Source organism: Crocuta crocuta, unplaced genomic scaffold, assembly GCF_008692635.1.
Source record: "Crocuta crocuta isolate KB4526 unplaced genomic scaffold, BGI_CrCroc_1.0 scaffold186, whole genome shotgun sequence".
NCBI classification, from domain to species: Eukaryota; Metazoa; Chordata; class Mammalia; order Carnivora; family Hyaenidae; genus Crocuta; species Crocuta crocuta.
Genome location: NW_027551569.1, coordinates 6,177,285 through 6,238,235, shown reverse-complemented (window position 1 = coordinate 6,238,235; position 60,951 = coordinate 6,177,285). Strand labels below are relative to the sequence as shown.

The 60,951-nt window shown below is 44.6% G+C and overlaps 1 protein-coding gene across 1 annotated transcript; it reads left to right on the top strand.

Annotated features, from left to right (window-relative positions):
* Positions 1 to 22,521: 22,521 nt before the first annotated feature.
* Positions 22,522 to 47,098, top strand: BATF (basic leucine zipper ATF-like transcription factor). Its single transcript, XM_077750742.1, has 3 exons — positions 22,522 to 22,788; positions 25,477 to 25,581; positions 46,535 to 47,098. The coding sequence occupies exons 1-3, from the start codon at positions 22,726 to 22,728 to the stop codon at positions 46,742 to 46,744; spliced, it is 378 nt and encodes a 125-aa protein (XP_077606868.1). The 5' UTR covers positions 22,522 to 22,725; the 3' UTR covers positions 46,745 to 47,098.
* The last annotated feature ends 13,853 nt before the right edge of the window (positions 47,099 to 60,951 follow it).

Genomic DNA, 60,951 nt, shown 5'->3' with positions numbered 1-60,951 from the left:
CAGTATGTTGCACAAACTTTATATGCTACAGAAATTCCAAGGGGTTGCAGATTAAAACTTCCATAGACTCAGAGTTTTAAGGCTCCACCAAGGTTTCCCTGCAGTAGACCAAGGTTCTTCAGCCCATAGATGAAACAGTAGAGGCTGGACTGGACAGATGACACCCTCAAGGTCACACAGCTAGTTGGTGGTGGAGACAGAGCCAGGTTCCTGGTGACTGATCCTAAGTTCTTGGCTCCCTCTGCTACACCACATTCCCAAAGCAGGTGTGGTGAGGAGAGGCCTCCCTGAGGAAGCAGAATGTGACCGGGGCCTAAAGGGATGGAAGGGGTATGAGTGGTCTTGGAAGAGAGTCCAGGCTTCCTGATGCCAGTGTAGGCTCCCTAGTGGCTTTCCTAACCGAATCACTGACTCCTCAATGGTAGACATTTGTCTCTTCCACTTTCTGCCCCATTTCAGAGTTCCTAGTGTGGATCTTGCACAAAGGACAGTTGGAGAAGTGGATGAGATCCAGTTCCTCCCATCCTCTCTGAGATCTTATTTCTTGTTTTAAGATATTTGCCGATGTCCTTGGCACCAAACAGAAACTCAGCCGATATTTCCTTGCTGCTTCCTTCTTTACTTTCTGAGGTTGATACTTTCGAGAGCATGTGCCTTGCCATGATCTCTGAGAACTATCCGGCTCCCAGCAGCCATGTTTGTAAGACCAATCCCAGACCCACTGGGAGCGGCTGAGTGGTGTACCTGACGAACTGGACCCATGAAAGCCTCTCTCTCAATTTAGAACTGTGACTTGAGGGGCTCCTCGGCCTCCTCAGATGGTTTACACTGAGGTGGTGTTAGTTCAGGAACAGGGAGCCATCCATGTTGAGGCATGGAGGGGGCCGGGGCAGAGAAGGAGGGAGACGAAGCTGATGCTGAGGGGCAGTGGCAAAGAGAAACCCTAAGACCCCGAGAGAAACCCTGAGAAGCCAACTGCTTTGTGCCTGGAGAGGCCCCTTCCCCGAGGAGGCCTTCACGTCTTTTGGAGGCCCCTCCTCCAGTCACAGGAGGACAGTCTGTTGCCTGGAACCCTTACCGTAGTCTGATGTTATCGAGTTTCTGCAGAAGGAGCCCACTCAGCCGGCTCTCTGACGGAGCCACTAGGGGAAGTCCTTGGTTATGCTTTGTGCTGGAGGAACCACAGTCCGGAAATGGGGCATGTTGCTGAAGGGGAACTTTCTGCTCTTTCTTGACGGGAGACCCTAGGCCTGCTGGTCACAATTCGACCCAGCCTCCAGAAGGAATGGCGCTTCAGAGAAGATGTTAATCCTTCTTTGCTGTTGTCGTTGTTCCAAAGATTTTTAGTCAGTGGTCTTCACAACGACAGCATGAATGGGAGAGGAGAAACCTCAGGCGTCACTTCAGTGCTAGGGACCACAGAATGGAGGGGACATGAGACTTTCCTGCCTCACAGGGAGTGAGCGAGACAGACATGGGGATACAACCTCACAGCCACAAGGTGTAAATGCCACGATAAAGCAATGCACAGACAAGAGTGCTCCCCGAAGAACATTCAAGCTAATGGGTCAGAGAAGGGTTCCTAGCAGGGGTGACAACTGAGCGGAGACCACCGGGGTAAATGGGAGTTGGCCAGGCCAGACAGGGTAAGGGACAATCCAGAGGAAACAGCAAGAATAGAAGAGCAGTGTCGAGAAACACAATGGTGGCTTCTGAGAAGTATGAGTGGCTGAGGCAGCTGGAGCGTGAAGTCTCCAGATTTGGGCCAGAGAGCTTGCCTGAAAGACGAGTGACCTGCAGAGCTGTGCTCTCCAAACCCCTCGGTGCGTGCCATCTGGAACATGTTTTTGAGCATGCAGAAAATGCATATGTGTCTTTATAACATAGGTATACAACGTATGTGCTTACAAAGCAGTCTATGTCTATTTATTTACAAATTAGATACTTGCTCTTATACTAATACGTTAAATATGATTGTAGCTTCATTTCTTTCTCGGGTTTTTTTTTTTTTTGGATAAACATACAGAGAAATTCTACACTGTTCTCCCCACCCCACATGCATGCGGAGAACTGCCCGGCAGACGCGATCACGAGTGCCTGCTGAGTCTGGCCACCGTGTCCTCCTCAGAATCGGCTAAGCGTGTAGCTGCGGCTTGAGCTGTCACAGCCACAGCTGACAGTCCCTGTGCTGGGTGATTCAGACTGGGAAACCTCAGGAGCAACAGGCTCTGTTGGGTCAGCTTAGACTTCTAGAAACCCTTGTGGCTGGTGATTCCCAGTCTGAATTTCTGGACGTGCAGACCTCTGGGACAGCGCTTTCTTCTTTGTCTTTTTCTAAGAAGTTAACTGAAACCTGGAGCTCATGGCTTGAGGGCAGTCAGCAGAAAAGTGGAGAACTCACCAAGTCTGCGTCTTTCTTCCTTTTTGCCTCTGGCCCAAGAGTGAGGACTTTGTGAGGCACTGGAGCCTCTTCTGCCCTTGGGGCAGAGCTCCTCCTGGGTGAAATGAAGGGCATCCACCCTGAGTTTTAACTAACACAACTGATGTGGGTGAAGTGGCCACCATGCACCCCGTGCTAAGTTCTTTATAGCCATTGAATACCACCAGCAAACCCATGGGGGGCTGCTCATAGGATCCCCACTCCACGACAGGAAATGAGCTTGTCACTTAGGAGTCCCATCAGTGCAGACCCTGGATACTCAGGGTTCCCAACCCCAGAGCCTGGCTGCTCACCCCACAGGAGGAAGCTCCAAGGACCGGGCTTTGGATCCCTAACTTCTGTCATCATGCTTCTGTAGGCTGCCCTTCTCCTGGGTTCTGCTCACCAAGCCAGGACTAGAACCAGTCCAATGAAAAGAGGGTGCCTGATGGTATGTACTCAGAACTGTAGGGCATAAAATGGTTACATAAATGAATATGTTAAATGATAAAAAAAATTAAAAATTACAGCTTTGTTGAGATATCACTGATACACAAAAATTGCATGCAATTAATGTATACATTTTGATGAATTCAGATATATGCATACACCCATGATACCATCACCACAATCAAGATAATAAACATATCTAGCATCTCCAAAGGACTCCTGTGTCCTTTTGCTCTGTGTGTGTGTGTATGTGTGTATGTGTGTGTGTGTTTAAGAACAGTCAACATGAGAAATACCCTCTCAGCAAGTTTTTTTTTTCATAAAGATTTTATTTTTAAGTAATCTCTACACCCAATGTGGGGCTTGAACCCACAACCCTGAGATCAAGAGTCACATGCTCCACTGACTGAGCCAGTCAAGCGCCCCCTCAACAGGTTTTTGAGTGCACAGCACCGTATTGTTAATTATAGGCACTATGTGGTACACACTATCTCTAGAGCTTATTCATCCTGTAAAACCGTTAACTTTATACCCACTGAACAACTAACTCCCCCTTCACCTCTTCCCACACTCTGACAACCACCATCTTGTTTTCTGCTTAAATAAAAAGTTAAATCTAATATACATATTTTAAACTGACACTCTGGGGTACCTTGGAAGCCTGGTCCCTGCCTGCTTCCCTAGCAAGGCTCTCCAACCAGGAATGAGGTGGCAGTAGCCCTGAGATCGGATCATCTGTTGGATGGAGGTAAAAGGAGAAACTTTTTCCACAAGATTATTAGAGTTTTGTTGTTGTTATTGTTGTTAACTACTATAAAAATGGCTCATGTGCGTGGTAATGAAATTTCAAAGCAATTATAAAAAAGATCAAGAAGATGTGAAACTTTTCCGCATCTCCAGGCCGATACCTCTAGACCTGCTCTCTAGAAGGAAATGTTGAAGGGTGCTTGGGTGGCTCAGACGGCTCAGCGTCCAACTTCAGCTCAGGTCATGGTCTCGTGGTTCATGGGTTCGAGCCCTGCGCTGGGCTCTGGGCTGACAGCTCAGAGCCTGGAGTCTGCTTCAGATTCTGTGTTTCCCTCTCTCTCTGACCTTCCCCGGCTCACGCTATCTCCTTCTCTCTCTCAGAAATAAAACATTAAAAAAATTAGAAGGAAATGTTGAAAATCACGTCTGGGTCTTGTGCTAGTGGTGGTTAAATCCAGAATTCTAAAATGCATTTGCACTTCTCTTTCTTGACTTATCTCCTTTAGATGTGATTTAAAGACCCCCTCCCCCTCTGACTGTTGAGGGATTAAATTTAGTTATATTTCACCTCATCCCTCCCCCTTCAATTTGTACAATAGGCTAAAGCCTATTGATAATTTTTATCACTTTAGGCAATTTAATTAAATCTGTATTTCTTGGTCTGTCCTTTTCACAGTCTCTCTTGCTCAAACTATAGAAGTCATTTGCAAGTCATTTCAGTGGGATTTTCCTGTCAGGCACATGGGCTCGGCCCATCTTAAATCAGAGGTCTGATGTAGTTTAATTTATTAATTTATTTTTTAAATGTTTTTACTTATTTCTGAGAGAGAGAGAGAGAGAGAGAGAGCGAGCGTGAGCAGGGGAGGGTCAGAGAGAGAGGGAGACACAGAATCAGAAGCAGGCTCCAGACTCTGAGCTAGCTGTCAGCACAGAGCCCAACACGGGGCTCGAACCCACGAACCATGAGATCATGACCTGAACCAAAGTTGGACGCTTAACCAACTGAGCCACCCAGGTACCCCTGATGTAGTTTTAAAAGTAATCTTTAGAGAATAATAAAATTGGAAACCCACTCGTACATCTGTTTTCTCAGCCCCTAGCCCTAACCCTACCATGTATCTCCATGGATCCAAGGTAGCTACACTGACCAATAGAAAGAGAGAGAAATAAGAATCTTGTATCCTCTTAAATATACCTTGAGGGTGACAGTGGGCACACAGGGGTTGTTACATATTCTATTCCACCTACTTCCAGAGAGGTCATTCAAATCAAATGTCTCTTAAATTAATCCCACAGTTAGTTCAGATTTGGTATACAATATACTCATGAGACATTTCTCGTTTACATAAATTCCTCTCTCTTGACTTACAGGGAAGACGCATCCTTCCTTCCCTGAGTGGCACTTAGTAAGAAGCTACATGGGCCTGGCCATTCACCTTGTCATCTAGATTCCTGAGGATGATTACCACTGTGGGGTGACTAGATTACAGGGAAGTAGGAAGATCACAGGGGACATGGGCAATATGGGAACGTGTATATCCAACATGGAGACTCTAGGAGTTAAGATGAATCACATTCTGTTCGCTGAGGAACCAGAGTGACAAGAGAGTTTTATGTGACACGAATTGGGAAACTTGGCAGATGTGTACCTGAGGCTCACAAAGAGGAGGGTGGCCAATCTTGTTACTTCATCTATTTTGTGGAGCTATGCAAACCACCCATCTGTCCACATATTACCGTTTCCCCCACAATAGCTATAGTTTTAGAATGCATGGAGATGGTCTAAAATTTCAGTCTCTTGTAGGTATGTAATAGTTGAAAGTCACTTTTATTATCATTACAGGATACATGTTTGCTTGAGAAAATAGTGAGAGAGTCATTGTTAACATTGTTAACGGATAGTGTATAGTCTCCTGATTAAATACATATGCATATTTTCTTAAGAGCAATAGGAACATGCTAAACATAACATTTTTTAACAGCTTTTGATTTTAAATGTTGCAAACATCTTTGTCATTAGTTTTTTTTTATTAAACACTCCTTTGTAACATTATTTGTCATGGGGGCACAGTATTTATTGTACCATTGTCTCTCTGGTCGGTCCCCTTTCATGTGCTAAATTGGATTTGTGGTCAGAAGCTAAAGAATGCCCATTTCCTTTTGTTCAGTCTTCCAGAAATACATCAGAGCCTCTGGTCTCCAATGTCCACTCCTTCCATAATCAGTTTTGCTATGAATCAACTCCTTACTGTACTTCTTTGCTGTCATCTCAATGGGGACAGAAGAAGGGGATATTTGGTGGTTCTTCCAGCCAGAGAGCAACCTTGCCTCTTTGTATGGTCTTTTTGTTCAATTATTTAATATTCTATTGCATGTTGTTATGAGGGTTAATTTTGTGAATCAACATGATTAGGCCATGAGGGGCCCAGAGAGTTGGTCAAACATTATTCTTTGTGTTTTTGTGAGGACGTTTCCGGATGAGTTTAACATTTAAATTGATAGACTTGATAAAGCAGACTGCCCTCCTGTTGAGAATTTAGCTAAATTACTTCATGCTATCACTACTTTGGCATCCATTTTGTTTGGCCAAGCAGGCTGTGGGGACTTAAAGGCAACACCAGCCCCTCACGCAAGCACATGTCCTCGACAACAGCCCACAGAGTCACAAGCAAACATAAGTTCCTGATGTGACTCCCCCAACAGTGATTGTCACCAACAGCCCTCCCACCACCTCCCTGGGTCCTCCCCTAATGTACTCCTTAGATAAGACCCCCAAAGGTCTTACCCAAGCCCTGCTCTTGGTTTGACCAATCTGGCTTCCTACGGGGAACCTTTAAACACTTTACCCCCAGACTCCAATAAAGGCATATGCCATAGGCCCTATCACTCTGTCTGCTTATACCCTGTCTTGGCCCCCCACCAATGTGACCCCTTGTGGTGTACTGTGTATTTCCTCCAGGACCTGTGAGTAATAAACCTTTCTATTTCAATTTCTCTTGTGGCCATTTGTCAAACCAGGGCTCACATTCCATACCCTGAGCTTCAGTTAACAAATGTTAATTTTACAAAGTCCCAACACTGCCATAATGTGGTTGGCTTCATTCAATCAGTTGAAGGCCTGAATAAAACAAAAAGGGCGATGGTCTCCCAGATATGAGGAAATTCCTCTTATCCACAAGCTAAGACATTGTTTTTTCTTGCTGTCAGACTCAAATTGAAATATCAACTCTTCCTGGGTCTCACGTTTACTGCCTTTGGACTGGAATTACACTATTGGCTCTCCTGTTTCTCTGGCCTTCCAACTTGGATTGGATCTACACATCGGCTCTCTTGGGTCTCCAACTTGCCCACTGCTGATCTTGGAACTTGTTGAGTCAATTACTTATAATAAATTTCCCCCTCTTTCTCCCACTCTCTTTCTCTACACACACACACACACACACACACACACACACACCTCCTATTGTTTCTGCTTCTCTGGAGAACACTAGATATCACATACTACATATCTACAAGAGACGTTGGCTTTTATCTTAAAAAAAAAAGAGTTTTTCTTAAAATAATGTTAAAAAATAAAGGAGAATTTAATATATTCCCAGATAAAGAAAAACTTGAGAAAATTTATTACTAGCAGAACTACCCCATATGAAATACTAAACAGAGTCATTCAGGTTGAAATGAAAGAATCCTAGACAACAACTTGAATCCATATGAAGAAATAAAGAGAACGGGCAATGGTAACTCTAGAGGTAAAAAGACAATATAAATGTGTAGCTTTTAATAACATGTTTGTCTACAATCTTATTTAAAAATTAACTGCATAAAGCAATAATTGTAAATCTGTGTTGACAGGCATATAATGTATAAAGTAGTAATTTGTATGACAATATTAGCACAAGTAGGGAGGAATAGAGTTTATAGGAAAATCTTTATTTGTATATTATTGCAATTAAGATTGTATTAACCCAGGGGCGTCTTGGGTGGTTCAGTTGGTTGAGCATCTGACTCTTGGTTTCAGCTCAGGTCATGATCTCACAGTTTTGTGGGTTTGAGTCCTGCATCAGGCTCTGTGCTGGCCATGCAGACAGCTTGGGATTATTTCCCTCTCTGCACCTCCCCCACCCACACTGCCTCTGTCCCTCTCAAAAAAAAAAGTTTGTATTAACCCAAACTACTATACCAAGCTGCTATAAAATGTTAATTTTAATCTTCAGGGCAGCCATTAAGAAAATAACCCAAAAGGTATTATAAAAAGAAAATAAGGAAATTAAAAATTACTCTAGGAAGTATCTATTTAAAACAAAAGCAGGAAGTAATGAAGAAACAGAGCCACGAAAATGGCATCAGGCATGTAGAAAACAAGTAGCAAAATGGCAGACATAAATACTACCTTATTAGAAATTACATTAAATTTGAATGTGTTAAACATTCCAGTCAAAAGATAGTGATTGGCAAAATGGATTTAAAAAACATTGAATCAACCACATGCTATCTATAAGAAACACACTAGATTCAAAGACAAAAATAAAGTGAATATAATAGGATCAGAAAACATATACTATGCAAACAGTAGCTAAAAGAAAGATGGATGGGCTACACTAATATCAGACAAAATAGACTTGAGGAAAATTATCACTACTGTGGGTAAGGACATTTTATGATTTAAAAATAAGTCAATCCATCAAGAAGACATAATTGTAAAAATTTATACATTAACGACAAAGTCCTTAAAATATGGGAAGCAGGGGCGCCTGGGTGGCTCAGTCGGTTGGGCGTCTGACTTCGGCTCAGGTCATGATCTCGCGGTCTGCAGGTTTGGGCCCTGCGTCGGGCTCTGTGCTGACGGCTCAGAGACTGGAGCCTGTTTCAGATTCTGTGTCTCTCTCTCTCTGCCCCTCTCCAGCTCATGCTCACTCTCTGTCTCAACAGTAAATAAACGTTAAAAAATTAAAAATATGGGAAACAAACACTGACAAAATTGAAGGGAGAAATAGGCAGTTCAAAAATAATAGCTGAAGACTTTAGTACAATACTTCCATTAATAGATAGAACAGCTAGACATAACATTAAGGAAAAAACTGAAAACTCGAACACTCTAAATCAACTAAACCAGACATCAATAGAACATTTTGCCCAACAAAATTTTGCAGAACACACATTCTTCTTAAGTGCATCATGGAACATTTTCCATAATAGACCATTTGTTGAACCATAAAGCAAGTCTCAGTAAAGTTGTAAAAAGAGAAATCATACAGAGTGTGTTGTCCAACAACAATGGAATGAAATTAGAAATCAGTAACAGAAAAAAAAATTTTTTTTGGAAATTCACAAATATGTGGATCCTAAATAACACACTCCTTAGCTACCAATGTATCAAATAAGAAATCACAAGGGGAATTAGAAAATACTTTCAGATGAATGAAAACAAAAACATAGCAAACCAAAACTTATAAGATGCAGCTAAAGCCATACCTAGAGGGAAATTTATAGCTGTAACTGCCTATGTTACAAAAGAAGAAAGATCTCAAATCAATAGCATAAATCTCCATCTTAAGAAACTAGAAAAAGAAGAGCAAACTTACCCAAAGGAAGCAGAAGGAAAGGAATGAAAATAATTAGAGCAGACCTAAATGAAATAGAGAATAGAAAAAAAATAGAAAAAGTCAATGAAACTGAAAGTTGGTCCTTTGAAAAGATCAACATAGTTGAAAAGCCTTTAGCTAGTCTGACAAGAAAGAGAGAGAGAGAAGACTCAAATTACTAAAATCAGAAATGAGAGAGGGACATACTTTTGCTCTTACAGAAATAAAAAGGATTAGGACTATAAAAGAATATTATGAACAGTTGTATGCAAACAAATTGGATAACCTAGATAAAATGGAAAAATTCCTAGAAAGATACAAACTACTGAGACTTAGTCAAGAAGAAAGTGAAAATCTAAATCGACTGAAAGCAAATAAAGAGACTGAATTACTAGTCAAGAACTTGCCACAAAGGAAAGCCTAGGACCAAATGGTTTCACTGGTGAATTCTACCAAATGTTTAAAGAATAACTAATGCCAATCTTTTTCAAATTCTTCCAAAAAATTAGAAGAGAGAATACTTCTCAACTCATTCTATGAGGTTAGTATTATCCTGATACCTAAGCTAGAGAAATAAATAATAAGAAAAGAAAACTAAAGACCACTATCCCATATGAATATAGATGCAAAAATCTTCAACAAAATACGAGCAAATTGGATCCAACAGCATATAAAAGGGATTGTACACCACGAGTAGTGGAATTTATCTCAGGAATGCAAAATTGGTCCAACATATGAAAATTAATCCATGTAATACACTGCATTAATTGAATAAAGAACGGGGGCGTCTGGATGACTCCATTGGTTAAGCATCTGACTTTGTCTTAGGTCACAATCTCACGGTTTGTGAGTTCAAGCCTCACATTGGGCTCTGTGCTGACTGCTCAGAGCCTGGAACCTGCTTCGGATTCTGTGTCTACCTCTATCTGCTCCTCCCTCACTTGCATTCTGTCTCTTTCTCAAACATAATAAATAAACATTAAATTTTTAAAAAAATAATAGGATAAAGAACAAACCCCACATGATCATCTCAATAGATGGACAAAAAGCATTTGATAAATCTAGCAGCTTTTCATGATAACCTCACCAAACCTGAAATAAGAGAGAACTTCCCCAACATAATAAACGATGTCCATGAAAAACCCACAGCTAACATTATGCTTAATAATGAAAGCCTGACCAGAAGGTTTTCCACTAAGATCAAGAACAAAAAGAGGATATCTACTCTCAGAACTTCTATTCAATATTGTACTGGAATTTTTAACCAGAGAATTTAGGCAAGACTAAGAAATAAAAAACATCCAGATTAGAAAGAAAAAAGTAAAAGTATCTCTATCTATAGATGACGTGATCTTATATAGAGAAAATCCTAAGGAATAAGGAAAACACACAAATTGTTACAGCTAATAAAGAAGTTCAACAGGATTGCAGAAAACAAGATTCATATACAAAAATCCATCATATTACTATATACTAGCAACAAATGGTCCAAAAATAAAATGGAGAAAACAATGCTATTTATAGCAGCATCAAAAAGAATAAAATACTTTTTAAAAATGTTTATTTATTTTTGGGAGAGAGAGAGAGAGACAGAGACAGAGTGGGAGCAGGAGAGGGGCAGAGAGAGAGAGGAAAACACAGAATCTGAGGTGGCTCCAGGCTCTGAGCTGTCAGTACAGAGCCTTATATGGGGTTTGAACCCACAAACTGTGAGATCATGGCCTGAGCCAAAGTCTGGTGCTCAACTGAGTGAGCCAGGCACCCCAAGAATAAAATACTTCCATTTAACTAAATTTAGTAAAAAAAGTATAAACCTTATACATTAAACACTATAAAATATCATTGAAAGAAAATTAAAGAAGACCCAGATAAGTGAAAAGATATCCCATGTTCATGGATTGGAAGACTTAATATTGTTAAGAGGGCAATGTTTTCCAAATTGATCTACAGATTTGATGCAATCCATATCATTTTCCAGCTGCTTTTTTACAGAAATTGACAAGCTTGTCCTAAAATTCATATGGTATTACAAGAGTTCTAGAATAGCATTAAAAATCTTGAAAAAATGAGTGCCTGGGTGGCTCAGTCATTAAGCATCTGACTTCAGCTGAGGTCATTATCTCATGGTTTGTGAGTTTGAGTCTCACATTGGATGAGCTTAAGCCCCACTTCGAGTGAGCACGATCTCTGCTTTGGGTAAAACACAAGCCCCACTTTGGATGGGCCCTGCTTCTCTGTCTCTTTCTCCTCCCCACCGCCCCTCCCACCCCCCAGGATTCTCTCTCTCTGTCCCTCTCTCACTTGTACCTTTTCTCTCTCAAAAAAAAATTCTTGAAAAAAATAATAAAATTGGAGACTCATACTTCCCAATTTCAAAACTTAATACAAGATAGGGTGGTACTGGCATAAAGACAGACACATAAATCAATAGAAAAGATTTTAGAGTCCAGAAACAAATTCTTATATTTACAGTCAATTGACTTTTGGCCAAGGTGCCAAAAGAAAGAAGAAAGAAAATTCTTTTCAAAAAATGGTCCTAGAGTAATTGGATATTCACATGCAAAAGAACGTTTGGATCCTTATTACATACCATACAAAAATTAACTCAAGATGGATCAAAAACCTAAATACAAGATTTAAAACTACAAAACTCATAGAAGAAAATGTAGGTGTAAATCTTTGTGACTTTGGTTTTGGTAATTGTTTCTTAGATACAACACCAAGGGCAAAAACAACCAAAGGAAAAAATACATAACTTGGGCTTCATTATAATTAAAATGTTTTTGTTTAAAAGAATATTAAAGAAAGTGAGAGATTTCAACAAAAAAAAGTAAGTCATCAAGCTCAGGTTTAACTACTTTCAGCAAGAGCACAGCAGTAGTTATACTTAAACTTAGGGGTGCCTGGGTGGCTAGTCAGTTAAGTGTCTGACTTCAGCTCAGGTCATGATCTCACAGTTTGTGAGTTTGAGCCCTACATCAGGATCTGTGCCTATAGCTTGCAGCCTGGAGCCTGCTTCATATTCTGTGTCTCCCTCTCTCTCTGCCCCTCCCCTGTTCATGCTCTGTCTCTCTCTCTCTCTCTTTCTCTCTCTCTCAAAAACAAAACAAAGCAAAACAAACTTGGAAGAAGAGTTCAATTAATCTCCCTACAGATTTGTGATTAAAACCACTCATTCCACATTATTCCAAAATCTTCTCCCAGCTACTGTAAAATGATTACACGATGTTCAACAATCCCAAAAACCTCACTAAGAAAACAGTCTAGATTATAGTACATCAAGCTGGCGAAATATGTCCAAAATTTATAACAGAATATAGCATGAATTAAAAAAAAAGAAAGAAAGTAAAAGTCAACCCACAGAAAAATATTTGTAAATAATATATCTAATAAAGATCTAGTATCTAGAATATACAAACTCACAACTCAACAATAAAAAAGTCAATTTTTACAAGAGCAAAGGACTAGGATAGACATTTCTCCAAAGAAGATGTATAAATGGCCAATGAGCATATGAAAAGATGCTCCACTTCATTAGTCTTAGGCAAATGCAAGTCAAAACCACAAGGAGATGCCACTTCACATCTGGTAGGATAACTGTAATCAAAAAGATGGATAATGAATGTTAATGAAGATGTGGAGAGCTAGATATCTTCACAGAAGGTTTGGGTAATGTAAAATGATGCAGCTGCTATGGAAACCTGTCTGGTAGTTTCTCAAAAGTTAAACATAGAGTGACATGGGACCCAGCAATGCCATTCCTAGTTGTATGCCCAAGAGAATTGAAAATATTTGTCCATGCAAAAACGTGACATGTGCACAAATATTTGGAGCAGCTTTATGCATAAAAGACAAAATGTAGAAATAACTCATATGTCCATCAACTGGTAAGTGGACAAACAGAATATGGTATGTTTATACAATCAAATATTGTTGGGCTATCAAAAGAAAAGAAGTTCTGACATGTGCTATGACATAGAAAACATTACATCAAGTGAAAGGAGCCAGTCACAAAAGGCCACATATTGCATAATTCCATTTATTTGAAATGTTCAGGGCCTGGGGGGAGAAGAGAATAGAGCTGGTAACAGGTACGGAGTTTCTTTTGGGGGCAATAAAAATGTTCTGAAATTAGATAGTGGTGGTAGTTGCACAGTTCTGTGAATGACTAAAACCCATTCTACTGTGCATTTGAAAAATGTAAATTTCTTGGTATGTGAATGATATCTCAATTAAAAAATATGCTAAGAAGTATGAGCAAGTAGACTGTATGCCGGGAATGCAAAGTTGGTTTAACATTCAAGAATCAATCGATGTCCTTCATCTATTATGGAATAAAGGGGGAAACCATGAAATTGTATCGATAAATTCAGAAAAGGTATTTGAAAAAATTCAAGACACATGCAAGATGAAGGCTATCAGCAATCTAGAAATAGAAGGGAATTTCCTCAACCTAATAAAACAGAACCTATAAAAATAAACCTGTAGCTTACACAAGATTAACAATAGAAGACTGAATGCTTATCCCTTAAGATCAGAAACAAGGCAAAGATGTTTAATCTCAATGCCTTTATTCCACATTGCGCTATACAAAAGGAGAAGTGCAATTAAGCAAGAAAAAAAATAATCAAAGGTGTTGGAAAGGAAAGAGTAAAGCCATCTCCATTCACAGACAACGTAATCATCTGAGAAAATCCTGAGGGATCTACATAAAAACTACTGGAATCAATAAATGACTACAGGAGGGTTACAGGTATTTGCTTCTAGGTATCCACCCAAGAGAAATGAAAGGATGTGTCTCCCAAAAGATTTATACATGAATGTGTATAGCCATCTTATTTATAATAGTCAAAATCTGCAGACAGCTCAAATGTCCAATGATAGGTGCATAGAAAACAAGTTGACCTTTGGTGGAGCCAGTGGAGAGGAAACCAATGGAAAGAAAAGATAAGCAGTACTAACCTGGCCTGGAGATGCCCAGCTGAGGAACAGAGGACCCTTGACTAGGAGGTAGAGACCCAGGGGTGCCCAGCAGGAGAGGGGTGGTCAGGGGTGCCCAGCTGTGAGGCCTGGGAAGCAGGAGCAGAGAAACCCCTCAGAAGAAAAAGGTAGACTGGAACAATCACCATGAGGAGTGTGGCTTTGGGAAAAAAATGTGTCAAGAGGATTCTCAGAAAGTTGGTATGCGATGAGTCCCCCTTCTCAGTGTGCCTTCTGGATGAGACAGTACTCAGATAGGCCCACGTTCATTGGGGCCTACAAATTTTCATCTGACTGAAATGAATGGCAGTAATGGCCGTAGCACTGTATGCTTACTAGGCACAAATGCTGAGCACTTTAACTATGTCCAATACCATGAGGTGGGCACTGTAATCCCCATTACAGAGGTAAGGAAACTGAGGCACAGAGCTTTAAGGGCCTTGCCCAAAGGTGGCGGAGCCAGAACGTTCAATTTCATATTCAACCCTAAAGCTAATAAGCCATTTCCCTTTTTCTCACCTCCTTCCCTGACCACAGCTCTCTCCACATCCTCTCAGGGTTGGGTGGGTGAGGGTTGGGTGCCCGGAAGTGATTTGGTTCAGGCCTCACATTCCCAGTGCGTCTTATCTCCAAATGAGGTCATATATCCAGTCAGAGACTCTCAGCCAGGCATGAGGCAAGGGAGGATTCCTTCCCATTGCCTGACAGTACCACCTCCAGGAAGCCACGAATTAATAACTATAAATCCTGTGACTACCTGGTTCTAGCACAAGGGCATTGCTTTTGAAATATATCATAATTGTTGTTACCACATTTTGATAGATCTTTGCTTTTAAACTGGTGGAAAACTAAAAAACGGAGTGGGCTCTCTCAACCTCTGAGAGGCGTTGCTCCTTCCGGTCTGAAGGAAGCCAGGAAGAGGGGAATGTCCCAGAAGCAACCAGCGGCCATGGCAAGCACAGGCTAAAGTTACATAGAAAACCTGGGGACCGGCAGGCTGCATGGAGCCAAGTACCCAGAGGTTTCCTGAGCTTTGAGGGGATTTGTGAGGAAGCTGTGGTCCAGATTGACCATAAGAACCATTGCTTTTGTGTGCTTGATCTTTACCTCGATGGTTCTCATCTGGGGCAATGTCGGCCCCCTCCCCAGAGGACATCTGGCCAGGTCTGGAAACAGTTGTGATTTTCACAAGTGTGGGGGGTTACTGGCATCTACTGGGTAGAAACCAGTGAGGCTCCTAAGCACCCCACAACACACAACAGCATTCCCCCGCCCCCAACAAGGAATCATCTGCCCGAAGTGCTCAAGTTGAGAAACTTGCTTTAACCTTAGGGGCCACTAGGAGCAGGGTGGTCACACCCTCCTAAAGAAGCTTCTAGGAGTTCTTATCTGAGCTTGAAGCTGGAGAGGTTTGGACTGCAGGCCATGCCCTTGGGGAATTTCCCTGCCTTCACCTGGACACCCCCTCTGGGCCCTTTGTTGGAGAGCTCTGCCCTCAGGTAAATGTTTTCCCTACATGTTTGGGAAACTTCAAGAAAAATCCCCTTTAGCCCTCTTGTAAGCAGTAAAGATGTACTGTATAGTGCAAAAAAAAAAAAAAATTAAGACAGCTAGGGGATTTTTATTATTTAAGTCAAATAAATAAAAGTGGCAGTCAACCCTTCAGATTTCAAAGGTGACACAACCAGCAAATGGCCCTCAAAATGGCATCAGATGGAACTGGGGGCGGGAAGAGTGGGTTTAGCATTAATTCATTCAAGGTCTAGAGCTGCAATAACCTGGGGGTGTGACCTGGGTGGGGGGCAGCCTGAGGGGTGGGCAGCAGCTGCCAGGAAAGGCCGCCCACTCCTCCCCAAGCCACCTCCCTGTGGGGCCTTTGGGGAGCCTGGGGACCTTTGCTTGCACTCTCAAAGGAGATTCTTTTCTTTCTTCTCCTAGCGTCAAGTCTTTACTAACTAGGGAGTGGGTTGTTGGGGAATGTAAAGCAAAACACCCTCACAGAGCGAGCTGCCTCTCAGTGGAAAAGGCACAGGGACAAAATGCAGCCAGCTACACTGAGAAGCTATCAGGACAGGGCAGGGCGGCTAACACTTCCTGACCCGGTGTCTCCCTCAGGGACCCTGCTTTTGCACTGCATGCTTTGGCGGACTAGCCTCAGGGGTTTGACTTAAACGGGTTAAGTACCAGCTCAAAGCAGGTGATGAGAACAGATTTGGAGCCACTTAACTTCAGGGCGCTGGAATCTGGTTGGCGCCTGGGTCCTCTTGGGCAGCTGAGAGAGCAAACGCTCCTGCAGAACTATGATCCCAGATTTCCCCGACGCAGAAAGTTGCCCGTGAGAACAGCCTTGGGGAGCTTTTTAAAAATACCCATGCTCAGACCAATTAGATCAGAATATTGAAGTGTAGGTCCCCAGCGAGTGTTTCCTTCCTTCTTTTTGGACTTGGGAGATTTTGCACCTCCTTCCAGGGTGGGAAGCCCGACTTCTGAAATGACTCTCCTGATGGAAAAGTACCTAGTTCTACAGGCACCCCCCACCCTACAGGGGGAGGCACCCCACAGACATTCAGGAGGTTACTGCACTGCTTGGTTCCTTCGTTTCAACCCATTTCCTTCTTGATTTGGTCACAGCTTGCATGCTCTTGTAAAACACGGGGCAGTTAGGTCTCAAAGTCTTGGACATGAGCTGAGTCTGCAGGTATTGGACTGAAGTTGAGTTGACCCTTGAATAACTTTGGGGTTAAGGACGCTGCCTTCCTGCCCAGCCAAAAATCCACATATAACTTCTGACTCCCCTGAAACTAGGTAGAGACTAGTAACTAGCATCTGTTGACCAGAAGTCTTACAGATAAACAGTCTATTAACACCCGTTTTGTTATGTTACATATATCATATACTGTATTCTTGCAATAAAGTAAGCTAGAGAAAGGAAAGTGTTATTTAAAACATCATAAGGAAGGGGCACCTGGGAGGCTCAGTTGGTTAAGCGTCTGACTTCGGCTCAGGTCATGATCTCACAGTTTGTGAGTTTGAGCCCCGGTGTCAGGCTCTGTGTGCTGACAGCTCAGAGCCTGGAGCCTGCTTCAGATTCTGTGCCTCCCTCTCTCTCTCTGCCCCTCCCCAACTCGTGCTCTGTTTCTCTCTCAAAAACAAATAAACATTAAAAAAGTTTTTTAAACAATAAAAAAATGAAAGATCATAAGGAAGAGGAAATACATTTACAGTGCTATACTGGGTCCCCAAACTCTGCATGTAAGTGGACTCATGCAGTTCAAACCTGGGTCAGCTGTGTATGCTTGTCCTGGCACTGGCAAGGCCAAAGGGGTAGGAGAACTGAATTGAGGGGAAAACAGCAAGTTTGTGGCACTCAGCACCGCCTATTTTCAATTACCTTAAGAAGCCCATTTACCTGCAACACAACCTACTCATTTGAAACAAGGCTGATCGACAGGCACTGGTACTGTGACAGCGGTTGTTAAAACACACAGAGATTGGCAAATAGCCGCTGCCCTAAATTCTTAGAGTTCTCCCTCCCCCCACTTCCCCCTTCCCCTCCTCCTTCAGGACTACTGTCTTTCCTGCCTCCGGCGATCCAGCACCTCAAGGGTTATATTTGCTCGGTGCAGCAGCGGCTGGATCTGTTCTGACCGCTAGATGCCCGTGCCATCCAGGCTGTCACGTGTGTCATCCTTGGTTAGAAATTACTTGAACGTACTCCCGAAAGCAGCCTGCTCCAAGGCTCTCCGTAGGTCATGTTTATTTAGAGCAGGACAATTTTGTTTGTTTAACGAAGACTCAAATTGTGGCGCTGTCCTAAGGAATTGACGGGTTTGAATTTATTTCATTCCTTGTAATAATCCTAGGAGATTGGGAGTGTTATATTCTCCCATTTTATCGATGTGGAAATCAAGGCACAGACAGGTTAAGTAACTTAGCCTCAAGGTCAGCAGCTGATAAGTGGAGAGCTGGGCTTGTAGGCCAGCCTGGCCACAGGGTCTGCTGCCCTCACCCTGAGAAGAGCCGGTTGTGAGCTAATGAGATGAGGTTTTCTCCTTTGCTAAACTTAGATTCACAGAGTAGACTGCAGCATTTCCTCCTCTCTTTCATTCCCTTCCACCAACTTCACACTCGGGGAGAGGGAAAGGGGCTTCCTAGAGTCGTAAAGTGACTCGGAGACAGAGCCAGGAAGGGGCAGGACGCTGCCCCTGGACTCCGCCTGGTCTCACAGCGGCCTGCCTGCACCCAGCTAACCGTCCCTCAGAGAGCAGTTTCGGAAGGATGGTGGTTTTCAGAAATGCCTGCTAGTTCTTGAATATTCCTCCCTTCAAGAGCTGGAGGCTCCTTTGCCTCCCTTCGTGTGTGGGCTGGACTTAGAGTCTCACTTCCACCGAATATAACAAAGCAGAAGCTTTGGGGGACTGGGTCAAAAAAAGGGACTGCCACATACTCCTCCCCCCTCTCTCTCCCCTTCTCTCTCTCTGTCTCTCTCTGTCTCTGTCTCTCTCTCTCGGATTGATCATGCTGGGGAATTCAGCTGCCATGTGTGACCTTGCAAAAGTACTTAACTTCTCTGTGCCTCAGAATTTCACACCCAGAAAATGGGAGGAAATATTACCTTCTATGACTCTTGTGAGAATTAAATGAGCCCATTTATGTGTCTGGGCACATAGTAAGTGATATATAGTAAGGATGGCAGGGCACAGTTATGCGAACTGTTCACTGTTCAAGAGCCCCAATCTTGCAAGTCAAGTGGGAGCTCACCAGTCCATGTCCTTTGGCCTGAGATTGCCTACCAAGAGGTGGCACTGTTTTCTAGATTGTACCACGCATGAACCAGCAACTGTCCTGATATGTGTTAGTTGTCAGCATAAGTAATTTAACTGTCTAGTAAATGCTACCCTAGCATTGTCCTGAGGCTTTGGGCTGATGTTGACTGAGCTGATGCTGGCTGTGGTACAGCTGTTACTCGGTAGCTTTGTGGAGTTCTCCAGAATAATCTCAGGGGGGTGCCTGTATCCCAAGCCTTGCCATGACCTTTCACATGCCGTGCAATAAAAAATAAAAATTAAATGTAAAAATATTGACAATATAAAAGAGCTTAAAATCATGCATGTATTGCTTCAGGTATATGTATAGATATGGTCCAAGTATAGAGAAATGTATGTAATATGAAGACCATATTCTGGAAAATGGTTCCTTGCGTGAGGAGGGAATGAGGTTAGAAAGGGATATATGGGGGACTTCAGTTCTATTCATAATGTATTTCTTAAGCTTGTGGATACACAAGTGTCTATTCTTTAATCTTAAATATGTAAAAATAATTTATAATCCATACTATTGAATGAGACTGCCTTTCCACGTAAGAACTAATTTTCCATTTTTTTTTCTATATAGTCTCCATTAAACATTAACTCAGTATATTGATTTGGAACCACAGAATCAAGCAATCTTTCACTCAACAAGTATTTACTATTGAATGATAGAATGTTTAAAGAGCAAAGAACTTCATCTGGACATTATAACACGTTAAATAACCTGTGTGGCTGACTACTTCCCCTTTTCTCTATGCTGGGCCTCTGTGTTACTCCTATTTATGATTCCTGCTATATAATAGGTATTAATCAATGCTAAATTAAACTGAATAAAACATAAATATGACCATTTTTATCCTTATAGAGCTTTCTATACACTAGGGATGAGAAAAGATCTCAGATAACGCAGGTCATGATAAGTGCCCCAAGTATGAGCAAAGTTCTAAGGGAATTCATTCATACATTACTCACTTGACAACTATGATTAGGCACCTGTAGGCACTGAGCATGCGACTGTAAACAAGAAAGACACAGTCATTGGTTTTTACATGGCTCCTTTCCTAACACCTTAATCACTGCTTCCCTGGTCTGTGTATGCCACCAACACATTTTACTTGGATTATTGCAATAATAATAATAATAATAATCCAATCCCGCGATCCTGACTGGTCTCCCTACTTCCGCTTTGCTCTGCTACAGTAAAATCTCAACTGCATCCAGGAGGATCTTGTTTGGTGTGTTACAGGAGTAGCAAAGATCTGCACCCAAGTTAGGGCTCATCACTCCTCTGCTTTAAACCCTCCAATGGCTCCTCACCTGTGGGACATTACAGACATGGCCACAATTCTTTAAATCCTGCTTATTGAGAGGTGAAGTCTGCTTCTCAACCCGCGGAGTCTGGGCCAGCCTTGTGACTTTCTGTGTCCAGTAGAATGTGGCGGAAGGAACGCTGTGCCAGTCGTGAGCCCAGGCCTCAGGAGGTTTGAACGCCTCTGTGCTTGCTCTTAGAATCCTGCAACAGCTAGATGAACGAGCCTGCTGGGGCCATGAGAGACCATGTGGAACAGAGCCGGCCCAGCCAAGGCCATCGGATTATCAGCCAGCCCACCAGCTGTCTGAGGACACAGACAGAGCCCAGCTAAGGTCAGCCTTGCCCAGCCTCTGCCAGCAGAGCCTTCCAGATGACCCACAGACTCATGAGCTAAATAAGTTGTTATTTGAAGCCATTGGATTTTTTTTGTGGCTTGCTAGGTAGCAAAAGCAGACTGACTCACCATCTGGGCCAGGGAAAGAGTCAAAGTATTAACTGTACCTCCGGTACTCAGAACATCGCCTGGTACACAGTAGGTGCTCAATAAACATTTATTGAATTGAATTCATAAATGGAGCTAACACTCTAATGAGGGAAACAGGAAAAAAACGCTGAAGTAAATAAACTGGTAAAATGGTTACAAAATTTGATATGTGCTATGAAGGAAACTAATCTTGGAGGAGGTAGAGAATCACAGAGTAGAGGTGGGAAGGTGAGTCCTGAGGTGAGGCCTTTCAAGGCCCTACGTGACCTCGCCCTGATACCTGCTGACATCCTCTTCTGCCTCTCCCTGCTTCTTTGCTACTCCTCTAACACACCAAACACACCTCCGGCCCTTGCAGGAACGTTTCCTCCCTTCCTTCCCTTCCTTCAAGTCACCGATCGGATACCCCCTTTCAGTAAGACCTTTCTTACCACCCCCTGAATTTGCTAACCCCCTCCTGCTTTATTTTTCTCCACAGCACTTGTCACCTTCTGTTGTATTATATATTAGCTTCTTTGTTCACTGCCTCCCTCCTCCACTTAGATGTAACCTCCAGGAGGGAAGGAATTTTGTTTTGCCCAAGTTACCCTGAGGACGATATTGTCTTAGGACAGAAATCCAGCCAGCCGATGCAAAATCCTTCAAGGGCCATTCTTCCTGTTAATCCTGCCGGGTCAAGGCAAGCATTTGGCTTTGAGCCACACTGGGAATAAAGCGAGGGCTTAAAAAAAAAAAAAAAGCCACAACGCCCAGGTGAATGTGGGATTGCTTACTTGGAACTCTGCAAACATGCTCACAGCAAAGCTAGTAACACTACAAGTAACACCTGTCTTCACAGCGCACTTTTACAGTCTCAACCCTGCTATCCTTTGCTTCTGGAAACAGCCCTGAGAGGTGGACAGGGCGGGGTTTATCCCTCCCCATTTACAGATGGAGATAGCGAGGGGTGCAGAGCTCAGGTGAGCTGCCCTGGGGCCACAGGCCTTCAGCTAGAGCCAGAATGCAAATCCCAGTTGGTGTGACTCCATGCATGGTGCTCTGTTCACGATTTCCTACTGTTCCTCCACTCTGGGCTTTGACCTGGTGACCTACTTGAATCATTAAGAATCAAAGCCATCCTGAAAGACCCTTAACATGAGACGCGTCTCTTTCCAAAAGACGGCCCGCTGCCAAGAGGCCTAGGTGACGAATAGATATTTGAGCCATCAACTCTAGAGCCCACCGGTGGCATTCAGATCTCCCGGGGCCTCTTCTGTGTGGTGGCCGGGAAAGGACCAGGCTGCCCGGACAGGGGGGTGAGGAAGGCCCGCCACAGGACGGGACGGGTAGCTGCTTTCGGGTAAAAACCAGAAAGAAATCCCAGTCTCGGTACTTTATTTTGGTTTAAAGCTCAAGTCGGCTGACAGTGGAAACTCTTTCCCTCTCCTTTCTGCCCTGTTGACAGGAGACGGACTTGCTAATTCTGGCTGGGGTTTTTCCCTGCCTCGGCTGTTTTTCTCTTTTATCTTCATCAATTGAAGAGAGCTGTTCTGCCTTTCAAACAGTCGAAAGGTATCTGGGGTTTTGTGTATTTTTTTTTCTCTTCCTTTCATATAATTCTGTGGGTCTTTTCCCAGATATGTATTTTCTCTCAAATTAACTTCTAACTTGTTTAAGTTTCCGCCCATGTGACTTCCAGCGTGAGTTACCAGAAACCACAAGAGAGAGAGAGCGCGCGCACGAGCCCCAAAGCGAGCGACATGTCCCTGTGGGGAGCAGTGCCTCTGCACCCCAGAGCGAGGAGGACGCGGGGGTCAGAGGTGGCTGCAGGCCCGGCAGAGGAGGGACCTGTGCAGGGGGGTGGGCTGGTGGCTCGGGAGCAGCCAGGAAGGGAGGCCAGCTGGTGACAGGAGAGCCCACAGGCGTCCGGGGCTGTGTGGAGGGCCCGGAAGACTGCAGCCATGCCTCACAGCTCCGACAGCAGCGACTCCAGCTTCAGCCGCTCTCCTCCCCCCGGCAAACAGGTAGAGCCCCCCTTTCCCTGCAACCCACCTTCTGATTCTGCGGGGGTGGGCGGCAGCGGGAGGGCCAGGCTTCCTTGGCCTGCCCAGGGAGCCCAGGAGCGCCGAGGGGCTGGTGACAGGGACACTCTGTCAGACTTAGATGTGGTCTTTGCAATGAGCTGTTGGCACATAGGACGGGGTGCACTGACTCCACCTCACCTGGGTCCTTACCCGGTGAAGCTTTCTAGGAAGCCAGGAGGAGAATTGCATCCAAGACCCCTGTCTCTCGAAGGAGAGGGTCCACCTTTCTCCAAGGCAGGAGAACCCCAAGAGGCACAGTTTTACAGAGGCCGCTGGCACACCCAGCCCCTGCATGTGGTTTTGCTTCTCTCTTCTCTCAGGGCAAGAGAGAGAAGCCTCAGGGAAAAGCAAAGAAGGAAAAAGAGCAAGTTAGAAGGAGGAGGAGGCCAGGCAGATGCAGAAGAATCTACGAGCACAGAGGGAGGCTGGAACTGAAGCCTCTTTCCCCGTGGCCACTGGACAGGAGGAAAGAATCAGTCAGGAGGCGGTATTGGACCTTGCTGGAGATACTCACTATTAGCTCAGCTCAGCTCAGCTCTGGGGACACCAGAGCGATGGAGGGAGAGAGTCTGGGAGCCTTTTGGAGTCTAGATTGTGACTTCTAAATCAAAAGTTTTCAGCTTGAGGGTTGCCAAAAAAAAGGGCACCTTACCTGCCCCAAAGCTTTTTTTCGGTTTGTTTTTAAATTTTCTTAAAGTTGTTTATTTATTTCGAGAGAGAGCATGACCATGAGCTGATGAGGGGCAGAACTGGGGAGAGAGAATCAGAAGCTGGCTCGGCCCACTGTCAGTGCTGAACCCTACGTGGGTCTCAGTCCCATGAACTGCAAGATCAGGACCTGAGCTAAAACCAAGTGTCTGCCGCTTAACCAACTGAGCCCCCGCACCCCCAGGCGCCCCGCCCCAAAACTTTTGGAGCTTTCTCTTCACCACATTCCTTGACACCCTCTCTATAGAAAGGCTTCTTCATTCTCACCCAATACATCAAGGGATTAAAATATCTCCCCCAACTCTGTGGTTTAAAAGCCACTCTTCCTTTCATATAATTTATGATATCCAAGAGGGCTTTCAAGATGCTGCAGCCAAAATAAAAGTACATAAACAAATAATACAGCATGTGTCATGAGTGCTGCCCAGAAGAGCAGCAGGTTGGGAGAAGTCATAGCGGAGACCTCTAGAAGGCAAACGGTCCAGTCCTCGGCTCCAGATGGCATCAGGGTGGCTCAGGCGGCCTGGAAGTCTGTATTCTTCTTAGGAAGGAAATTACTCATGGCTTCCACAGTGATCTGGTTCCCCATGCCCCTTCGAGCAAAGCACTTCCTTCCCATCTAACCCGATGCCCTCCTACCGCAATGGCCTGGAAGTGCTGGGCATGCTGGTGAGACAGAGTCTTGCCCCAGGAGCAGTGCCCCTCTGCCTGTGTGGGCCTGAGCGGGAAGAGGGTGGGGGTGGTGGAAGGGTTTTACTCAGCCTCCTACCCTTATCCTGCAGCGCCTGGGGGGCAGCTGGAGGTCACCTCTCTGCCTAAGCAGAGGACATGCCCATCTGTGGGATATACTTAGAGGACAACCCAGAGGTCCTCTTGTCCTGCTAAGCACCCATCCACAATCTGCCACAGCTGGGTAATCTCCACCCTTAAAGCTGTTTTTGGCCTCTCGTTTGTATTAGGCATTGTGCTACGGGCCATGGGGAATGTCAAGGTCACATTGAGCATAATGAAGGGAATGAAGGGGGAAAGAGAGGCAGATCTGTGATGGGACCTCAACCCAGCCATGTAGCAGATGTCATATGGGTACAAACCAGTGAGGGGTGGGGAGTGGCTTGGAGAGGCATCAGACTTAGCAGCAGAACATGTAAGTCCTGGCTTACTGTGAGCTCTTGGGTAAGCCCTTTAGCCTCAGTTTCCTCACATGTAAGATAGAAACAATAATATCAACTTCACAGAATTGAGGAATTAAGCAAGAGCACCTCTGGGGCACCTGGGTGGCTCAGTCAGTTAAGCGTCTGACTTCGGCTCAGGTCATGATCTCACAGTTCGTGGGTCCTAGCCTGGTGTCAGGCTCTGTGCTGACAGCTCAGAGCCTGGAGCCTGCTTCGGATTCTGGGTCTCCTTCTCTCTCTGCCCCTTTCCCACTTGCGCGTGCTCTCTCTCTCTCAAAAATAAGTAGACATTAAAAAAAAACTTTTTAAAGCAAGAGCACCTCTGAAAAAGCACTTTCACAGAAGTCGGCACATAGTAGGTGTCAATGAAGTTTTGAAAAAAAATAGCAAGAAAATTCTAGGCCAAAAAGAGTAAGGGTGGAGCAGCCCTGAAGAGGAGGGGTGATGAAACACACTTCATCGCCTTAACCAATTTTTTCCAAATACAGCCCTATCTAGGCCCCAGGGTCTTTTTCTTCTTCCTGTAGCTTTTGGCCAAAATACCTAAGTAGATGTAAGAGAGTGTGACAGAGCGTGGGGAACGTTTTTCTTTTGGGCTCAGCCTTTTGGTAAGTAGAAGGTGAATGGGCACAAATGAAAAGATGAAGAAATATGAGAATGGACGGACAGATACCAAACGGCGTGAGAACCTGCTATAACTCAGAAGAGAGGGGCACACTCACCGGTTCCCACCTTGTCTGCTTCCCAGGACTCATCTGATGATGTGAGAAAAGTTCAGAGGCGGGAGAAAAATCGCATTGCGGCCCAAAAGAGCCGACAGAGGCAGACACAGAAGGCTGACACCTTGCACTTGGTGAGTGTTCAGAACTTTCTCCATTCTCTTGAGCCTTAGGCTTTGCTCCCCATCACTCATGGATGCTTGGATCACAGCTCTGAGTCTGTCTGCATGGGGATGTGTATGTGGTGGGGCAGGAGGAGAGTGGTGGCGAAGGGCTGAGGGGTGCGGTGAGGAGGAGAGGCTTTCCTATGGGTGTATTGAGAAAATTTTGTAGCAGAACACGAGCCATGGGGCTGATAGAGAAATAAGTCCTTCTTCCTGACGGCCAAGAGGACATGAAGTGTAAGTGAGTTGATTACGCGAGGCCTGGAGGAGGGCTGGGTGGTACCAGAAACTGCCTGCTCAGAGATGATGGGGTAGCTAGAGAGAGCTTCATGCCTCTGCAGCGCTCCCCTCCCTGCAGAAGGTAGGACTGTATTGGGGAGGAATTTATGAGGTGTTAAGCACTTCGGGGGAGCCTACGATCCTAGTGTTAGGATCACATACGGTCCCATCCCCCAGAGGCCAGTTGGCCAACACCCTGGTCCTTGCATTTGGAGCTAGGATGTCCATAGGGGGCTGCACCTTATTACTCTACTCTCCTGAACATCATTAAGGTTTTATTTTGAAGTATCTCCCATGATATCCCAAGAGGTCTGTGAAAGATGCAGTTTCAAGTACACTTATCTGGGATGGTCACTATCCTGATTGAGTTGCTTCCAGTCTGGAGCTTTCTAGAGATTTCCTCTTCCATCCCCTCATCCCTTCCTCTAGCAGCGCAGCCTTTCTATCCTTCCTCCTAAACCATTCCCGAACCTCGAGCATCCTAGTAATTCCTTTCAATGGTAAAAACGGCAATTGGTACCCAAAATAAGTATGCTTGTGTTTATTTGAAAGATTACTATGGCAATCAGCCAGTTAGAATAGTCATTTTGATTACATCAAGAAAGAGTAAGATGTAGTTTTAGGGACAAAAAAGATGCTTCTTTAAGCTTGGTAAGGAAGCAGAGAAGAGTCTGCACTAACATCTCTGAATGGGTACTTGTGTTTGATAAGAAATGTATTCAGTATATCTTCTTTTGCATTCCAGCATAGTTTCTGTTTATAAATATTTGTTGAATTGAAAACAAAAGAAATGAATGAGCACCAAATTCTTTCTTCTCTTTGATTATTCTGATCAGCCGTCTAAATGTTAAGTTATTGGTGACCCTGGTACTTATAGTTCTCTGTGATTTCATGATGGCTTAAGCTCTTACTACACTCCAGTTTATCATTTTAAGCTTCAAAATCTGTGATCATGCACTTGTCTCTATCAGAGTCTGATTCAAATTCAATATTCTTTAGAGCAAGCAAACAAACAAATAAAAATTGAAAAGGATAGGTAGGGGTGCCTGGGTGGCTCAGTTAGTTGAGCGTCCGACTTCAGCTCAGGTCATGATTTCACAGTTTGAGAGTTTGAGCCCCAAACTGTGCTGACAGCTCAGAGCCTGGAGCCTACTTCAGATTCTGTGTCTCCCTCTTCCTCTGTCCCTCTCAAGCTCTGTCTCTCTCTTAAGAAAATAAACATCAAGGGCGCCTGGGTCGCTTAGTCGGTTGAGCGTCCGAATTTCGCTCAGGTCATGATCTCACGGTTCGTGGGTTCGGGCCCCGCGTCGGGCTCTGTGCTGGCTGCCAGCTCGGAGCCTGGAGCCTGTTTCAGTCTGTGACTCCCTCTCTCTCTGACCCTCCCCTGCTCACGCTGTGTCTCTCTCTCTCTCTCTCTCTCCTAGAAATAAATTTAAAAAAAAAAAAAAGAAAATAAACATCAAAAAATCGTCAAGGATAAAGCCTTCCTTTTTCTATAAGTAGTAATGTCCTGAGACTGTAAAACTGCTATAAGCTTTATAAGTTCGCAATAGTAAAAAAATAAAAAAATTTAAAAAAAATAGGCATTAAGTATAGCTCAACGGCTATGCAGTCAGCACAGTGTTTGAATCCCAGCTCTGCCACTTGCTATCTACGTGATCGATCTTAGAGATATTGGTAACCTCCCTTAGACTCAGTTTTCCTATCTATAGAATGGGAAATGACAGAGATAATGCATCTAAAAAGCTCACCACACTGCCTGGCATATAATACTCAAAAATTGTAAGTATAATAAGAGTAATATTAATAATTGTTATTATTATAGAAGCAAGCTAAATAATCACAACCAAGATTATATATACATTGCAGAATCTCATGGCTGAGAGATTTCTTAAGGGCTGGAAAGTTCAGACACACTTTNGCCTCCACTGCATACATACCGTCGAAATGGTCCCCAGTGCAGGCCTGCTCACTCCTGTCAGAGAGCACCTTCCCTCCTGATGTGAGCAGAGGGGTCATCCCTATCTTGAGCTGTACCACTGTTTCCCTGTAAATTCAACCCCCTGGTTCAAGCCCAGGGGGACACATCAATGAAGGGGGCATATATTTTCTTTGCTATGGCAAAGTTTTCAATGGACACAGTTCTCTCTCTCTCTCCTCTTTCTCTCTGTAAGACAAGAGTCAGAACCAGAAGATCTGGCCCATCTGGGGGTGCCTGGGTGGCTCAGTCGGTTAAGCATCTGACTTCGGCTCAGGTCATGATCTCACGGTTTGTGGGTTTGAGCCCCGTGTCAGGCTCTGTGCTGACAGCTAGCTCAGAGCCTGGAGCCTGTTTCGGATTCTGTGTCTCCGTCTCTCTCTGACCCTCCCCCGCTCATGCTGTGTCTCTCTCTCTCTCTCAGAAATAAATAAAACATTAAAAAATTTTTTCTTAAATTTTTTTAAGAAAGAAGATTTGGCCCATCTGGATTATACTAACCATGGCTAGAGTGAGAGAATCTCTGGGACTTGAGGTACATGGAGACCCCAAGTCATGCAGTCACCATGTCCACACCCACATTTCCAGTCTCAGTCTCTAGAATGTTCCTTCCTATCTTCCCCACATCTGGAGACAAACTCCTCCCCATTCCTTTCTTTCAAGCACCACAGTGATCATGTTCACTTTCTGCCTGGTGAGTAGGTCACCTAGATTCACGGAGCTAGTCTGGGGGTCACAGCCAGTGCAACTTGTTCCTTGACTTCAGGTAAAAAGCTTTTGGCAGCAACATAATATAAATCTGCCACCATCAAACGAAGGGTTTGGCTGTGGTCTGAAATGTTCATTTCCTCTCAGACGTAATCACCCATCTTCTCCATCCATTATCCTCTTAATCATGTTTGTGATTCAGGTAGAAAATCTTCTGGTTTACCACCAGCATTCTTAAGGTTGAGGGCTTGGTTTATTCTTGAGGTCATGCTTGGCTCCACATGCTGAGGTTCTGGAACCTTCTCTGGCCTTCATACATAGCTATAGACCCATCCACCAATATTTTAAAGACCAGCTCCTGAGAGCACTATATCCAATAAGGGCCCTGCTTGTATTACTGTGCTAGCCTCATGTGCTGGGGTAATGTCATTTTCTCGGTTTCAGCTTTGGCACTATTATCTCTCTTAAAATACCAAAAGCATTACTTCATTTCTGCAGTGAGAGTGTGGGGTACTTAACTATTTAACATTTTCAGTATCTATCCTATAAATGGCTTACACCCAAACACTGTACACTGATTGCTTTTAAAATAGCAGAGTAGGGAAGGAGCCTCTTTCCACAACTGTTTAATCTTATGCCAATTGTATAACTTCTCTGGCATTAACTACCCCTCATGTAAACTGCATCAGGTGCTTCTTTTCATGTTTGTGATATCAACAAACAGAGTCAGCATTCTGTTTTAATTCTCTTTTGTTAGATGTTTCTAGACAAGCCCCTACTACACTTATTTCCTTCCCTCCTGCAGACAACTAGGGACTCTATTAGACAAAGTAGAAGCATTGATTAAAAATGAGAAAGGCACATCTTGACCAGTTCATTTTCTTTTTAATGTTTTTTATTACAGTTTTTTATTTTTTAAGGTTTTTGTTTAAATTCTCGTTTATTTACATACTGGACCAGTTCATCTCAGAAGACATCAGTAGCTAATAAAGGGATTTGAGATAATCAGCTGAAAACTATTAAAAATGATAAGAAAATCCAGTCAGCTTTTGAAGATAACACAAAAAGTAAAAACTTTCCTATATGTAAACCATAACCAATTAGAAAATTTAATGGGAGGAAAGATTCCATTTATAGTATCAACAATGAGAGCACCTGGGTGGCTCAGTTGGTTAAGTGTCCAACTCTTGGTTTCAGCTCAGGTCATGATCTCACAATTTGTGAGATCGAGCCCTGGGTCGGGCTCTGTGCTGACAGCACAGAGCCTGCTTGGGGTTTTTTCTCCCTCTCTCTCTGCCTCTCCCCTGCTCACACTCCCTCTTGCACGTTCTCTCTCAAAATAAATAAACATTAAAAAAATTAATATATATATTTAAATTTATATATATATATAACATATATATAATACCAATACATTGGTGTATTATACCAATATAATATACATAATACCAACAATGACAAATGGGAGGAAGGAATATATTTAACAAAAAATATGCAGGGCTTAATTTTTAAAAACTTTAGAACTATTCTAAGTGATTTTAAAAAACACTCAAATAAGTGGGAAGATATACCTTATGAAAAGATAGAAATTTTCCTTAAATAAATCTATCAGTTTAACTTAATGTGATCCCAATAAAAACTCAATAGGACTTTTGGCAGTTACAGGAGACTTAGATTAGCTATTCTAAGTTCTTAGTGAAAAACAACCATGTGACAGTTTTCAGGAAAATGTTAGAGAGGGTAATTAAAGAAGATTAGCTGAACAAGATATTACAGTGAATTATAAATACAGAAATCAAAACAATGTGGAAAACACAGGACATGGGGCAGAACAGAAAGAGACCCAAAACAAACTGAAATTTAAGACCCAAATACATATGTCAATTCTTAAAAACTAGACACCAGAGCAAATGCAAAATGATGATGATGGCTTTTGAAACCAGTGAAAGAAATCTGAATTATTCAATAAATAGAATTGGGACAACTGGCTTGCCATTTTGGGAGGAAGAAAAACTAGAGTCTTCATTTCTCATACAACACACACACAGATTAAATGTAAAAACAAAACAAAACACTAAAGAAATTTGGGGAAAAAAAGAGCATTGAAAAATTATTTTGGAATGAAGACTTTTCCAGGTAAAGTACAAAACCCTGAAACCATAAAGGAAAAAACTAATATACATTACCCTTATACATAAAAAGTAAAAATTTCTATATAGCTCAAAATATTATATGCAAAAGCAAAGGCAAATCACAGATTGGGGAAAATATCTGCAATACATGTGACCAAAAAAGGGCATATTTGCTTCACATATGAGAGCTCTTATGAATAAGAAAATGATTAACAACCCAAAAGAAAAATGAGCAATGATTATACATGGGCAATTTACAGAAAGAGAGAAAGAAATAGCAAATATATATGGAAAAGACTCTAGACCCCACTTAGGAAAGGAAATGACAATTAAAGCAACAGTAAGATTCCCTGCTAGACTGGTAAAGACAAAAAATGTTGCTAATATGTGATGTTGCCAAGGCAACGGAGAAGCAGGCACCACCACACACTACTAGTAGGATATGGGGGTACAGCTCCATTAGAAGTCTTTCCAAGTTAAAAGGGAACATACCCTGTAACTCATTTTACTCAGATGTAAAATGTCAGCAATTTTACATCTGGGAGTCTATTTACAAACACACCCACAGATTACACAATGCTGTGCATGCGAAGACACTCATTGCTGCATTGTTTGTTATAGTAAAGACTGGAAACAAGCTAAATATTCATTGGTAAGGAGCTAATGAAATAAAACTATACTTGTCCATTCAACGGAATACTATGGAGTTGTTAAAATGTTACATCAAATGTGTTAATCTGAAAAGATTATCAAGCTTCTGTATGCTTAAATTAAAAAGGTGGTGAATATGATACCTAGTTTGCTCCCATGTATGTTTTTAATAAAGAGAAAAACATGCATGTGCATATGTATATGAACTTAATCTTTTTCAAATGGGTTTTCCCCCAAAGTTAATATTTATTTCTGAAAAGTAGGATGAAAGGTCAAAAGCAAAAGAGACCTGCTTTTCATTTTCCCCTTTTTTATATAGTTTGGATGTTTTTATCATATGCTTTTATTTTTATAATGTACATATTTACATGCTCAACATCAGTCATGACTATATATGCATTAAGTGATTTCTAAGTGTGATTTCAAGCATTGAATAGTCTTCCTCTGTGACATTTTATCTCTTGAGTATCTTGCCTAAATATCTCAGTCCTTTGGGAGAACCAACTCTTAGTTGGGATTTATAATGAGTAACCCTAACGTCTACAGTATTAGACACACCACTATAAGGAACGGTAAATCGGTGTCACTCGTGTGATTTACAATCAATCATTGTATCAATCATGATGATACAATCAATCATCCTGGTTGATTGTAGTGGCTTGAAGGATTTCGAGTCCGTGTCCTGGGTCAGTGGAAAAGAAAGTTGAGATCGACTGAGAAGCTTTGTTCATGAAAAGGCTAAAAATAGAAGAGATGGTGGGCAGATGGGAATATTAACCCAGAGCTATGCCTTTGACAAGTCAGATCTGGCCTCACGAATGGAACTGGAAGCACGGTGAAGGAACAGGGCCAAATCTGAAAGCTGGAACTTTGGGTACTCCCTTAGCTGGGGGTAGGAAAGGTGCTTTCCTGGGGCTGACTCCTGCAGGAGTCTCGTACTAGTCTGAAAAATGAAAAAGGTTGACAGGTTCCAGGGTATATCTTTAATGCCACATGTAACAAACATCACGAGTGTAAATTATGTGTGAAATGAAGCTTTGAGCTGATGCTGTGAGAAATAAGTTATTTACAATCAGAGGGAAATTGAGTAATGGGGGAAAAGCAGCTCAGCAAAGATGTCAACCCCCTGGGTGTCCTTAGAATGACACTATTGTACTTGGTCTTCTGGGGAAGACTGGAAGAGAAAGCTACTTGTGGTTCTCTTCACTCCTGGAGTTCTCTCTTTCTCTCCAGAAGACTGTGCCATAAGGTTTATTTGCACAGAGAAGGCATAGGTCCAAAAGGAACACAAAACACAGAAGGAATATCTGGCTAGTTCTGCCCTTAAGAAATTCAGTGAAAACTACTACATGGCAATGAGAAAGAATGAAATCTGGCCATTTGTAGCAACATGGGTGGAACTAGAGGGTGTTATGCTGAGCGAAATAAGTCAGGCAGAGAAGGACAAATACCATATGTTTGCACATATAGGAGGATTAGGAAGAACTTAACGGAGGACCGTCGGGGAGAAGAAGGGGAAAAATAGCTGGGGAGAGGGAGGGAGGCAAACCATGAGAGACTCTTGAATACCGAGAACAAGCTGAGGACTGATGGGGGTGGGGGGGAGGGGAAGGGGAGTGAAGGGCATGGAGGAGAGCACTTGTTGGGATGAGCACTGGGTGTTATATGTAAACCAACTTGACAATAAACTAAAAAAAAAAAAAAAAGAAATTCAATGAAAATCAGTGAGCCATCCGTGGAAAATAGGCGTTTCTCTTGGCCCTCTATTGCTATGAATTTCTTTTTATTGAAAACATTACTGAAATACATGACTATGTACCAGGCACTGGGTGTTAATGACTCTACCTGTAGTATCTCATTTAATCTGCACAAAAACCTTATTTCATAAATCTTAGGTTAAGAAATTTATCCAAAGTCACACAGCTTGTAACTAAGTCTGCCTGACCGGAGAGCCCATCTCCCTAGCCACTATGCTACCTGCCTCTTTCCTTCGGACCCTTATGAAGTTGTATTCATCTTCTCTGATAGCCTCCTTCAGTCTTTTCCTGACTTTACTCTTTTGTTCTTTGAGCAACATCCTCCAAAACTCACACTTTTTCCTCCTCCATTATTAGGCCTAGTCAAGAAAGTAGAGTCTATGCAATATATCAATGTATCCATTGACACCCTTTTTAAAGAAAGCTGTGTAGCAATAAATGTTAATATCTCACATAAGAATACTCTAACACAGCAATTCTACGTACAAGTGTTTGCAGAAAACAATGCACAAAGATGCCCAATTCATCATGATCAGTAAACACTTTATCCATACTATAAAAGTTGACAGATGCCCAACAATTGGGATTAAGCGTATCATGATACATGCAGACGCTAGAATTTTATGCTACCACTAAAAATGACCAGGTATATGTGTATCACAGAAAGATGTCAATGACATAGCACTGAGAGGAAAAACAGCAAGTTACAAAGAGTGTGCAGAATACAATCCCGTTAATGTAAAAGTTGTGGGTTTGGGGCATGTTTGCATACATAAAGAGCTATCTGGAAAGATGTTCTCCAAAATCCTAATAGTGCTCACTTCTGAGTTGTGAGTTTTGAGTAGCTTATCTTACCCTAGTATTTTTCTGTATTTTTCTAAATTGTGATGACTGTGTGCCATTTAAAAAATCAGAACAACAATGTAGACTATTTCCATCTGGGAGAGAAAAACACGTCAAGACAATGTACCACCCCTCAATGCTTGTACCACTGATGGTGGGTCCGTGTGGCTAAGTTTGGGAGGCATATGTGAAAGGAGGCCAGCTCCATACCAGACTTGGCATTTATAAAGAATTGCTGTTCAAATGAGATTACAGGTCTCAGGTCACAAATTGACGGTGCCCATTCAAACAGACGTCTTCACGAAGCTGTCCTCAGAAGCACCCAAACTTCCTTCTCTTGAAAAGAATGGGAAGGTCTCACCAAAAAGTCCTTTCCCAAACTGCTTGGGGATTTTCTTAGTTTCCTCTGTAGGACTCAGTCCAGCACCCTGTTTCCTAGGGGGCAGAGAGTGGTTCCACAGGACAAAGTCTCCTTCAGATAGTGGGATATTATGTAGAGAGCATCATTATGGGTCCATGTGGTAGCTTGGCTGGGGAGGGGGCGGTGGGCCTAACAATAATTATGGTCATATCCCCTTGTTTATAGAATCACAGAATTAAACGAAAACTCAGAGATGCTGTAAATCAACCTGCCACGTAACCAATGGGGATACGAGGTCTTTCTCAAGGACACCCAAAACCCCAAACCTCTTGCCTGCTCACCATTCGCTTTTGATTTACATGTACCACTTTGTTGAATAGGACTTTATTATGCAGAAGGTGTTGCTTTTACATGTCCTTTTGCAAAGGGTAAGCCAAGATGTAAACCATTAACCAGAAGGCCTGAAGGACCTGGCAGTCTTTAGCAATATAACCCAAGCATATGCAGCAAGAGATGAGAAAGAGTCCCAGGTTGAGAAGGACTGAAGTTTAAATGTTCTTTTATGTTAAAAAGGTCTTAAAGTTGTAATACAAAATGAAAAGGACAGTAATACATTGGGGAAAAATACTTGCATCAAATTAAATAAATGCAGATTTCATATTTATACCATAGAAAGAACATCCTTTTTTAAGAAAAACATCAAGACTCCAATAGGTAAGTGGGCAGAAGCTATGAACAGAAAACTTGTAACATTTTTCCTACCAAAATGAAAATAACCCAATTTTCTACTCTGGTTGTGAAAAAAGATACACTCTAAGGGCTTCTCAGCCTCGGCACTATTGACATTTTGAATTGCATAATTCTATGTTGGGGGAGGGGTGGCCCGTGCACTGTAAAATGTAAAATCTAACCCCTACATTCTAGTAGTAGCACCCCACGCCCTACCTGTGACTATGAAAAATGTTTCCAGACCTTGTCCAATGTCCCCTGGGGGGCAGAATTGTCCCTGGTTGAGAATGCTGTTCTAGGGAACAGACACATAGAAAATTCTTCCTCCTTAGTTATCAATAACTTGTCACATTACAGTGAAATTAAGAAACCTTCAAGAGGCTAATTGGCAAAATAAACTATTTAAAATTAGTTTAAATTGGCATTAGGCAATTTAATGTCTAAATGCCAATGGAGTTGTGATGAAATTGACACATGTGTTCACTGCCGGTGGCATTGTATATTTTACACAGCCCTTTTACTGCAACGCAATCGTGAACTGGAAGACTGGTTGTGCCCTTTGCCCTGCTGATCTCATTCCTACAAATTTATCCTAGGACATAACTGAACAAAAGCCAGTATGCATCAAGAAGTTCACTGGAGTGTTACTTACAATAGCAACATTTTGATAGCAACCAAAATGTCCAACGTTAAAAAACCATTTTGGGTAAATTGTGGATCTTCTTCTAAATTTACCCATCTTGGGTAAATTTGATGACATGGCCAATAAAAATGATAATTATGGTGATTATGTAGAGGTGACAAAGTTAAGACAAGGCAAAACATGAATTGTATTATGTACAATGACTGAGATTTTATAAAAATGAGTGTGTTTCTTAAAAAGGACAAGATGGTGACATGTGCAAATGGAAACAGTTGTGTTAAGAGTACTAGGATCATGGGGCGCCTGGGTGGCTTAGTCGGTTAGGCGTCCGACTTTCACTTAGGTCATGATCTCGCGGTTCGTGGGTTCGAGCCCCGCATCGGGCTCTGTGCTGACTGCCAGCTCGGAGCCTGGATGCTGTTTCAGTCTGTGACTCCTTCTCTCTCTGACCCTCCCCTACTCACGCTGTCTCTCTCTCTCTCCTAGAAATAAATAAAAATATAAAAAAAAAAAAAAGAGTACTAGGATCATGGGTGGGTGTGATTTTTTAAAAATATTTTAAATGTAGTTATACTGCATATTTTTTTTAAAAAAACATAAGAAAATGGTCAAATGGAGATCTGAGTGAACTCCAGAGGAAAGTGAGGACAAGGACAGAGATGATATCATTGAGCTAGAATTTGGGGGTCAAGTTTTAGTAAATCTTTTCATTTATCCTCCAAATGGGAACACTTTTAGAAGCGGAAAGAGCATGAATAAGAATTATACCAGGACAACAGGTATGTGCTGGAACTGTCCCAGTACACGTCTTGTCACCCTTGATTTAAGGAAACCAAGGAAGGTGACCTGGGGCTCTTATAAAAATTCAAAAGTAAGATAAAGTTCAGAGCCACGCAGAGTGGACTAGATTCCTAAGGCCAAAATGCAATTTCCTGCAATGGAGGATCCTCTAACCAAAGTATTTTCTGGGTACTCGGCTGGTAAGAGAACATGCCTTGCTGCTAAAGGGGTGGAGTGGTCCAGAATATTATAAAAGCAAAGGCCATATTCCCAGTGCTAGATCCAATGTTAGCAGAAATGACTCATCTGCTCAACGAGTATGTATTAGCATCCTAGGTGCCGGGTATGGCTTGTTCTAGGCATTGAGAAAACAGCAGGGACAAGACAGAGTCCCTGATTTCATGGACCTTGCCTTCAACTATAAGTCACACTAGAAAACAGACAAATAGGGGGCGCGGGGTGGCTCAGTCGGTTAAGCATCTGACTTTGGCTCAGGTCATGATCTCATCACTGATGAGTTCAAGCCCCACGTCGGGCTCTGTGCTGACAGCTCGGAGCCTAGAGCCTGCTTCCAATTCTGTCTCCCTCTCTCTCTGCCCCTCTCCCACCCACACTCTCTTTCTCTCAAAAAAACATAAAAGTTAAAAAAATAATAATAATAAAAGAAAACAGGCAAATAAATGAATGGGCCCATCACATAAAGTGAAGCGTACTTCAGTGAAAATCAAATAGTGCAATGTTGAATGTAACTAAGGGACAGATGGAGTGGGGACAGTGAGCAAGGAAGGTCTGTCTGAAGCCCTGACAGGTAGTGGTCACAGAAGGAGACCAGGAGGATCTGAGGAAAGGGTGCTCAAGCAGAACCTTGAGGCCAAACTGTGTGGCCTGTCAAGGGTCGGAAAGATGCCTTGTGGGACTGGGCCTCTGAGACAGTGAGAAGAAACTCAGGAAGGAGCACTCTGCAGGGAGCAGGAGCCAGATGGGGGTGGGAAGGGGTAGGGGCAGGGACCAGGGTGGGGGGAGTCAACAAAACTAACTCAGATCTGCCTGGGGGATATATCTGAACCTAAATTCTGATCTACGAAATGGGAAGAAATAGTGCCTCCCTGGGCTTTTCGACAGTTAAATAGAAGAGCAAATATAAAAGCAGAATATTACATTTGTTCTGTTTTGTTTTGCATTGAGGAGAAGGTTATATTTGTTCATTTGTTTAATGCAGAGTGCTTGGCATTTTCCTACAAATCAATCAGATGAAGATATCAGATGTATTATTATGTATGAAAACATATATAATTATACTTTCCAGTTTATAAAAATTTAAGAGCATTGGCCTAGCTTTTCGAGTCTCCTTCATTTGGTATGGATGGGGAAAGTCAAGTTCCAGCTACAGAAATTATAGGCAGAGTTTCTAAAATGGTGTTCATTCTGCTACTCCCACTCATAGGTTCAGATTGTGGAACCAAAGTGTTGCTAAGTAGGGATTTGACCTGGGCTTTTAAAAAAAAAAGTAAATCTCTTCCAGTCATTTGTAACTATCCTATTTATAAAGTAGAAGCTATAAAAGCTATTAAATGCTTGGTTAAACACTCCCTTGGAGATGTCATGAACATTACAAATTTACTTACTAGACTCTTCATCAGCAGGGTTTGGTAAATTATTACAGAGTTCGAGTTGGCAGTCAAGCAACATGATTTTATTGAACACTTACTATGTGCCGGGCACTGTCCTAGTCAACGATGGCAAAGCCGTGAAGGCGGTGATAGACCCTCATGGAACTCAACTATCTAAAGGGTAACTGGTTTAATCAAGTTATCATTAACGAGATTCGAATAGATGTCCTACCTCTGGCTCTTCCATCATAAAAATGAACTATTCCGGGCTACTTGAAATTGTTCTCATCAAATATAACGGCAATGGGATAGTAAGGCCTTGTCTTAAGTAGGTATTTACTTTCAGAAAATACTTTTGACTTAGAAACACTCTCCCATCTCTCTAAAGTTATTTGTATTATGCTGCTTATACTATATATTATAAAATAAAAATATGTAATAAAAATATAAGTATATAAAATACATTTTAATAAAATTAAACACTGCCTATATTTATATTCTTACTTTTTTTAAATGTTTATTTATTTTTGAGGCAGAGAAAGACAGAACTTCTGGGGGGAAGGGGCAGAGAGAGAGGGAGACACAGAATTTGAAGCAGGCTCCAGGCTCCGAGCTGTTAGCACAGAGCCCGACACTGGGCATGAACCCACGAACCATGAGATCATGACCTGAGCCAAAGTCAGAGGCTTAAGTGACTGAGCCACCCAAGTGCCCCTAATGTTACATTTAAAAAGAGAGGAATTAGCTATGAACGTGATTCCCAAGCTAATTGCTCATTAAGCTCATCTGGGAAGCATTAAAATTTTTTTTCTTCATGTTTATTTATTTTTGAAGGAGAGAGAGACAGAGCATGGGTGGGGGAAGAGCAGAGAGAGAGGGAGACACAGAATCCGAAGCAGGCTCCAGGGTCTGAGCTAGCTATCAGCATAGAGGCCGACACAGGGCTCGAACCCACAAACTGTGAGGCTCATGACCTGAGCCGAAGTCAGACGCTCAACTGACTGAGCCACCCAGGCGCCCCTGGGAAGCACTTTTTAAGTTTATTTATTTTGGGAGAGACAGAGAGAGTGCAAGTGGGGGAGAGGCAGAGAGAGAGGGAGAGAGAATCCCAAGCAGTCTTCACATGGTTAGTGTGCAGAGCCCAATGCATGGCTGGAACCCACAAAACGGAGATTCATGACCTAAGCCGAAATCAAGAGTCAGATGCTTAACCGACTGAGCCACCCAGGTGCCCCTGGGAAGCATTTTTAAAAGTCCTGATGCCTGAGACCCACTCCAGGACAATCCAATTGGAATCTCTCACAGGACTGAGAGATTTTTTTTTCAAACCATTAACATCTTACTTGACAAAACCAACAACTGGGACATTTCTAGAGCTTATAGTATATTTGATATAAAAATAGGGAGTTCTCCAAAATATGTATTAAAAATACAAAGTTTATGGATCTAAGGTACGCAGAAAATTTGTTTTACATTTCAGTTACCCAAAACAATAGCTTGTGGTCTCCTCCAATTGCACACAGTGGGAGAGTTCTATGCCAGGAAAGGCCAGATCCGACGGCTACAGAACCAATGAGGACAGGCTGAGGGTGTCCTAAATGATGAATTTGAAACTGGCTTGTCATTTTACCAGGATAACCAGTGGTTGCAAACAAATTCTCATTAACTGTAGACCACCTGAATAAGCAGGCTTGATCCATGTGGACAGGTCTCTTATCTTGAGGATAACTGGATCGAGTAATATCCCAAATTAACCAGTCATTTCCTGCGACAGCTCCAACTTTGAAGGTGTTTTTTAAGCACCAGTGGGCTGACATTAATGGCATCTGTTCTGATTCAAGAGATAAAATAGCCTGTTGAGCCAAAAGATCATAAAACCAGATTGTTCCATTCTTCTCTGCAACCATCGGCTTAAATGATTTTCTGACGCTCTTCGGCTGACCTCAGTATGCAGCCAGGGGTGAGAACTGGGGAGCAGTGACATTTGAGGCCTGTCAGGTGCATGAGATTGAATGTGTGGAGTGAGTTTGGTACAGTTGTGGGAGGTTTCTATCCAGACACTGTCCCAGAGGCCAGGCAGGCTTCAAAAAAAGGAAAAACATTTAAACCTTTGTGTTCATGGTAATTAGTGGTTGGTTGTTTTTTGGAATTGGGCTTGCTAGTGATAAACTTTCTGACTCTAGATACCAGTCAGGATTGCATTTTGCTACAAGCAATAGAAGGGGTCCTATCACAAGGAATGTGAAGTGGACAGACTAGGGCTAGTGCAGCAATGTTATCAAAAACCCGAACTACTTCTCTCCCTGTGCAGGCATGTTCAGTATGTGGCTTTCATCCTCAAGGCTGCAAGATAGATGCTGGACCTCCAGGCATCAATCTGTGTTGAGGGAGGGTGGCTTTTGTTCTGGTGAGGGTTTGCTTTTTCAATCAGAAAGGGAAGCTCCACCCCCAGAATCTACTTACACCTTATTGGTCAGAATCTGTCATGTGGTCATGCCTAGCTGCAAGGGAAGCTGAGCATTTGGTGAATTCTTTTTCTAGCCTCTCTAGAGGAAAGCAAGGGGGAGTTTAGGATGCCAAGAAAGTTAAAATTTCTCCAGAATCAGACTTGTACATTATTCAGTGCAAGGACCTGTAGTTTAGTGAATCCTCTTTTCTCTTCATTGGGTGAGGAACAGAAGTTGGGGCTACTTTCCCCAGATTGGCCACAGGGGTAGGCACACATCCTACCGTGGCTTTGGAAATGTCCTACCTGTCAGTTTGCAGACTTCTCCAGCAATGGTGGGCTCCACCCTGTATCTGCTTTTGGTGGACGGGGATTGGTAACTGTAGGAAACTGAACATAACTGGGTGTGAGAGATGAACTTCACACACTAATCTCATGCTTCAGTGTAGGTGAGGGCTAAAAGGTCACCCAATCAATAAACGAATACATGTTCTGTTGAGGAGGAACACACAGGGACTATTTTCACTCTTCTGGAAATTGTGATTAGAAAATTCAAGGAGAAGGTCAAGGCACTGAACCAGTAAACCAGAGCTGGCAGGAAGGACAGAGCCCTGCTTAGAATGCCTGGAGAGTCCCTGCCAAAGCCTTGGGCCAGAGCCTGTCCTTGGCCTTGGTCCTAACTGGCTTCCCTGTGGGTAAGGGAACTGCCTGGGGATTCCCCATCATTCAAGAGCTCTTTGAGTGACCCCCTTTTAGCCCCTCCAGTAGGGAATTTCCCAGAATGTTCCCACACCCCCACGAAGCCTCTTCACTAACCACCCCCGAGCTGCTTGTAGTTCATGATAGGGTTGGCATCAAGCAGCTTCACAGGTGAGGGTGAATTGTAAGCACTATCGCCTGGACTTGCAAGGAGTGGGAAAAGAGGCAAGATGAAATTGGAAAACCAACAGGGCTGAGGCCTCAGGGGATAATTACCAAACATTATAAGATTTAAACAGATGTCAGAAGCAAGAGAAAATGGTGGGCACAGACTCTGAAGCCAGATTGCCTCCTTCAAGTCCTGCTGCTACAACTTACAAGCTGTGTGACCTTGAACAGGCTACTTAACTTCTCTGTTACCTCAGGTTGTCCTCTTCTGTAAAATGTGTGTAATAACATTATCTACCATATAGGGTTGTGGCAAAGATTAAATATAGTAGTAACTAAAGTTCGTTAAAAAGTGACTGATACGTGGTACCATTCAATAAATAAATAAAATAAATGTTAGTTATTAAGTCAAGCTAGGTTATTCTTTTAAAAATTTGATTTCCACTAATTTTTCTCCTATAAATTGTCTACATCCCTGTGCCGCCAACAACTTCTCCCTGACACTCACACACACCCCTTCCCGACAAGTAGGGGTTGGAGGGTCATACACTCAGGTAGGCAGTGCAGAGGCTGAAATATTCGAGAGTGGAAGAGGGCTTGGAGATCTTCTAAGCTAAGGGTTCCTTCTAATGGTTGTCCGTGTTCACTGCACATTAGAATCCCCTGGGGAACCTTTAACAACGCAGTGCCCAGGCGGCACCAGAGACTGCTTAAATCAGAACCAGGCACCAGTATTGGTAAAGCTCCTCTGGGGATCCCACTGATCTCCATGTGTGGCCAAGGTTGAGAATCAACGCTGTGGCCCAGTCTTCCCCTTCCAACAGGAGCTGGGGCTCAGAGAGGGAAAAGCGAGTCATGGGGCTCACCCAGCCAGGACCCCGGTCCCAGTCACTGCTGATGGAGCCCACTGTTGTTGTGTGTTCTGGACCTCACTCTGTGGAGGAAGATCTGGCCTTGAGTGAGCCCTCTAAAAGAGTGGCTGGAATGGAATACTAATGAGAAACAATGAAATCTGGCCATGTGCAGCAACATGGATGGACCTTGAGGGTGTTATGCTGAGCGAAGTAAGTCAGGCAGAGAAGGACAAATATCCTGTGNATTTGTAAAAATAAATAAATAAATAAATAAAAAATAAAAGAGTGGCCGGACAGATGATTCCCTCCCAACACTGGGCAGGAGGCCGATGAACAGCTCTGTGATTGGAAAGTGTGACTGACTCGGGCTTCCAATGTGGTGTCCAAAGATCACCAAAATGAAGACCTCATGTTCTTTGGGAGACTGTAGGGCAGTTGAAGACTTCTTAGTGATCTCCAAAGGCCTCTGGTCACTTACGTTACCAGTCTTCTTGGGGGAAGCATCAGGTGCTGGAAGAAGAATGGGGCTGAGGACGGACAGCCCAGCTCTGCCCCTGTGTGATTGTCGGGCTCTGGGCGCATCGCACCAGTGTCTGAACCTCTGAGGAAATAAATGTCGAGGCAAATTCCAAAGCCCTTCCTCCTAGCGGCTGCTGCCACCAGCCTGTAATCGTTCTGAGGGGGTATTTGGGGTAGCTCTGTCCCAGGGTCTCAGTCGGCCTCATCTGAAAAGTAGGAATAATGGAAACGGCTGGCCTCAGCATGTCCGTCTCGGGGTTACGTGAGGAGCCTGAAGGCTCTAAGTGAATTCCAAAAAGCGGAAAGCGGGTTACAGGGGAGCCCCGATGCCAGCTCACTCTCCCTGATTGCAGCAGAGGACGTGTGTGTGAGAGGCCAACATTTTCTTCCCAAATATGCCCCTCCCCTCCCCCCTCCCCAGGTGCTAGATTTCTAGCTGCCACTGGAAGTTAAGGGAAGTCAGGGGACATGGGCATTGTACCTCCCAGTTAACAGCCTTTGCCAGTCGTCCAGGTGTGAGTCCCTTCCAGGGCATGACTGCCCCAGGGAGGGTCGGAGTGGACTGAGCAATAGCAGGCGGGGACATGTTGGGAGGAGGCCCCAGATCAGCCACTTCCTTCTACAAGGGAAGTCAAACTCTTCCTCTTGCGGGTGTCTGGCTGGCTGCGTGGCCCCTGGGCTGGCAGCGCTGGCTTCTCTGGGGCCCTAGCAGGAAGCAGCCTTGCTTCCCAAGGTAACCATGAGTTTCTTGTCACAAAGGTTTGTTTTATGGTTAGAGGCAGCCGCTGCTGTGAAGCCCCATCCTAGAGCTCTGGGATCTGCAAGGCAGGGGGGCAGGGAGAGAAAACTCTAGCGCTCAGCAGGGCTTGCTGGGGAGGAAGAGCCTGCTGTCACTTCCCGAAAGCTGGGCCTGCCTCTAGGCGGGGAGAAGGTCAGAGCGCGGTTGGTCCCTGCGGCCCGCCTACCCTACCCCTCCCTTCTGCCTCGGGGTTTGCCCAGGCTCTTCAGAGCACAGAGTTTACAGTAAACGTTGTCACCAGTGGAAACTCTCAGAGGGGGCGAGGAAAAGGGCTAGAGGAAGGGGCCAGGACTCCCGGCCCCCAGTTCCCGTCTTACCAACCACCCCCCTCCCAGTCTCATGTGTTGCTTTCTCTTACCTTTCGGTAAAGAGGGGATGCCCTGCCTCTGGGACGTGCCTGGAAACAACGAAATGGTAAGATAAGCGAGAGCCAGCCGTCCCTTGCATTAGAAGCCGGTGCCTCTGATGCCACCATCGTGGGTCTGAGGAGCCCACCCACCCCCACCCCATTTTAGAGATAGGAGTTTCCTTTGTACTGACCGAGGCACATTTTCTAGCTCAAAGCCGCATACAGGAAATGCCAGGCTGGGGCCGGGCTTGCTTACATCTGTCCTTCACAAAGGGATGGAAGCGGGCTTGATGGGTAGGGCCAGTCATACACCCCTCTACCACTTGAAAAAGAAACCCCGGGCTCATGGAGGAAGGCCGTTGGCAGCATACCTAGCTCTCATTGCAGCTCATGCTCCTGATGGGTTATGTGGGCGTCTTTTACCTGGCAGATTAGCTTATAGCTGCCCACTGCCCACCATAATTGTGAGTCAACTTCTAGGCCAGCCATCTGCTGGCTGATGTCCTCAGCCAGTCAATCAACAGACATTTGAGTTCAGAGTATATGTCAGGCACTTAAAAATTAGATGCTTCATTAGTGCCTGAGGATCTAAAACAAATCCAAGATTGTATTTAACTCCTGTTTGCAAACTTGCCTGATTATCAGAATGACCAAGAGCACTTGGTAAAAATTCAGTGAGGGGCGCCTGGGTGGCTCAGTCGATTGAGCATTCGACTTCGGCTCAGGTCAAGATCTCCTGGTTCGTGGGTTTGAGCCCTGCGTCGGGCTCTGTGCTGATGGCCAGCTCAGAGCCTGGAGCCTGTTTTAGATTCTGTATCTCTCTCTCTCTCTCTCTCTCTCTGACCCTCCCCTGCTCATGCTGTCTCTCTCTCTCTCTCTCTCAGAAATAAATAAAACAGTAAAAAAAAATTCAGTGAATTCCTGGGGTGCCCAGGTGGCTCAGCTGGTTAAGCACCCAACTTTGGCTCAGGTCAGGATCTTGAGGTTCATGAGTTCCAGCCCCACATCAGGCTCTGTGCTGACAGCTCAGAGCCTGGAGCTTGCTTTGGATTCTGGGTCTCCCTCTCTCTCAACCCCTCTCCCATGCATGCTCTGTTTCTTTCTCTCTCTCAAAAATAAATAAATAAACATTTTAAAAATTCAGTGAATTCCAAGAATTCACCCCAAATCCCAAACCCATTCAGTTCAAATCTCTAGATTTCAAGAAGAGCCTGAAACTGTCACAACCCTTTCTAATTCTAATGCTATGGCAAGCTTGGGAAACGCTGACCTATATCAAACAGAACCAGAAAAATTAAGATCCAGATGCCAGCTATTAGGTTGCTTTTTGAACCAAAATGTAATTTATTTGCATCTGCGGTGACATTTTCCCTTCTTCTGTGGCACCAATGATTATATTAGTCAACTTACTTGATTGACTCAAGGAATGTGAACCTGAAAATCACACTGGAAATGCAATTCCCTGGGGTAGCATTGTTTTCCAGTAAATGCTAATTAGCAGAGTGGAATTGTTGATTAATTAATGATATGATCAGTAATCAGTGCTCTTGACCCAGCGTTTGCCTGATGAGCGTGTATCTATCTGATGGTGCTCCTAAGCAACAGGGGAAAGGTGTTTCTGGAAAAAAGCTTGCACACATGGGTGGGACACACCCAGAGGGCTGTAAACCAGGCTCTTGGGTGAGCAGAATGGAGTAGAATCAAACGCTCTGGTGGATTTTGACCATTTGATACTTGTAAAAACCCTCCTAGATGTTCTAGGGTTGTAGAATGTTCTAGAATCTGTATAAGCAGACAATTAACCACGGACTCTGGAAGACTAAAAGTAGATGCAGGGAGCACCAGGAGAACTCGTGGTAGAACGTAGAGAGGAGAAGCGTGAAATCAGAATAAGCTGTTCTCACCTACTCTCTTCTATTTCCTTTTTTTTTTTTTTAAATTTTTTTTAATGTTTTAATTATTTCTAGGAAAGAGAGAGAGACAGCGTGAGCAGGGGAGGGTCAGAGAGAGAGGGAGTCACAGACCGAAACAGGCTCCAGGCTCCGAGCTGGCAGTCAGCACAGAGCCCGACGCGGGGCTCGAACCCACGAACCGCGAGATCATGACCTAAGCGAAAGTCGGACGCTTAACCGACTGAGCCACCCAGGCGCCCTACTCTCTTCCATTTCTTCAGGCTCTAACCTGCCAACTAGTTTCCCTTCACATACACTTGCCACTCTCAACCTACATACATACTCACAGAGACCCATGTACACACGCACACGCACACGCACAAAGGAGCATACTCACACCCATTTCTGTGTGTACCTCTGTTAGGTGGGACCATATGGAACCTCCATCTTTATAGGTCAAAACAGACAAATACCAGCAATTTCATAGGATCGACCTAGTATCTATGCACACACTTGCGTACAGAGATGCACCCACACTCACATATGACCACATGCAAATACATGTGCACATGTGCACACCCGCACACACGTGTGCCGAAAAATTCACCGATGCCCATCCCCATGGCTTTGCTGGTGAGAACCTTATCTGGATTCCTCCTGTACCCCCTCCTCTGATCCTGGGCTTTCCTTGACACTAATCTCAGATGCTGATCTTTCTCCTCACAGGAGAGTGAAGACCTGGAGAAACAGAACGCGGCTCTGCGCAAGGAGATTAAGCAGCTCACAGAAGAGATGAAGTATTTCACGTCGGTGCTGAGCAGCCATGAGCCCCTGTGCTCAGTGCTGGCGGCCAGCACGCCTTCGCCCCCCGACGTGGTGTACAGCACCCATGCCTTCCACCAGCCTCATGTCAGCTCGCCTCGCTTCCAGCCCTGAGTTTCGAGAGGTGGTGGGGGGCAGATGGAGCCCCCCGCCCCCAGCTGGCCTGGCAGGCCTCAGGAGGGGTACACAGACTGTGGCCAGGCTGCCCTTGCCCCTCAGGGCATTCTCTCCTTCCAGAGACCTGGAGGCAGAGGCCTGGACAAGGATTGAGCACAAGACTGTACCGGCTGAGAGGGTGTGAGGTCACCCAGAAGCATGGCCGCCTGTCAGCATGTGCTGGGCCCCCATGTGTACAGGAGGCCCAATCCAGAGTTAAATCCGACATGATGCCCAAGTCCCATGGCACAGAGGGAGGAGGGCAGAGCAGGGTATGGTTATTTTTCTAAATAAATTTCTTAAAAGAAACCAGTTTAGCAAGCAATTCTCTTTCTTTTACACAGTCCCTTGAAAGTCTGGGTTCTGTGTGGTGGGGGCCATCTTTTGTTTTTGGTCTCAAGAGTCCTTAAAGTTCTGGCGACCCTGCTAATCCTTCTTCTTGTCCATGGTTTGGAAGAAAACACCCTACTTGGGAAGCTGGGTGTTTTTGATGTTTTATTTTTTTAATGTTTATATTAGAGACAGAGTGTGAGTGGGGGAGGAGCAGAGAGAGGGAGACACAGAACTCGAAGCAGGCTCCAGACTCCGAGCTGTCAGCATAGAGCCCGACATGGGGCTCGAACCGATGAACCGTGAGATCATGACCTGAGCAGGAGTCGGGCACTCAACCCACCGAGCCACCCAGGAGCCCCGAGCTGGGTTTTTTCAAAGCATCTTCAATCCTCCCTGTAGGTGTCTTCTTGGTTTCCCTCCCCCAGTCACCTCACCATGACCTTCCCACCTTCCATTCCTCACTGCCTCACCTTCCTGGATTGTCAGCGGGCCATTCTCCAGACAATGGAGAAAGACCGTGCAAGGTGCCATTCAGAGGAATGGTCATTCAGGCTGATACTATCACCTCTACGACTACACTTCCTCTGCTCCTCACAGCCTGCCAGCCTTGGGTGGCGCTGCATGCCAGGCCCCACGCAAGGTGTTCTAGTAACTCAAGGACAACAGGGAAAGTGCTGCCTCATGCTCTCAAGGGGCAGCACGTGGCTTAGGTCCATGGGGAACTTCCTGCAAATGGACCTACACATTCTGTTAAAGACTCTACCTCCCTTGAGAAGCTGCGATAAAGCACACATAGCTTTGCCTGTCTCCACTGGGCTCCACAGGCCGCCATTTTGAGCACAGTTTGAGGGGCAGTAGTGCCTCATTGACACAGAGTTGTCCTCAGGTCTTCAAACCTACTGGTTTTGGGAGAGCCTGAAACCAGCATATTCTGGTTCCCCTGCTCTCATAGGTCCCTAGGTGGAGTGCCCTCTGGCCTGCACGCTGCAGCCCCACCCCACCGTGGGGACTCCCCACACACGCAGCCTCTGTTGAGTCAGTTGGAGGCAGTGGTGACAGGGATTGCCGCGGGGGGTGTCTGGTTCAGCCCCTTCCACAGCCATCTCAAATTCACCTCTTGGGCCTTCAGAGGGACTACCACTGCCCATGGTCTCCCTGTTGGCACTCATCTTGGGATGTGGTGACCCCAGGGAAACAGAGGAGCAGCTCCTCCTCAGCCTGCTGGCCCACAGCTCTGGCTGGTTTGATGCAAGTTCTCAGCGCTGGGCCTCCCCCGCCCGTCTCTCCTTCCCGCTGGGGTCATGCTGGTGTGGGGCTACGGTGACTGCCGAGCTCTGCAGAGGTCTGGGAAAGCAGCATCCCAGCACATGGTCATCTGACCTTCTCGGGGCCTCTCTGTGGGAGGAATCTAACCCAAGGGCCTCTGAAGCTACATTGCCACTATCGGGCCCCTCCACCCTGAAGCCAATGCCCGCGGATGCCCAGAGTGTGGGAACTGCGCTCACAGCCTGCCTGGCGGCAGCTCAGAAGACCTTCCCCAGCTCTTAGCAGAATCTAACATTTTAATCTTTGGTCTCCTAACAAAACTTGGTAAATGGGGCTTCCTCTTCCTACATGGACTCAGTGTGGGCTAGAGGTTATGTGATGAGGGGCTGGGGCAACGAGGATTCGTCTCATCAGTTTCCTCTCGGCCTGGGCAGAGCGAAGAAGCCAGCGGTTACTCCAGACGTTACATGCATCGTATAGGATTCATTTTTCTTTCACATTCTTAGGAAGCAGAACTATAGGCCCTGCCTTCTTTACGGCCAGCTCCACCAAGGCCTGGCCTCTCATGGGAGGTTGGGGCAGGCTTCCTTCCAATCAGAGACTTTCCTCCCCACCCTGCCCCCTCTCTAGCACTGTGATTTTCCCCCAGAAACCCCCACAGAAAGCACATGACCTGTGCTGAACATCTACTGAATGACATTCAGGGCCCGAACCAGAAAATGCAGAGCTCACGTGCACAGTTCCCATCTCTGGACGAAGATGGCTCTTCCTCTTTCATTCTGCACTTTCTAATGACCCCAGGCAGTTCCGCTTCTCCTTTCTAATCAGTCTGGTCAAGAAAGCATCAGGCTGAGAGCCTAGGGTGAGTGCTAGTGCTGACTCCATCTCCGCATAGGAAACCCGGAGGAGCAGCTGTGAATAAATTCCGACTTGCAGAGCTCCCACCATGGATCCCACCCGCCAGCTCTGTTCCAGCCTCCTATGCATGATAGGGGTTGCTGCCTCCAGCTGGTGGGCCACAGACACATGCTCAAATGCCGCCATGGCTCAGGCAGGCAATGCAGATGCATGGGCTCAGCACCCGTAGGGCAGTTGGGAGTGGCGGGGAGTGTGGCAAACTGAGCAGGGAGTGCTTGTCCATCTAAAGTGGGCAGCCTGCTGACACGTGCAAGTTCAGGCGAGTTCATAGTGTTGCTATATCTTGCAATGTGTCAAGAAAAGCCCAAATCAGAATTTATCCATGAAATCTCCCAATTTTCTTCTTCTTCTTCTTCTTTTAATGCTTATTTATTTTTGAGAGAGAGAGAGAGCACAAGCAGCGGGAGAGCAAAGAGAGAGGGGGACAGAGGAGCCAAAGCAGGCTCCACGCTTTACATCAGAGAGCCTGATGCGGGGCTCGAACTCGAGAACCGTGAGATCATGACCTGAGCCGAAGTGGGATGCTTAACCAACTGAGCCACCCAGGTGCCCCGAAACCTCTCAATTTTCAAAACGCTCTGCAGACCAAACAAAATATGTTTGTGGAGTGGGCTGGCTCCTAGTATTTGCAGGGCCCAGGGCAAAAATACAAACAGAGGCCACATAGCGTATGTCTAAGTGTTTACACCTTATAAATCTAGCTTACAAAATATATTAACTATGGCAAGCAAAATATGTTCTCTTCTACAAATATATCTGTATCACAACCTGAAAGGCAAGGTTTGAATTTAGAATTCTTGGGATGCTTCAGGATGTTGTATTAGCATAAGGTAGCAAAGGAACAAACAGCCCCAAGACTGCAGCCTCTCCTCTTCCTGTCCCTCCCCCCGCACCCCCTTAGCAGCCTCACGCTCATGTTGGCGCACCTACCAGCCTGCGAGACTCGGTTCCACCCACACCCCTCTCCCTTGGGAGACAGCCATCCCTTGGCCATCCCTAGAGTCCAAGAGGGCATTTACCAGTGGTGTGGTCTGCCCTGAAGAAGTATCTGGAGAGAGGGCCACAGCTCCTGGAAGCCAGCTTAGGGCCACTCAGGTAGGGGATTCTGGTGTCCTGGGCATAGTTTAAAAGGAGACAGAGGGCCTTAGGTAGGCATGACCCCATGGGTCTAAGAACTCTTTGCCCCATGAGAAAGAGACTAGCTGGAGGCCCAGTGCCAGTTCCTGATAGTCCAGAATTAGGGACCTCTTCTGCCCGGGTCTGTGGGGGGTTTCTCAGGTGGCACTGGAGAGGTTTGCCAGCTGTAACTCTGCTCTTGACCAATGAGGTCTCCCTGGAAAGTCCAGGCTAAGGGAAGGCTCCGTGCAGCAAGAAATGGGCACATGACAGCAGCATCATTGTCTGTGACTTTGACATGCGCGTTCCCGGGGAACATTTATTTCCCCACCTGCCACCCTCTGTGTTTGTCTCTTACTAGCAGTGTTACTCCCTGAGTTAGAGTCAACACAAATTACAGTAAAGCCAGATTTTTAGTCTTCGAGTTCAGAAGTGTGGGTGGGGAGAGAAAGGGAGGCAAAGTCAACTCAAAGGTCATGGGGTTGCCATCTGCTGGACCCAAACTTACCAGCAGTGTTTATTAATACCTCCAACCAAGGTCCCAGAGTGGCTGCAGCTTTACAGTAAAGGAGGTGAGCCAGCTGCATGTCCCACTTGTTTTCAGGACAGACATGCTCTTCCTCTGTGCCCCACCCCCAGCCTCTTTCCCCCTCACATGTTTCAGTGCCCCAAATTCCCACTGGGCAGGAATTCCAAGGGAGGAAAAGGGCTACTGAATTAAGACCAACACTAAGGTGGAGGCACCTAAGAGAGTAATGCCTGATCCAAAGGAGTGAGTGCCTAAATGGTGATATTTTAGGCTTTGGAGCAAGTGGGTAGAGCAGATATTTAATGGAATTGTTGCCATGTGGATGGCCAGGTACTGCACTGGCCTCATATGGGTCTCAGGGAAACAGGAAATGAGGATAAGAACAGAGACATCCCTCCTAAAAATCTTGTTTCTCGGGGCGCCTGGGTGGCTCAGTCGGCTAAGCGTCCGACTGTGGCTCAGGTCATGATCCTGTGGTTCATGGGTTTGAGCCCTGTGTCGGACTCTGTGCTGACAGCTAGCTCAGAGCCTGGAGGCTGTTTCAGATTCTGTATCGCCCTCTCTCTCTGACCCTCCCCTGCTCATGCTGTCTCTCTCTCTCTCAGAAATAAATAAAACATTAAAAAAAATCTTGTTTCTCAACTGTTCCATATATCATTCAGCTAATCTATTTCTAGGAAAAAAGGCTAAAAACTTGATCTTGGCTTAAAGACTCTACAAGCAGGCAGAGATAAGAAGCTCCCTTTCAGAGGAATTTACTTGGGCAGTTTTCACAGATGAATTCCATTGCTGCCTGGGAGCTTCGTCCGGCTCCTTCAGGAAGATTACTGGTGAGAGACTGCTGAGCTTGTCACTATACATAGAAATGAAGATTAGGAGGAGCGGCAAGAACTGCAAATCGACCTCTCAAAGCCATTCCTCCCCTTTTTCCTTTCTACAAAATTCTCATGTTGTCCAGTATGGTAACGTGCCCAGCTAGGAAAGATTGCATTTCCCAGACTCCCCTGCAGCGAGGAATGGCCATGTGGCACAGACCAATGAGATAGAAGCAAAAGTTGCTGGCTGGGCTTACGGGAAAGCTCTATAACAGGTGGGCCCCTCTCAGGGCGCCTGGGTGGCTCAGTGGGGCAAGCGTCTAATTCTGTCTCATGCAGGAGCCAAGAGAACAAATGACCAAAGAAGGAATTTAAACCATTCCCCCAACTCTGTGGTTGTCAACGGGGGGTGATTTTGTCCCTCAGGGGTTATTTGGCAATATCTGGAGACATGTTGCTCCAAACTGGTTGCTCCAATTTGGGAGAACAGGTGATGAACAGAGGTGAGGGATGCTGCTAAACTTGCTGTGCTGCACAGGACAGACTCCACACGTAGAATCATCCAGCCCCAGTGTCAGCAGCAGAGACTGAAAGACCCAGCAGCTAGCCCTTGTTGCTTCCGGACCAGTAGACCTCAGCCTGCTCACCTGTCCTGGCACCTTTCTCCACCCCTCCTCTCTTGGGAACAAGCCCGTGGAGTGGGCAGGCTGAAAAGTTCATGTTTGGGGCTGTATTTGACATTTTCCTTCTGCCACTTTGCTCTTTCTCTGTGCTATTTCCCTCTGCGCAGAATTGCTCTGTCATGTTTTCAGTGGTTCTTGAGGTAGGGCCCAGGAATCTTCTCGATTTTTAATAAGATTCCCTGGTGGTTCGGATCTAAGTGGCATGAGCTGAAAGGCTTTATTAAATCACAATTGTCTTTTCTGAAATTCTACCCACTTTGTAAAATCCATCTCAATCACCACAGTGCCTTCCTGGAATGCAGGGTGACCTTAGGTGACACTTGGGTAAAACAGATTTTCTTCAATCAATATATATTTATCCTAATAAATTCAGTGGTTTTCCATTTATCATAATGATATATGTTCCTTTACTGCTAAATTTACTTTCAGGAAAAAGTGAATTGATTAAAAGATACGTATGCTGGGACGCCTGGGTGTCTCATTCAGTTAAGCGTCAGACTTTAGCTCAGGTCCTGATCTCGCGGTTTGTGAGTTTGAGCCCCGCTGGGCTCTGTGCTGACAGCTCAGAGCCTGGATCCTGCTTTGGATTCTATGTCTCCCTCTGTCTCTCTGCCCCTCCCCTGCTCATGCTCTCTCTATCTCTCAAAGATAAAAAAGAAAAACATTAAAAAAATAAGAAACATATGCTAAAAACTGCTTAATTTAGGAAACATTACTTTTGCTAATGGACACAGTATATAAATATTTGCTTGGCTTTCTATCTTGTTGCTTTTTAATGTGCATAGAAGACAAGGAAGAAGGGGTGTAAAAGAGACATGAATAAAACCTCCACGTTGGCCAAAATGAAGATCAGTTACAGTCTTCTTTTGTTTAAAAATACATATATTTAGATTTTTAAAGCCTGCCAAATACAGGGTATAAATACTACAGTTTGGAAGCCCAGGAGCATCCCTGAAATTTCCCCCTTTTGTTTTCTCTAGAGAACATCTATTCTGAAAAGTGAAAAGCATCATATCTCATTTCCCTATCTTGCGGCATTTTAAGAAACTGACACTAAACTTTCCAAACCATCTTGCAATGTGCAGAGACAAAGGTCCCCATTCCTGGAGATCGGTTCTTCATTGCTGTGACATCCGAGCAGTAAAGTCAGGTTGAAAGTCACATCAGTACCAGTCCACACCCTGCCCCATCCCCACCCCCCAGCCATTAGCACCTCTTCCCTAAATGAAGTCAGCATTATTCACATCAAATGCTTATCAGTGGCTTGCTGGCACACAGCACTGCACGCAGGATTTGGGTTTAAGAGTTACTTAAGGTGACCGCTGAGGTGAAGACCTAAATCCTGGCTGGGACCCTGGAGACCTTATACCCTCTGCACCTCAGCTCACCTCATGTCACTCTCATTTCCTCTGTGCTGGCTTCTGTCCCTTCCTCTCATTCTCTGTGCTCCCTCACCCTTCAGAATCTTGCTCATGCATTCAGTCTCAGCTGATCTGCTCTTTATCCTGTACTCCCCCCACCCCCATCTGGTTAACTCCTACCTCTTCTTCGAATATCAACGTAGGGAAGTTTTGCCCGATTCCCGGACTACATCAGATAGATCCCCACTATCACAGGGTTTCGGGACACCATGTACCCTTCTGTCACGGCCATTAACAGACTGGAATCCCACATTTAACTGTGTGATTATTTGGTTAATAGAATAAATACGGGACACACACCTCTGAGGGAGCCATAGATAACTTCAACCTGAAGCACACAAGCCTTGAGAATATGATAGATGCTTTATTCATTCCTTCTTTCCTTCCTTCCTTTATCAAACCAACAAATATCAAGAGTCTGCTGTGCTGGGCACTAGGGATACAGAAATAATCAAGACAGAAACAATCTCTACCTTTGTTCACAGTGCACGGCCTATTAACAGCCATTTGATTGGCCACCATTAGCCACCATTGGTGGTTTTGTCCATGGTATGGGTGGATGTCTTGTCTTTATCACTGTCTTTCCATGGTCTTGGGAGAAAACAACATTGCTGTCACGGTTGAGGCTCCAGTTGAAGAGGCTGCTTGGAAATGTGTCTGTTTCCTCTTTGGGTCAGAGGATAGGTTCATGGAGAGAAAGAGAGAGAGGTGGGGAGGGGAGGGCATAGAGAGCCAGTTAGACAGGCAGGTCGGTCAACTTCTAATGTACATTATCAAGGAAACAGGACTTTGAGGAATAGGACAGAGGCTGAGAGGGTAGAGAGAGGCTAATCTCCTTTTCCAGAGCCCTGCTCAGGACTCCACCTTGCTTTTACTTTAATTCTGGTCCTTGCCTCTGTCTGATTGGTGACATCTAGACACAAGACTAAAACCTAGATGACAGTGTGACTCAAGAGACACAGATCACTACCCTCACCTCCGCTAGCCCCGCCTGGACTCTGCCCCAATCTCTATCACCTCCATGGGAACGAACCCCTTCCCTTGATTCCTGCTTTTATTTATTTATTTTTTAATTTAATGTTTTTTATTTATTTCTAGGAGAGAGAGAGAGAGAGAGACAGCGTGAGCAGGGGAGGGTCAGAGAGAGAGGGAGTCACAGACTGAAACAGGCTCCAGGCTCTGAGCTGGCAGTCAGCACAGAGCCCGACGTGGGGCTCGAACCCACGAACCGCGAAATCATGACCCAAGCGAAAGTCGGACACTTAACTGACTAAGCCACCCAGGCGCCCCCCGTGATTCCTGCTTTTAAAAGATCTGATTGATGCTTACTGTCTCTACGTTGGGCAAATTTTTATTTTGTTACTCATATTCCATTGTCAGAATAAGAATTGTCTTGGCTTATAGATTCCTAGAAGGCAGGCGCTGTGTTTCATTCATTCCTTCATCCATTCATCCTTCTCTCTTTCATTCAGTCAACAAATAGTTACTGAATTCCTACTGTGTGGCAGGTCCTGTGCTACTGTGCATGGGGCTGAGAATTCAAACATGAACAAAACCTCTGTGATCCCTGCACTCATAGAACCTTATAGGTTGATCTGGTAGCTTCCAAGGAGGCTACACATAGTGCTAGGATGAGGCTCTGGTTCTGTCTGGGTCTAACCCCTGGAGGCCAAAGGCAGGTGTTTCTGAACTGTCACNACAGCTATCAGTCAGGTGCCCTGCCTTATCTGGCCAAGGTGCAATCATGTGACCCAGGCTGGGCCAAACAGCCTCATTCCGGGTATTTTGACTCCTATTTTTTTTTTTTCAAATGGAATTTATAAAAGTTTTTATTTACTCACATGTCTTTTTTTAAAAAAATTTTAATGTTTATTTATTTTTGAGAGAGAGACAGAGAGACAGAGCACAAGTGCAGGAGGGGCAGAGACAGAGAGGGAGACACAGAATCTGAAACAGGCTCCAGGCTCTGAGCTGTCAGCACAGAGCCTGACACGGGGCTCGAACCTGGGAAAGGCGAGATCATGACCTGAGCTAAAGTCAGATGCTTAAGTGCCTGAGCCAGCCAGGTGCCCTTATTTACTTACATTTCTAGCTTAATGATGTGATTAGTACAAGTCAAAAGTCATTACATTAAAATTATATAGTAAAAAATCATGATCTTTAAGCCAATACCAAAAATAACGCAAACCCAAATAATCGAACTGTTATCACATTGGTACTAGACTACTCAATCCATTTTGCTGTATCAGGCTGAGAATTTGACTCTTGAACACAGCAAACGGAAGCCCCAAAATATTATGGGAGCCCTCCCCTCTGACTGTGAAGCCCTGGCCAGAGAATTCCTGTCGTGGAAAACTGTCCTAGCTCCTTCCTTATTCTGAGCCTTGTTCTCCAGCCTTTTCTTTGGATTCTGTGGGCCACAAGATATTCTCCCAGCAAATTTGCTTCCTGCTTAAGCCAGCCCAGTCAGACTAAGCTTCTATTCAGAAATGATGAATCAGACCAGAAGTGGGGGCCACTGGATCCGAATCTCAGGGGAGAGCAGGAGGAGACTGTTTTCCAAGAGGATTCTGGGATACCCTGTGCTCTGTCAGAACTTGGACATGCAGCCAGAATTGCACCAGCCTCTAGCATGCCTGACCTGGATGTGACTCATTACTGCTTCTGCAAGCACCCCAGGCTGTAATTTGAAAACCATCACTGGGAGTTATAACTTACCCTCCAGACAGCACTCTCCATCCTCACTGGTCCTTTGTATATGGAGCCCAGTCAACCTGCTCAGAGGCCGCATTCAAAATGGTAGGCCAGGGGCGCCTGGGTGGCTTAGTCGGTTAAGCGTCCGACTTTTCGCTTAGGTCATGATCTCGCGGTTCGTGGGTTCGAGCCCCGCATCGGGCTCTGTGCTGACTGCCAGCTCGGAGCCTGGAGCCTGCTTCAGTCTGTGACTCCCTCTCTCTCTGACCCTCCCCTGCTCACGCTGTCTCTCTCTCTCTCTCTCTCTCTCTCCTAGAAATAAATAAAACATTAAAAAAAAACCCCAAAAAACAAAAAAACAAAATGGTAGGCCAGGTCCCGGCCAATCAGAATGGATGCTGGAGTTTGGAGGGGCGCTAGGGCAGAAGCCACTGAGCAGCCAGAATGTAAATATTTTAATATTTTAAAGACCATTTTCATTACATTTGGGTGCATGACAGTTGGGTATCAATTCAGCACCTTCAGGACTATAAGTACCTCTGAGGGCAGACTCTGTCCTACGTTTATAACTCTGTTCTCCTCAACCTTTGTCCCCTGCTTGTTCCTGCCTGACCAAGGGCTTTACACAGAGCAGTGGTTACTTTTCACTTTAAAAAGTAAAAATCCCCTCCGTCCCCCATCAAAAGTAAAAATCCCAAAGTAGAAGAAAGAAAATGAAAAGGAAGAGAAGAGGTGGAGAAGGGGAGGAAGGGGAAACGTCAAGTCTGTTCTAGAAAAATCACTCTGTGAATCCTCCCCCTCCCTCCCACTCTGCCACCCTGAAATGTTTATCTGCATGTTCATTTTAAATAAGCATCAGGGGCACCCTTGAAAGAGGAAAAAAGGTGCAAAATAAGGGTGATTCATGAAAGAGTAAGAGGACCATGCTTTTCAATCTCTTGGGAGCAGGGGTGATATTAGCTGCCATTTATCAAACATTTGCCTCATTTTCTGTTCACTTTATTGTTTCAGGAACTATTGTTATCCCCATTTAACAGATAAAGAAACAGACTCAAAACGGGGGCACCCTGCTGGCTCAGTGGGTGGAGCATGTCAGTCTTAATCTCAGGGTTGTGGGTTCAAGCCCTGCATTGGATGTGGAGATTACTTAAAACTAAAGTTGTTTTTTTGTTTTCTTTTGTTTTGTTTTTTGTTTTAAACTTTTTTTAAATGTTTACTTATTTTTGAGAGAGAGCGAGAAAGAGCACAAGCAGGAGAGAGACAGACACACACACACACACAGAATCCCCACACAGTCTTCAGGCTCTGAGCTGTCAGCACAGCGGCCCACACAGGGCTTGAACTCACAAACGGAACCGGGAGATCATGACCCGAACCAAAGTCCGACGTTTAACCAACCGAGCCACCCAGGCGCCCCAAAGCGAAAATCTTAAAAAGAAAAAAAAAAAGAAGGTTAAACGGCTTGTTCAAGGTCGCTCAGTCAGGGGTGGAGATGGGATTCAAACCCGCCTGTTTTGCTTCCAAACCTGGCACCTGATAGATACCAAGCTTGAGTGCCGGAGGGGAGTTTCTGAAGTCCCAGGTTACTGCCAGGAATGCGGGGACAGCAGCCTAAGTTGGTGGTGCCATCTAGTGGCTAAACAGAGAGCTGTGGAGACCAACCCCCTTTTTCCTTCCACGTCCTGGTTCTGAACCAACTTCTCAGTTAAGAGAGACCCAAGCAGTTTGAGTTCTACCTCTGGTAGCCAGCCATGATGGGCGTGGGCAGTATCCCAGAGCATAGGTGTGAAGAAACAGCTGTGGAATTAATGAACGACCAGGGGTGCATATCTCTACACTTCTGGGGACCCGCCTGATCTCCACAGACAGAGGACACCGCTGTACCGATCAGTGTTGACAACATCCTGGTCTACGGCCAGGACTCCTGTCTCGGCGTGAGTCCTGCGCGATCCCTTTCACTGAGCACCTACTTGGTCCTTCCTGCCATGTTAAGCAGTTCGACTCGCATTGTTTAGTTTCATCCAAGGCCCAAAGGGATCAGCGCAGCGTGCCCAAGGTCATTAGACTCGAACCCAGATCCTCAGGCTGCAAGTGCAGAGATCTTCCTGTTCCACCATACTGCCTTGCCACCAGTTCGACTCACCCCAGGAAACCTTGTTTTTGTCAGCCTAGTCATCCAGATGTGATGACTCAAGAGTCAATGTGGGGCTGTCACGGAGAGAAGGGCCTGTGTCAGCACAGCGGCTTTCCTGACCTTTAAGGCAGCGAGGGGTTACTTCAATCTGAAACGTGTGGCTGGGGAGTGATTTTAGTCTCAGCCATGTGCAGGGGCCCAGGGCCGGCCGCCCCGAAGTGCACACTGATTACTTTGAACCGAAGATACCTCAGAAACTGCCAGTACAAGGACACTCAGACCCACCTCTGTCCCCCTGAAAGCAGGAACTCAATCTCCCATATGAAAAATATCCTCCCTGTATGAAGAAGTACAAAGACACCCTTATCACCAGAGAAAGGGAATTTTAAAGTCCAGAAAGCTGCAGAAATAAACCTTGTTACTTTTTTTTTTTTTTACCAATCTACTTCCTCAGACCCACTTCTGCTTAGAATCTAATCAAAGCTCCCAAACACCTGTTTTCTTTATTCTGTAAATTCTTCAAACATCTATTGTCTCTTTGTCTAAAAGGCCTTTGTCTAAAGGCCTTGGTCATTTCTTTGGGTCTCAATTTCATTATTGGGTTTCTGTGCGCAAGTCATAAAACTTTGTTCTTTCTTCCTGTGAATCTGTCTCATGTAAACTGAATTCTTAGTCCAGCTGGAATACCTTGAAGGGTAGAAGAGGAATTCTCCTTTCCCTACACAGAATAGAACATACTGTCTGGTCAGATAAGCAGAAGCAACCCCCACTCCCTATGCTCCACGGCTCTTGCTGGGTTTTCTTCCCAATGTAAGGTCACCTGCAACATGGAAGCCAGAAACTACATTTTCCTTTTAGAGTCAGTTCTTGGAATCTCACTGCAAATGGAGAGAGAAGAGAGGGTCACCTTCTGGAAGGCAAGATGTTCTCACCAAGCAGGTGCTTCACTTTGCTCAAAGCTAATCCAGAAACTTCTCTGTTTAACCCTCAAAGGTTGTCTCCAAGGTGCATCATTTGTGTCAGGAGATCCACTTGAGATTATGTGCCACCTAAACTGGTTGCCCAGTGACGAAATAAACATAACAGAACCCCATGTATCAGTGAGGGCAGATACTAAGCTAGTGAAATCCAACAAAATAGACGGTTTTCACCTGAACTATCTAGCTTACCCATCTAAGCTGCTGATCAGACTGCTTTCAGGATCTGATGAAAACCACGGACCGCCTCCCCCTTTCCTTCACGAAATGCATAAATACTCATCAAATTTGGATGATATGATTTCAGGGATTCATGGACTCCTGAAATCCATCCATAGACTCCAAGGTAAAAACCTTTCATCAGTCAACACAGCAAGTACCCAAAACTCAAGAAACGCATCTGCTGGTAGAGACTGTAGTCCATGGCGTGTAGCATTGAATTGGAAGTCAGAAGTTCTCGTCAGTTGTCATAATCTAGTGAGCCAGAAGATTTTCATATTTGCAAGAAGTAAATCCACTTGGCATGAAGCAGAATGTTTGACTCAAAGGACATTCAGATTGGGCGACTCTGATACAATGTGTCATCAGTGGTGAGAAGGATGGGGGTAAGGACTGGACAAGGTTCAGGGATGGAATGAGGACGTATGTTAGAAACATTACACTACATTATGGTGATTTTTCAATGGTTGGGACCTTAATGGTTTTCAACAATAATATATAAAAATGGCTCTTTGACAGAATGCTCTTGTGTTCAAAACAACCATGCACAGTGACTTCCAAGGGCAGTGAATGAAAGATTAGAACATTTGTGAGACAGCTGGCTATCCATGGAACAAAGTCACAAGGGTATAAGAACTCCAAACTTTGTTCCTGTGGCTTAAGGTATTTATTACAACCAAATGCAAATGCTCTTGGTAAGAGTGGTACTTTGTCTTATCAGCCATTTACACTGTAGACAGAATTTTTGCCTGCTCTTTCTCTGAAGGTCTTCTTTTGATTCACAGAATGGTGGAAGGGGCATAAGAATGCAAGAGATTGGGAGAAGGGATGTGGGAGAAGACTTGGAGGCTGGGAGCTGGGGGTACTGAAACCAAATTGATTATGTCATGATTTCTATCAATATTGATCTGGTTTCGGTTGAGACTCAATTAATTGAGTTGATTGAATCGTTTGCCTCAAGAACAAATCTGGCCATCAAAATATGAATCCTGGTTTCTGCTCCAACTTCAGTAAGTTTCCTGAGTAGAGATTTTATGTTATCAATACATATTTATCCTTC

What these genes read in the sequence shown, in the direction of transcription:
- BATF (XM_077750742.1), top strand. Translation starts at nt 22,726, where the DNA reads ATGCCTCACAGCTCCGACAGCAGCGACTCCAGCTTCAGCCGCTCTCCT. An exon ending in CTCCTCCCCCCGGCAAACAG is followed by an intron (nt 22,789 to 25,476) that starts GTAGAGCCCCCC and finishes TCTGCTTCCCAG; the next exon opens with GACTCATCTGATGATGTGAG. An exon ending in AGGCTGACACCTTGCACTTG is followed by an intron (nt 25,582 to 46,534) that starts GTGAGTGTTCAG and finishes TTCTCCTCACAG; the next exon opens with GAGAGTGAAGACCTGGAGAA.